At 37.8% G+C, this 72,089-nt stretch overlaps 2 protein-coding genes across 4 annotated transcripts in view; one reads left to right on the forward strand and one right to left on the reverse strand.

Moving 5' to 3' along the window:
• Positions 1 to 1,664: 1,664 nt before the first annotated feature.
• On the forward strand, positions 1,665 to 55,451 carry NAAT1 (Nutrient Amino Acid Transporter 1). 3 transcript variants are annotated; one of them, XM_065237463.1, is made up of 10 exons: positions 1,665 to 1,896; positions 18,018 to 18,204; positions 18,274 to 18,363; positions 18,433 to 18,664; positions 32,474 to 32,744; positions 32,834 to 32,937; positions 36,204 to 36,393; positions 36,458 to 36,525; positions 36,582 to 36,690; positions 54,813 to 55,451. In XM_065237463.1, the coding sequence occupies exons 1-10, from the start codon at positions 1,804 to 1,806 to the stop codon at positions 55,392 to 55,394; spliced, it is 1,926 nt and encodes a 641-aa protein (XP_065093535.1). In that variant the 5' UTR covers positions 1,665 to 1,803; the 3' UTR covers positions 55,395 to 55,451. The 3 variants fall into 3 exon arrangements, with proteins under 3 accessions (XP_065093535.1, XP_065093534.1, XP_065093536.1); XM_065237462.1 differs by lacking the exon at positions 32,834 to 32,937 and adding an exon at positions 33,027 to 33,130; XM_065237464.1 differs by lacking the exons at positions 32,474 to 32,744; positions 32,834 to 32,937.
• Positions 55,452 to 63,409: 7,958 nt separating this feature from the next.
• The window catches only part of LOC135714161 (uncharacterized), an 11,886-nt gene continuing 3,206 nt past the window's right edge, over positions 63,410 to 72,089 (reverse strand). Inside the window, exon 2 of the mRNA XM_065237454.1 lies at positions 63,410 to 63,535. Within this exon, the coding sequence (XP_065093526.1) occupies positions 63,410 to 63,535 (126 nt within the window). The remainder of the gene's footprint in view (positions 63,536 to 72,089) is intronic.

Below are 72,089 nucleotides of genomic sequence, written 5' to 3' on the forward strand. Positions count from 1 at the left end.
ATTTTACCATTAACTTCAACACATCACCAAATTTTTATTTTGAATGGCGAAAACTATAGCACCGACCGTGCTTCAAGCAATAACCGCCAACGATTACATATACGATTGTGTGATCCACACTGAAAGGTGCATCTACTGCTGCCACTTTAAGTAAACATGAATAGTGGTGCATAATGAAGAAAAGTGTGGTACGTATGTTTCATCACACGAAAAATATTGTAATTTTTTTTTTACTCTGTCATAAAAATCAATCCGCTTGAAGTAACAACATTAAGGATCCTGTAAATAAATTGAATTATGTGTTGTGATCTAAAAATTCAGGAAATTTGACGTATTCATTTTGGATGCCGAAAACAGTCAACCTTTTAACGGAATCCCTTTATGAAGAGCTTTGAGTGTGTTGGTTTATTTCCTTTAATTTCGTTATAATTGCTTGTCTTTTGACAGTACTGGTATTTTAGAGTACTTGACACTTCATCAAGTCTGCAAGTAGTAGACGAAATACACGTATCTGTGAAAAGATAAGCAATTATAACGGAATCAAAAGGATATTAACCAACACACTCAAACTCTTCAGTCAATACCTACCGAAGCCGCCATTAAACCTAATCATTATTTTTAATATGTTTCCTACATAGGTAAACAAAGTCCATCAGCACTCTTTTGAACAAACGATAATGCTGGCGTTGGTGGTGTAGTGGTAAGCGTGACTGTTTTCTCACCCCAATGGGTCTGTGTTCAATCCCAGCCGAGGTCTGTGGGATTTTTCGGAGGAATAAAAATCTCTGGTCACGTCTTCCTTCGGAAGGGAAGTAAAGCCGTTGGTGTGATATCCTACGCAGGTGTGGAAGCTGCCTTCCTGCACATTCCATTGCCGTCAATGGATGGCCGTCGGTGATTGGCACTACTAGATTGCAGAACAGAGACCTACGTGAAATAAAAGGAAGAAAAAGAAGAAGAAGAAGAAACGATGCTCTGAAACATGCTTATTGTTTTGCAAAAAATATAAATTAATATCACATCAAAGTGTATGCACCACAACCGCGTTAAAAATAGCATTCAGGCAGCAAATTTGCGCTGTTGAAATAATTTTTTGCTGTGTAAGTAAGGGTATTGCCGTAGGCGTCAAAGTAAAAACATTAACCACACAGATAATATCAAGAAACTCTTTTGTTCTGCAAAAAATATGCATTTCACATTTTTCTCGCTGCCATTAATGAAAAACATTGAGTCTGTTTTCGTTTATGGCATCGTATACCTTCAGATAGGATTTTTTAAACACAAACTTTCACAAGGTTCCAAGGCTGAAAATAGTAATAGAATAATTGAGTGGCATTAAAATGAGTTGAAACTAAACCTACTTAACTACATCCGGTATAAGGTATCGTTATCGATCTGATCTCAGAATGTGACGCAGTTCGTGCCTTCACTTATCTTTGCACCAAGTGCTCTTGAAACCACTGGAGTCCGTCTGCTAAAAGACGCATCCACGAACAATCTAGCCTACAGTATGTCAAAACAGGTAAATAGCGTTATTTTACAACTTAAACTGCCTAATGACTACAATTCGCTAGCTAAACATATAAAATTTATCATTTGTACATTGATAAGATCACCCAGCAAGGCAAGAGCATCGAAACGTATTTCTCATTACTCACAATCAATCCGCCTTCGGTGACAAAAGTGTGTTAACAGTAACCAGCTTGATAGTTAAATGTGGAACTTCTACGGAAACATTCTGTATAACATTTTTCACTGACATTTTTTTATTAAGTATCCTGTGCAAAGCTTTTTAATAGAACCATGACCGAGATTACAACAATATCTTATCCATCATCTAACAAAAGATATGCAGTAAACGTTGCTAATGGTAACACTACAGAGAGGGAAACCGAGGTAAGATTATTGTGCGTTTAGCTATTTTACAGTACAGTAATTACAGTACTTAGCTCATTTTGATTGACCGGCAGTTTTTAACGTAGCGCTTTTATGATTTCATTTATTTTTCGATACATGATTCTCGTATCACATTGAATGTTCTGACTCAAATTCCGATTATTCTTGGAAATAGATTTGGTTTCAACCGTAAACTAGGCTCTTCTTATTCATCCGCACCCTACACGTGAACGAAGATAAAGAGAACAGGCTTAACCTCACAATTGGATCCCTTCCTGCTCGCACTCGTTTTAAAGAATTATTTAAATGGCCAAATTAAATGTTAATAAGTGCATGTATATTAGGGTGGCTCAAAATATCGATTTTGCTCCACTATGCTCAATCGATTCCAAGGTTCCAGGTTCTTTCAAAATTTTAGTTCATTTAGTTGCAAACTCTTACTGCATTGCACCTTTCAAGTTTATTTAAGAGTACCGTTCCGATTCAAATTTCGGACGATTCAAATTTCGGACACTTTCATTTTTAATTAAATATTACATCCAGTTAGAAACAAAGTAATAATGTTAGATGATCGTGGAGGGCACTAGTCAAAAAAATTTAAAATTTACAAGACATGTGGATCATATTCGACCGAGATAATCAACTTTTAAAAGTGTCCGAAATTCGAGTTTAAGTGTCCGAAATTTGAATCGGCACGGTAGTTTAAGTTTAAGTTTACTATCTGCTCTCACGGGAAATTGTATACATCTTTTCTGAAGAACGCTTTTTGATTTTACTTCAAGGTAATTAGTTATTAATTGATTTCAAACCCTAAACTTTCTGATATGACTAATCGATTGATTTCAAGAGGCAACCCTAAGTATGGGAATTATTCCTTTTAAAAAAAAAACACCCTAATTGATCCATAAAACTCCGGTAAAAATCCAAGAAAAGTGTGAATGATCCATAAAAAATGTCATTTTATTCCATATTTTATGTAAAATTTAGCGACACCGCTAAAAATGTACCGCTCAATTTCTAAAAAAATTAACATTGAAATTGTATGAATTACCAATAAACATATTGCAAATGATGCACAAGACGATTAACAATGAACCAGAAACTAACGAAATTGATCCATAGAAAATCAAGTTTGCGCACTAAAAATATAAGAATCATCCACAAATTTGACATTTTGATCCGTAACCCTTGGAAAATTGCTCCATTACTGCGTAGCTACTCATATTTACTGTCCTGCCCGTGTTATTTTGACGTAGGACTACGTCTGTGATTTCTATATGAGGCTACACTTTGTGAAAACCGAAAAAAGATCATGTATCAAAATTATGAAAGATATTGAACGTAAATAACTCAGCTGCCCTTGACCAATTTCAATAATTTTATCACCAATCGATCAGATATATTTCTACGCATGTGTTAAATTTAAAACTTTATCATTTTTCAAAATGTCACTATTGAAAATTGCACGAATGTGCATCTGTTGCTTTGAAAGTTAAAATTATCACCGATTGCCTGTGAAAAGCGATTTCCCTAACACAGATTTCAAAGTTGAATTTCATCTGGTCTCACCAAACGGCCACCAGTACACAACGAAAGGCTCCCCGCAAGCAGCTAGCTACCAAGGCTGGCCTCAACCGCTGATCGGGTTCAGTTCCAATCACCGTGTGTGGTGGTGTCCGGTCGTCGTCGGCATCAACTGCAGCAGCAGCTGTGCTTTCGGCGCGTGGCGTTGAACTTTGTTCTCCAGTACACAACGAAAGGCTTCCTACAAGCAGTGAGCTGCAGCCCACATGAGCATCCATAGAAGGAGGAAGAAGCCGCACCGCTATTGATCGGGATCAGTAGCTTTTCGTGAGTCACTGTGGGCCATCTATGTCAAGTGCGTCATATTAAAGAGTATAAACAGAGAGAACCCCGCCCAAATTCCTATTCCTACACAAAACACACAAAAAAATAAAATTTAGCCAAGAAGCTTGCATAAGGGCGTATACGCGATGATCAATTCTCTTCATCGATGTTCTCTTTGCATTGCTACAGCTAAACGAAACAATTTTCTAGAATTTATTCGATGCAGAGTTGTAACAAGTTGTATTGGCTATCATAAACAATAGCAAACGCACCGAGTAACGTTAATTCTAGCGAGTTATTAACAAAAGAGAAAATTGACGAAGAGAATCGATCATTGCATTTACGCCCTTATGTATGCTCACTGTCGATTGATTATTTAAGACCACGTAGTCCTACGTCACCATTGCGTACAACCCCATAAGACTGTCCCTTGTAGTTTTTTATTCAGAGGACGGGTAAGAGTCTAGAATAAGCTTCTAAAATAAACTTTTAAAATAAGCTTTCAATGATTCTAAAAAAAAGCGTCCAGAAGAAGCTTCTTAAGAAGATTATTATAGAACTTTCTATAAGCAAAAGTATGTTTTCTGGAATCCTTCTTGAAATTTCTTTATAACTTTTTAGACAATTAGATTCCTTTGAAATTATGTTCGAAATTTTCTATGAAATCCTCAAAATTCTCTTCTATTTTTTTTTTCCACTTCTTCTCCTCAATTTTGTTTTTATTATAACCAGAATAGATTGCTTTGATATTTTTATCGGAATTCCCTTTGAAGTTATTTTTTAATCTTCCTCAGTGTTCCTTTGAAATTCTCCGCAGAAACCACCCTTTAAATTCTGCTTATAGGGGAATTTAAGTTTTATTGTTTTATTGTTGTTTTACATCAATGAAGCCCCAATGATGTTAACCTTATCAACTATCAGGGGGAACGACACTTCAGGATTATCCCATTTTTACCCAAACCTCTCATATAATTTTCAACGTGCACAAAATTTCAATCCATCCTATCTATTCTTTCTATTCCCAACTTATCCCTTCTGCATGCACACAAATTGTCAAGCAAGCCGTGCAGTTTCTCGAAGTTTTCAGGTCGACCGCGAAGCACTCTGCCATACTCACTGTCAGTTTACAACACTCTCCACAACAAACACCACGTATGTCAGCTGACCATGCCGGTAAAAAATCGGTGCGAAAACTAAAAAAAGATGACAGACCATTCGTCTATAATCGGTCTCGGGAGCAAAAAAACTTCATCACGGAGGAGACGGAAACGCACATCCATTTCCTGGACTCAAACCGATCGAATTCGACGGATAAGAGCCCGGGTCTCTGTGTGTTGTAGCATGGAAGTTACCGAACAGGCGCGAAGCAACTGTTGATTTCGTTCCAACTGCTGATTCTAGCCCCGGGAAAAGCCTTACCAATGAAACCCCCTACGACAAGCAGGTGGAAAAGGAATTCAGGTCGTTTTTTCCACTCGGCCCAAGTTTTACTCGTCTCTGCTGCTGGTCAAGGGTTCGGATAAGAAAGAGCTAATGGTGAAGTAAGACACCCACCGGGTGATGTATTTCTGTGCGAGAATATTGCGGATCAAATTCCCGTCCAAATACAGCTGGGAATATTAACTGGAACCTTGTAATCCATCGCCATCACCCGTTCATCTTACTGTGCAGTTTCGACCTTTTCGGCGAGGGGGACAACTCTATCTACGATGCAGAAAAGATTGTGTTTTGCTGTGGCTAGCTGCGCGCACGCTGAGTAGATAGAAAGAAGATTGATGACGATTCTGAAGATTTCCTGCAAAAAGATGATGCGCGATGCAAGTAGATGCGACAAATGAAAGAAGATTTTTCGAAGATTGATTCGCTATTGTGAGATTTGTTGAGCATCTAAACTTGAGATTTAGATGTGTCGCCCCCCTCGCTTTTCGGTGCGGAACCGTTTTCTGCACTTGAGCTGTGAGCTTTGATTATTATAGTTGGGCGGTGTCCCGAGCGGTGTCCATTAATTCCGTTTCGCTAAAAATCAATATGTTTGACCCCCCCCCTCTTTGGAACAAAACGGTACACTGAAAATGACCCCCCTCTATTTATTACGCAACGCTTCATAAACCCCCCTCCCCCGCCTTTTCATTAAATATATTGATGTATGCTTTCGTTTTGTATTTATTTTATTTTTAGGTAATTAATTATATTATTAATATTATCGTTTCAGTAGAAAACCGGAAAATCCCACACGCGCCAATTGAATTTACTCTCGTTCTGTACGTTAAACATAACGTCGGACATAGTGCGCTGTATTCACACATTCACGCTATTCAGCGCACTATGTCCGACGTTATGTTTAACGTACAGAACGAGGGTAAAATCGAATGTCGCGTGTGGGATTTTCCGATGTCCAACTTGAACGACAATATTCAAAACAAAAACAAAAGATCAGCGTACCATCGTGTACCTCCTTTTCAAAAGTTCAAGATAGCAAAAATCTCAATTTATAAAATTAAAACAGATCCATTTTGTAAAGCAAGATTTAGTGATGATAGCCTTCGTTGTCGTTGCCAAAAGCGTCAAAAAAGACCTGTATTTTCAAACTTTACATCAAGAAACGAAAAAAAAACAAAATGTTCTCTTTTTTACGCTACGCAAAGCTTTGCTACTCCTCCCCTATGTATAATTCGTAACGATATAGGTGACCCCCTCTCCCCCTATAAGCGTTACGTAATTCATGGACGCTTCATTGCAGCAAATTTTTCTTCTTTTTACACCTATCCTCTTCGCGTTCAGACTCGTATCCCTCTGAAATTTTTTAACATCCCTCACATCACATCAATTGCCTGATCTATTCCCATCTATTTTTTCTATCCCTGCTCTATTTTCGTCAACACGACACACTCAAAAAAATCCCATCAATTATGTTTTTCCCCGAAAATCCCAAGTAATTACTAGACTGAAAAAATACATCCAAATGAGTGTCGTTCCCCCTGTCAACTATAGTAAAAAAAAAATACATTCAAGTATGGTCATAACATAAAAAAATCATAAAAAATATATATCTTATAGTCAGTTACTCCTTCCGGCGAAAAACAGAAGAAAACTTTCGACGAAGCGCATCACGGGAGAGATGAAAGTCGAAAACAGATGCAACTTTGTTGAATATTCTCTGCAGCCGGAAATCCCACCGTATGCTCCATAATTTGTGTGACGTAGAGGCAGTCTTAGCATAAGGTTGTTACGAAGCGGTCGGGGTTGAACATTCAGGTCAATTTGCCTCAGGATAGCCTCGCAATCTGTCCTTCCTAGCAGGATATCGGCCACGGTTAGGGTTCTGTTTGTGTCTCTTCTAGTCCGGAGAAGTTCTAGGTCGATAAGTTAACAACGACTTTCGTAACTGGGATCGAAACGGATCATTCCAATGCAATCTACGCAACGCAAAACGAAAAAAGCGACGTTGAACAGATTCAACTCTCTCGGCACCGTTGTTGTAGTTTGGGTTCCAAACCGCTGAACAATACTCAAGCGTCGATCAAACAAGCGAACAATAGAGAGATTTTAGGCAGTAGATATCGGTGTTTTTAGCTATCCTAAAAATGAACCCTAAAGTTCTTGACGCCTTATCGACAACATATGCAATGTGTTGCTTGAATGATAGCTGTGCATCCAAGATCACACTCAAGTCTTTCACCTGATTCACGCGTTCGATTGCCGAGCCAAGCAGGCCAAAGCTAAATATTTTCGGTTGTTGTTTTCGTGAGAATGTAATAGCGAAGCATTTGGCTGGGTTCACTACCATTCTGTTTAAACTTCACCAACTAGCGAATACATTCAGCTGCCGTTTAAGAAAGTGACAGTCAGCAATGGAGCGGATTCGTAGGAAGATTTTGAGGTCATCTGCAAATGATAATCGAGGAGCTTCGATGACCAGATGCACGTCGTTGAAATACAGTATAAAAATCAACGGTACAATTAGTACGATCAATCAACGTCCCATGTGGCTTCCCTGAGGTATACCTGTTGTGGCGAAGAACCTAGCCGATCTGCAATCTCCTATGTCAACCTTTAGTTGGCGACCGGTAAGATATGATCGAAACCAACTCAGAAGATTACCGCATACATCGAGCCTGCCGAGTTTAGCAATCGCAATAGCATGGTTCAACTTGTCGAATGCTGCGGATAGGTCTGAATAAATAACGTCCGTTTGAACCCGATCCGACATGCTTTCGATTATATACGATGTGAGACACAGCAGATTGGTCCTTCTATTAGCATTTTCTCAGCGTCACGCATACATATTACGTGTTTGTTTGTTTACATTTTTCTGCTGCTTGCTTTTCTATCCATTCAAATCGACAGAATTGTCAAAAACTTATTGAAAACGTTTCTACAACGTTCCAAACTTCTCAAGTGAAGGCAACCTCTTATTCTTCGGTAACCTTTTCATTTGAACTTGTTAACCAGCTGTTCTATTATCGGCTACTAGAAATCATCCGCATTTTGTAGAGCGTATATTTCATGATAAGAAAATTCTGACATAACTAGAATCGGTAGCATACATTCAGTGAAGTGTTTTGATAGAAAAATTCAGTGAAATTAACGTTTAAATTTTAGTTGCCGTCATTTACTGAAATTCATTTTGAATTCTCATTAGGATTCTCTTTAAGTCCTCCTTAAAATTATTCTGCTATTTATTCTGCTCACGATTCTTATAAAATCTTTTTTGAATCTCCTAGGAATTCAATTCACAACTTCTGTTGGATGGCTGAAAGTCTCCTTAATAAAGATATAAAAAAAAAAACTTCTGTTGAACTGATTTCTTGTAACGTCCCGTGAGAACTCGTAGCGTATTGGAAACAGCTTTAGCTGCAACTAGTTTTTAAATATAAGTTATACAGGGTGGCCACTGAACCGGGAAAACCAGGAATGAACCGGGAATCGTACACAATCGAGAAAAACCTGGAATTTGATTTGAACCTAAAATACATATTTGAAATTTAGATATGTACATGAACACGTAAAAAATGTATTTTAAAACCCAATTTAAATTTTGAATTCTTTAAGAATATTCTAAGCCTGTTATCTCGAATATTTCAATTATAATCTAGAATATTTCGCCAAGTTAGAATTTTTAACTTTCTCTTAGTTCGAGATACCAAAACCTAAGAGTTAGATCCAAAAAATGGCAATCCCCTTAAGCTGGGTTTAGACAGGGCAAGTCAATTGATCAATTCACTTGAATTCAACTGACTTGAACGCGAATTGAACGTGTAAACCATGCCATTCAACTGACTTGATCAACTCACTTGAATTGAAAAAAGTTGAACCAGGCTCAACTTTTCAAGCCAATTGAATTCAATTGAATTGATCATTTGACTTGCTTAGTCTAAACCCAGCTTTAGAGTTTTGGTAAGTTTTCATACCGAAGGTGGTGATATTTTTTAATGATAAAAGCTAGAACCATAGAGGTAACTCTAAGACCAGAACGTCCCAAAGAAACGAGCTCAACTTTTTGGCTCAGCTCTGGTACTATCTTAGGTCCCAAGCTAATCGATTCAGCCCTCGAAACATAGGAAAATCCACTAACCCCTCATTTTATCTGTCAAACTTTCATAGCGAATCAAAACAAACATAGTGTAGTACTGGAATTTATACTAGAATGGGGTACGTTAGTCGCTTTGCTTGGGACCAATAGGCTAGTCAAGTAGTGAGCCAATTTGAAATCGTTAGTTTGTTATTGATTGTTGCTAGAACCTCGTAATTCTTTGTCAGTTTTTGCAATCTCTAAATCTTTTCTATATCAGAAGCTTCTGGAACGCTACTCAGATTTTTTGTAAATAATAATCTAAATTCACTGTGAAATCTACTCTTTGGAACCCTTTAGGAAATGTCTATTAATTCTTTCAAAACCCTTATGAATTCTCGTAGAAATTTCATTCAAACTGTTCAGCAATAGATTCTCATGGAATAATTCAATATACACTGGTAATTCTCCTTCGAATTCTGTTTTTATTAATTGAATGGCCCTAAGTGATCCAGGAGTAGTGTCAGAATTTCTATATCATAATTAAGTTTGGAGTAGAGTTAATTCACTTTGAATCCTCCTCCCGAATTACTTTAGAAAGCTACGTGAAAATTCGTAAGAGTTTCTTAAGAATTCTCTGGACTTCTGCTCATAAGTCTATTGGGATTCACCCATAGTTTTCCCTACAGTTTTCCTGAAATGCTTCTCAAAATTACTGCAACTTATTTTCAAATTTATTTGGGATTGTTCTCTGAATTCCTTTAGAATTATTCCTAGAGACTCTCTAATGGAGAGAAATAATTGCAGATGACTATGACTGAATTGTAGATGACTGATTAAAAGCCTCTAGACATTTATTCAAAAGTTAAGTGTTAAAATCCTTAAGTTTAATTTTAGTCCAAGAGTAATGTTTTTCTTTTTTTAATTTTAAGTCATATTTATATTATTTTTGAACTTTTAATGTCCTAAATTTTGGAAAGCTTGATCATGTGAACTAGCCTCAACATCTTCAAAATTGTATCTTGTGATATTCAAATAAAATCTTTGCCCGGTATCTCAAAAGTCCCATAGGAATTCAGTAGAATTCTATTTTTTTCTAATTATAAAAAATTCTGAGTTTATTCTATCACTGTATAACATTTGGCCATTAACCCGCTCACCCTGTAGTGTTCATAACTCAAAATTGTGAGACAGTAAAAACATTCAAAATTTTGGACTTCGAATATAATTTGACAATCTAATGCGATCTTGGAGAATAAACCATTTTCCATAATCCGTTTAATTTTAATTGACGTGTTTTCCGTTTTTTTTCCTTTTAAAAAAAGACGTAAAATTTTCCCCAGCGACATCTATTGCTGAAATCAACCATGCTTTATCAAATTTTGATATTTATCTAAGACCGGAAAATTCAAATTCTATGTGAATAGCTTCCTTTTGCCAGGCTTTAGCATTCGTTAGTCGTATTGATTTGTTGTAATGAAAGGAGCATGGTGGTTTAGCAGCGATCGATTTTGCTTATTGAGCCTAATATTGTGGATTCAATCCCATTGTTTCGATCATTCCTATATTTTTTAGTGCGCAAACTTGATTTTCTATGGTTCAATTTCATTAGTTTATGGTTTATTGTTGGATCATTTTCAATATGTGTATGGATAGTTCGTACAATTTCAATGCTCATTATTAAGAAACTTAACGGTACATTTTACAATTGTGTTTCTAACTTTTACATAAAATATGTATCATAATGACATTTTGTAAAGATTCACACTTTTTTAGGGTTTTTCACCGGAGTTTTATGGATCATTTGGGTGTCCTTTAAGGAGCGTTTGTCAGATTTGTATGTATCATTTATTATTTTATATGTATATGCAAAAGTTTGTTTGCTCTTTCAGGGCAACACTGCATTTTGCGCTCATATAAATTACTATCGTGAAAGGTTAGTAAAGTAGTAAAAAGTTCACTATTCCCACAATTATTCCCTAATACACTTAAAAGTGCTAGTGAGTTTGGATCAAAATGAGCTCAAATGTTGGGAGAATTATCAAGACCTGATTTTAAATCAATTGATTTTTTTTTCCTTAATTTGTTTTCCGTCGATCTTGTTTTCCGTGCTAAGCACCAATGATACCGACGCCAGAGAGGCAGCTCCCACACCTAGACCCTACCTATCGACCGGGAACCAACGGCTTTACTTCCCTTTCGAAGAAAGGTGTGATCAAAAATGTTATGCCTCAGAACATCCCGGCAGTGCCGACTGGGATTGAACCCAAGCCTGCTGAGGTGAGAGGTAATCACGCATATCACTACACCACCGGCGCCGCTAGGTCGATATTTTGAAGCACCGTAGGTAGATCACCTTTTCGTGGTACGTTACGGGATGTAAGATCTACCACCGATTCCTAGTCCTGACTACTTCAAACTAGGGGAACAGGATTTTTCAGTAATCAAAGGAACACATCTTAGTCCTGTTACTTTTTATGCCTTGTTGATGGTGACAAGACTCGGCTTTGTCCACCGAGGATGATCTTGAAACAAGGAAAAAATGAGTTAGTTAGTCTTCATCTATGTGATTCCTAATCTTCTATTAGTTGTTCCCTAGTTTGAAGTGGTTAAGACTAGGGTTCTGATGCATGGTCTTATCGGTGTCATTCCTTAATTTTGTTGCCAAGGAATTCAATTTTGACTGACAAAGGGGCGCGCCTTTGGAGGGTGTTTCAACACTCCGAAGGGTATAAATAGCGGAACCTTTCAATTAGAGTCGGATCCTTGCGATAAATGCAAGAATGACAACTGTAAAAAAAATCGAATGCTTCATCATTTCTCAATAGTGATGGAGTAATACCATAGAGGTAACTCTAAGACCACTGGGTCCCGAAGAAAATCATTATTATTTTTGGCTCACTCAGTACCAGAACAACGGTCCCAAGCAGTCCCAAGCTATTTCACTCACCCCTGCATGTTCTGCATGAATCCACACACCCCTGATGTTATCTGTCAAACTTTCATAGCGAATCAAAACAAACATAGTGTAGTAATAGAATTTCAACTAGAATAGGGTACGTTAATCGTTTGCTTGGGACCAATAGGCTACTAAAGTGGTGAGCCAATTTAAAATCGTTAGTTTCGTATTGATTGTTGGTAATACGACATATCACTAAACTAAAGACACGGGGTATACTACAATAGATCAAATTACTGGTCGCAGTGGTGTTAGGTCCCGAACAGAGGAAAAAAAAAATGTTTATAATATAATTATAAATCGATTATATCATTTCATTCTAAAATATATATACATCATTACAAAATACACCATACATTTGAAAGTAAATGAATTCAAGAACAAATTTTAATTAGGTTTTATGCATATATTATGTCACGCTCAAAAGGAGGAGGGAGGGTCTAAGATTTTGTGACAAGCAATGCATTAGGTATAGGAAAAATGTCACGATAGGGGGGAGGGGGTAATTTTTTGCTCGATTTAGCGTGACATAATTAATGCATGGGCCCTTATATCGAAAGTAACATTCGCACCGATCCGAGAAAAACATAGTTTTGTTTTGATGACCGAAAAGTTATTCCTATTTCCAATTAAACACATATAAGCTCATAGTGATAGCATTGTTTAACATATTAAGCAGGATTTTAATCATACAAAGCAGATCGCTAGCTTTCATGTTAAAAAATGCGGATTTTTGAGTCAAAAGTTATTATCTGTCGTTTGGTGGCCCAATTATGTTACTGAAGTCAAAATGTATTTACCAGGATATTCGGGAGAATTATCAATCACGTCTCCTTACGTACAGCCCATTCATCATTATAGGATCACCGAAATCATCTTAGCAACAAACAAATCGATTTATTCACTTTCAAAGCTAAACGACGAATGTACACTTTTCACGGGTTTCTCTGCTCTGTTACTTACGACAAACGACATCTCCTTAGAAATCGGGTGACTTAAGTAACATCGAAAAATATTTTGATCGGAAGGTGATTACGTAAAAAAGCAATTTTACTGGTAAATAAATTTAAAAATGAGATGTGATCCTATATTCTGACAGTATAAAGTGTAATAGCAGGAGCATCGAAAGACACTGATAGCTCGGTTTTGTTTACCTTTGTTACTTTCGACGTAATGAAAATTTGCGACGTAATGAAACTATATGTAAAATTTATACAGAGAGTGATTACGACAGTCTCGATATTTGGCAACGTGTTGTTGATGGATTACCAAGGGAAACCCGTAAAAAAATCCAATAAATATACAATGATTTTCATTGTCATTGTAACCTCGATATTTATTGTGGACATTTAAAAAAAATCCAATAAATATACAATGATTTTCATTGTCATTGTAACCTCGATATTTATTGTGGACATTTTTGTTCATCACCAAAAAATCACAACGCAATTTATGGTTCACAACAATGAACATCATGGTATTTGAGAAATTTACAGTAAAAAAAGGGGGGTTGTTAAGCATCTTAACAATATAAAAGTTATTTTTCTCGAACAATTTGATATCATACTAATTTTTATTCTTTGAACATTACATAGTTTAAAATCTAAATTTATTTTTTACAATAAATACTTAATACACACAATACGTATAATAATTTAACAATAAATTTTAATGTACGAAATTCAACGGTAAAAATCATTGTGATTTCGTTGTTTTATCATAATTATTTTTTTTATGCAATCGGTAACGTTGTGTAAATTACACCACTGCAAATAGTGACGCCACTATTTGCATGTACGTTGCGTTTTTTTTTTTTTTTTTTTTTTTACTAATCCAACATTCTGCTCCACCTCTCGCTATACCACATTGAAGACGGAGGACTTTTGACGGGGTGAAAGCAACCGGTGGAAACTAACAATTTCAAATTGGCTCACTACTTGACTAGCCTATTGGTTCCAAGAAAATCGATTAACGTAGCCCATTCTAGTCAAAATTCTAGTACTACACTATGTTTTTTTTGATTCGCTATGAAAATTTGACACATAAAATGAGGGGTTCGTGGATTTTTCTATGCTTCGAGGGGTGCATCGATTAGCTTGAGACCGAAAAGAGTACCAGAGCTGAGCCAAAAAGTTTAGCACTTTTCTTCGGGACCTTTCGGTCTTAGAGTTACCTCTATGGTAAAAGCGTCTCCATTTTATTGCGTAATGTGTGATTAAAATCAGTGAGCGCTCAACTTCCGAGCTGAACATACGCGCTTTTGTTAACGTTCTGTGGAAGTCAAACATAAGCTAGTTACTACCAGTGCCAACTGTGTTTTTTTATTTTTTTTTTCTCTCTCTGCTCATCGCTGAGCCGTTCCGTGTCGCTCCGCGTCCAAACGACTTCGCGATGGGCCGAAGAAACCGGATAACGCCAAAGTGCACAAGTTCTGTGCGACCATATTAGGTATGAAGCAAGGTGAAGTGCTACGGATCCACAACAGTAGAGCCCTGGGTGTTTCATTCGTAAAAGTTGTCGACCTAGATTACAGTCGACGGGAAAAAGTATCCGTTGAGAATCACACTGGAGGAGGGAGCAGTGGAGGTGAGGCTGTACGATTTGTCCGAGGACGTGTCGGACCTAAAAATCGCCAATTTCCTAGGAAGATACGGTGACGTCATCGCAGTACGAGAGCAGTGAAATGGAACCGAAGTTGATTTTCCTGGCATCTCAACCGGTGTTCGTATGGCGAAAATGGTCGTTGAAAGGAACATTGAGTCATGGATTACGATAGACGGGGAGATGACACAAGTGTCGTATTTCGGGCAACGTCAAACTTGCCGACACTGCCGCGAATACATCCACGTAAGAGCTACCTGTGTGCAGAATAAAAAACTGCTCGTGCAGAAGACGTATGCCGATGCCGCAAAGCAGATGAGTCCATCACCTAAGTCTTCACAAACAACGAAGCAAACCGCATCCACTGCGAACCCAACGTACACAATATTAAACTTCGTCACTCCTGGTGCCAACCAAAACAAAACAAACTTGGCAAGTATGCAGCCGCCGAAACAAATTCCCCAACGAAAACAACAGAGGTTGTTACCACCACCGGTCGTCACTAGAAATACTCAGAGGGAGAGATAGGCGGAGAGAATGTTTTGAGCCAAATGAACTGTCAAAATCTGAGCCAATCGAACATTCCAATTAGATTTTTCCGATGATTTATTATTCTTACAGAATAAATTTGAGAGTATTGCAATCGAACAGAAATTCAATCACCTTTATGTTTTGTGTGCTTCTCAAATTCAACTAGTTTTTGGAACCAAAAACAATATTCTAACTCTATTGATTAATTGATCTTCGTTGGTTAATGAACTGCTGCCGAATTGTATTTTGTTTTCTCCGCCTATCTCTTCCTCTGAGTATTTCTATTCGTCACTGATGAAAACTTTCCTACGTTAGCCTCTACCTCAGCTTCGCTTCACCCATCGGATAGCAGGCAGTTGATCCCCTCTACAGGTCAACAGCCCCATGCTAGTGGTGGAGTGGATCGCAAAACTGCTGGTGGTAGGTCCGATGGAAACGAGACAGATTTATCTGTCGGCTCATCCAACTCCAAAAGGCATCTCCGCACTCGTCCACCAGGCAAGAAGCCTCGAGTGGAGAACGACGACGATATGTGAGATGGGAGTAACCGACCGTCCTAATGGCTGAGTTCTTCAGTTATAACCTCGCATCTATCAACATCAACAACATCACGACCGCAACGAAAATCGACGCACTTCGGTCTTTCGTACGAACGCTGTAGCTGGACATCGTTTTCCTTCAGGAGGTGGAGAATGAGCAGCTCTCTCCCTGGCTTCAACGTCGTCTGTAATGTGAATCGAGCGAGGCGGGGAACGGCAATCGCGCTAAAAGGCCACATACAATTCTCGCATGTCGAGAAAAGCCTGGATGGCCGCCTTATTGCTTTGAGGGTGCAAAATACGACTCTCACGTCTACGCACCATCTTTCATCGCACCAGCTTTTCGTGCGGAAAGAGAGAGGTTTTTCAACGGCACGATCGCACGGCACGAGAGGTGACGATGGGACAGCGAGAGCATACCGTCCGATTAGCCTGCTCAACGTCGATCATAAAATTCTTAGCCGTGTGATGAACGATTTTAAATTGGCTCACTACTTGACTAGTCTATTGGTCCCAAGCAAATCGACTAACGTACTCCATTATAGTATAAATTCCAGTACTTCACTATGTTTGTTTTGATTCGCTATGAAAGTTTGACAGATAAAATGAGGGGTTAGTGGATTTTCCTATGTTTCGAGGGGTGAATCGATTAGCTTGGGACTGAAGATAGTATCAGAGCTGAGCCAAAACGTTAAGCTCGTTTCTTCGGGACCTTCTGGTCTTAGAGTTACCTCTATGGTATTATCAAGCCTACGATCCATTCCCAATCCGGTCGAAGTAAACTTTCGGGTTGGAAAGTTTCTCAAATTCACTGGACATAGAGTTTCATTGTGCTTGCCATACAATATAAAAATGCAGGCAATGATCGGCATAGAAAGCTCTCCATTAGTAACTGTGGAAGTGCTTCAAGAGCATTAATTTGAGATCCAGAAAAACGAATGTATGTATGTACACGGCGAATAAGAACGACCCAAATTTGAGTTTAGCTTACTCATAAATCACATGAAGAAGCTCATCGATGAATAAATTTGCCTCATGTTTTTCCAGGTCATTCCAAGTTTTTCCAGCAAAAAAAACCCGGATATGAGTAAGTAACGATTGGATTCACCCAGTCTATCTAGTAGTACACTCCTAGACAGAGTAAAAGTTTCTCAATTTTCCTCATTTTCCGGCCGATTTTTGAGCTTTTCTACCGGAAAGCATGAGGCAAATTTACTCATCGCTGAGTTCCTGTACTTTTGGCGTTTATGAATAAAATGATCTCAAAATTTGGGTCGTTCTCATTCGCCGTGTAGGCCCGAAAAGGGGTATCAAAGCCTTTCTCAATTCATCTCACTTATTTGATTTCTTTTTGGATTACAACTTTATGCGATCAGTAAACTTTTTCATTTAAATTGTGATTTATCGGTGAAAATGATTTACAACAGAATTGAGGTACTATGCCCAATTTAAATCCTCTAATCCTACAGTTCGTCATTCCACAAAATATGTACGTTCCCGAAGTTAGGTGTTGTTTCTTGCCCGAAGCTGAGGTTAAACATCTCAGAAATTCGTTATGATTCGGTTGAAGTTAATCTTTTCAGAACATTACCTTCGTATCGATGATTTCAATACTGAAAGTATGCATTATTCAATATTAATACCAAATAAGGACATCCAAAAATGAAGGATCAGCTTTCCAGCATATGCTTATTAAATAAAAAAAAAAACACACAATGATACATTATGCAATACGGCAATGATGAAAAGCTCCTCCTATAGATATGGAGTATATTTCTTCGATCACATAGTTCAGCTGCAATTTTTGGCAATAATTTACTCCTAATAATGCATGGCCTCTGACCGATAATTCATAACAGCAAAAAATATAAATCAGGAATATATAATTGGATCTTGTTGGACTTTTAATTAATGGAAAAGTGCATCAATCAACAGTGTCGTGAAAAAAACGTGTGGTACATGAATTTTTATGAATAATCTTTGAACTTCCTAATTTTTTTTATTATTAACGATCATGCTGCTACATAGGGAAACAAAACAGTACTATTTACATCTACTTGCTTAGAAAACAGTAAAACAAAACAAGCACGGTACATTGTTAATAATAGTTAATTTATCGAATATTTTCCAGTCCAATGAGTCGCCAACCAAAAACGATACCCGAAATCGACCCGAGTGGTCCAACAAGCTCGAATTTCTTATGTCATGTATTTCGATGTCCGTTGGCCTAGGAAACGTGTGGCGGTTCCCGTTTACCGCGTACGAAAATGGGGGTGGAGCGTTTTTAATTCCCTACCTCATCGTGTTATTTGTCATTGGTACGAAAATTATGCGAAAATAATACAAATACTCAATTAATGCATTTCTTCTCACTCCACACCACGCAGGTCGCCCTTTGTACTACATGGAAATGACTCTGGGACAATTTACAAGCAGAAGTTCGGTGAAAATTTGGGAGATTTCACCGCTCTTCAAAGGTTTCAACAACAAATTCTCGTTCGAGGATTGTTGATCGTCTTAATGATTTTTCTAATATTTATTTTCAGGAATTGGCATTGGACAGCTTGTTGGCACTGCTTCTGTGGTTAGCTACTATGTGTCATTAATTGCAATTACCTTGTATTATATTTTTACATCATTTGCATCGGAGTTACCATGGGCCAAATGTGAAGAATCCTGGGGAAACACCTGTGTAGACTCGGCCACAATCGCCAACGGAATGAAGGATAAGAACATTTCAATAGGACAGAGTGTGAGCAGTTCACAGATATATTTCTTGTAAGTAAGGGTCTGATGGAGGGCATCCTGGAGCCATGGAAAGAATGCATTCATTATTCATCATTTCCATGAATTGAACATTGTATCGGCTCCCTTGGACACACATTAAAGTACGATTCCAAAATATTTGAGCATGTTTCCAAAATTGATAATTGAAAATTATTCAATTAACATTGACCAAACCCCGAAATAAAGCAAAATAATTCCATTGAAGCAAAAAATGCAAGCATTTTTGCAGTCACAAGAAGCAAAAGTATGCTGTATGTTTACGAAATCAGAAAATTAAAAAAAAAAAAACAATATGATTTAGGCTTCCTTTATACTTTCAAGGGCCTCCCTTAGCTCATTCGATAAAGCCGCAGCTGTAAAGAAAAACCATGCTGGAGGCAGCTGGGTTCGATTCCCGGTCCGGTCGAGGAATTTTTCGGGATGGAAAATTTCTCGACTTCCCTGGGCATAAGGTATGATTGTACTTGCCACACGATAATATACGAATGCAAAAATGGTACAGGCTTTTTTTTTCTCTCTACGGGAAAAAACCCACCACAACCAGTAATTTTTCTACAGATTGTGATCCAAACAAAATTATGTAATGCTTAAATCATTGATTGCCAAACTCATAACTTTTTAATGAAAATTCAAAGCAAGTCGTTGTAAAATAAACATCAAAAAACAACAATAGCATTATATTCATGTTTCATTTTTCCCACGTAAACAAGTGAGTATTTTTTATTTTTTTGCCGTGGGACCCACAACATACATATCATATATGTATACTCTTGACAATATTTGAATAGTGGCACGAAGCTAGATCCAGCCAGAAGATCGTAAGACCCTCGTGTTGCTTCAACATAGGAGGCAGACGCTTCTGTAGACACTCCTTGAGGTTGATCTCCCCGTTAACAGTCCCGGCAGTCACGAACGGCGCACTTCGTTTGCCACATGAGCAGATCGCTTGCCAAATCATGTATTTCTTGGCCAAATTTGAAAGTTTCTGCTTCCTTACTTCCTCCGGAACATCATGCTGGGCGGTGAAGAACAGTAGCCCCGGAAGCTGCCGGAGGTCCGCCTTGACGTAAGTCTCATCATCCATGATGAGAAAATGAGGCTTCGTTAGCATATGGTTGTACAGTTTCCGGGCCCGTGACTTTCCCACCGTATTTTGCCGTTCTTCACGATTTGGAGCCTTCTGCACTTTGTACGTATGCAGTTCCTCCCAGGCTCTCTAAATGAAACTCTTGGACAGATTCAACTTTTTGGCCACATCCCTGACCGAAGCATTGGGATTCCGCTTAAACGCTTTCACGACGCGCTTGTGATCCTGATTACTAATAGAACATCCATTCTGATCGCATTTCTCCTTCCGTTCGATGCTCTGAGTTTCGTAGTAACGTTTAATCACACAATTCACCGTTGACTGCATGATTCCGAGTTGTTTTCCGATGTCCCGATGAGGGAGTTGAGGATTTTCCAGGTGCTTGCGCAAAATTAATTCGGGATTTTTAATTAATTGCTTTTCGGGTGACGCCATTTTTTTAAACTTTCGAAAAACTGACAGAGATAAAAATATAGTGTAAACAATACACTCTGAACTACTTCTACCCAAATTTTCAAGAAAAAATACCCAATGGTTAATTTTCAACAGAGTTTTTTTTTTTCCCGTGATGCAATTTGATGTGGGACACCCTTTAAGATGTCCACCGATTCCTAGTCTTGACTACTTCAAACTAGGGGAACACATCTTAGTCCATGTTACTTGTTATGCCTTATGTGTCATTGAATAATTTTGTTGCTAAGGAATCATATTTTGACTGACAAAGGGGCGCGCAGGGTATAAATAGCGGAACCCTTCAATCATAATCGATTCCTTGCAATGAAGGCAAGAATTCCAACTGCATCAAAACCGAATACTGTCTCAATAGTGATGGAGTAATATGACATGCACTAAACTAAGGACACGGAGTAAACAACAATCTAGAATAAACAATACGGATACAACGTAACATGAAAAAATCGCAGGCTTTTTTCGTTGTCCGTTTTATAAACTGAACAGTCGTAAAAACAATAAATTAAATAATAATTCCTGAAATAAAAATAAATAAATTGTAAATATTGAGGACGGTGTCTTCTTGACGCTAAAACAAGGATTTTAAACCACCTCCGACCTTTGAAAGCGTGATATAATTCATGGTTGCCCCTTGGAGAGCATATTCCATCAGTCGCGCAAAACACACACCATCGAAATGGATGATTTTCATCAATAATTTCCTTGGATATTTTTAACCTTTCACCTTGAAATATTTTTAACCATTAACCTTGAATACAATTAAAACATCAATTAGAGTGCAGTTTTTCTTTGATTTTACGCGACTCTTCTTGAATTAAATGACGTAGTATATTTTTGTTCAATGTTAGAACCCCACCTTCCCCCTCGTAGCGTATTTTCCAATACATGGTCTGTCACAAATTATGCAGAACCCCCTCTTAAAATTCTACGTCATTCAGGTATGGCCCATTGTCAATCCAGTCAACGAAAAATTTGTGAATCACCCTTGCTACCATGGAAAGGAGAGTGTTAACTAGTCACTCCGTAACGGAGAAGAATTAAGCACGTAATAAACGGTTTCACAGATATAATTTGACTTGACTCAACAATGCACAGTGCGCTAGATATGAAATCAAGCTTGCAAATGCTAATTACTGTTAAAATGCTTCTTTTTTACATTTCAAGCTTACTGCTTATTGCATATTAGCTTATTGCGTTTCTCACAACTTCTAGAGTGTTCTAGATACACTTCCACAGCTATTAATTCAGAGCTTTCGATGCCTGCCCTATTTTTGCATTAGTATAATTGAGTGGCAAGTACAATGATACTCTTATACCTACGGAAGTCGAGAAATTTTCTAACCCGAAAAATTCCTAGATCGGACCGGGAATCGAATCCAGCCGAGCATGATCTTGCTTTGTAGCTACGCATGAAACATAGAACCTGTCATTTTTGCTTTCAGAGGGTCACAATTTGCTCATTTAGCTGTAATGAGCAATCGCGATCGCGTTATAACTAATCGCTAATGCGCTAATTTGTCTCCTCTTCCTGCATCGGGATGACGTTGTAGCAATTTGATACCTATAGCGGATTGTGGTACATTACCCGAGCAAAGTTAGAGATCAAATTGAAATCAGAATTTGCTGTTATGATGTAACTTACTTTGAATACTCCATTTGATCTCATTTTGGTTGACTTAACGGTTAACACATCAAAAATGAGAGCAAAATTTTACACTGTTGAATCAAACGGAAAACTAATCCTGCTTTCAATGAAATCAATTTGATTACTGATTTTGCATTCATAATGTTTGACTGAATACGGGCCTGGTGCAAATGGTTAGCATCCAAGCTTCTCACGCTGAAAGACTTGAGCTCAAATGTCACTTCGGGTTGGTTGCGAATGACCTAAAATGTGTTAAACAAAACAATTAAACAATAATCGTTAGTTCAACGACAGATAAGCTTAACTTAAATCTTAAACAAGACGTTAACAGCAGAACTTCAAGTTAAGTTGCTTTCATTTAAAATGTCTTGACTGCATAATGAAAGCACAATATGATATCAGACTAATGTCGTGACAATTGAAATCAAAATGAGTATTCATTATGATAGGAACTGCAATCTTTAATATCGATTTGCTTTCATTTTGTTAACCGACTTTGCTCGGGTAGGCACCCCCGGGGTAGAACGCACTTTTTCATTTTATTTTGAGCTTTTCATGACATCAAAATAGTTACGAAAAAACCATGAAAAACACAAGTGAAAGTCAGTTGGTGCGTTTTGCCCAGGGGGTGCGTTATGTACTATTGTCCCCTACAAGTCCTACTTTGAGAATGAAATCAGTTCAGTAAATTCATGTTACAGCAGTTCTGTATTATATCTTTTGAACTAAGCACGTTAGAGACTTGATTCCTTGGACAATGTTATCTCTGAGATAGCATTGAACAAAGTTGCTTGAGGTTGTTCATAAACCACGTGGAGGGATTGTCCATACAAATTTCAAAAAAATATATAGATAATCTAAGCTGGGGGAGGGGATCTAAAACCTCTGAAAATCTGTCTACGTAGTTATGAATAGCCTCTAGACGAGTGATTTTGTAAAACCACAGCAAACCCCAGCAAAGTCTGAGATCAAATTAAAATTTAAATTTGATGTTGTGATTTCGCTGATAATGATTACACAGGTTGCTGTCGTTTTGGTCGTTTTAATGGTTAAAATATCAAAATTGAAAGTAAAAAAAATCTCCGTGTGACATCACATTGAAAACTATTTCTGGTAGCAGTGAGAGCAAACTGAAAACTCAATTTGATATCAATTTTTCCTGTTGATAACAAAACAAGTATTCAATTTGATGTTATGCTAAGGCAATGAAAACAAACCCGCAACAACATATTTTTGAAGAGCAAATCTACAGCAAAATGAAAACAAAACTTGGTATGAAATTTGTCAATTGCGTAAACTAAAATCAAATTATGATTTCAGTTTGATGTTGATATCAACACTTTATTTCAATTTTCTGTCATTTTAATGCTGGACTTTGCTCGGGAAACATGTAGTTTAAATCGCAAAATAGCTACACCGTTTGTGTAATGGTGAGCGTGATAACTTTTCACCCCAAAAAGCCTGGGTTCAATCCCAGTCGGCGCCGCCGGGATTTTCTGAGGTATAAAATCTCTGATCACGCAAGAGAAGTAAAGCCGTTGGTCCCCGGTCTATGATTTGATGGGTCGATAGGTATAGGGTCCAGGTGTAGAAGCTGCCTCCCTGGTATTGATTGCATTGGTACTCAGTACGGAAAACAAGATCGATTCCTAATGTCGGTCTAAGTCTCTCTAATATTGGGCCCATAAATAAATTTCGAAGGAAACATTTTTTGATAATTTTGGGATTTTCTTTTTACTATCGGTTAGGTTTGGGTCAAAGTTTTTCAGAATTTTATGGAATTTTGCCAATAGATAAACTCTATCTATTGTGTGAACGGAAAAAAAAACAATTCATAAAAATCGGGGTGGTTACGTAATTACGTCTTGCTGTATGTAATTTTTGAACAGACCCTTATATACTTTTGTCTGGTACTGCATGAATATTGTAAAGAAAAAATACAAAAAATATGACTACAGTATTCCTTCCATTTAGATGGTGTTGGATACCGTCTACCCATCACTATTTCGCGGCTGTTCACATACCGCCGAGAAACAGCTCTTGGTGGACGGTACCACACAACGCATAAATGGAGGTATTACTGTTTTCTTTCTCCAGAAAATCATGAAAAACTTAATAACGATAAACAATAGGCGTATACTCTCCTCGGTAAAGTTGCTTGTCATAAAATCCTATCTTTTAACAGTTTTAACCTGATTTCAAGACTTACGTTGATACCAACTTTTTATGTACCTAAAAAATCGTGAGTTTCAATCTCAAGGAATGTGTAAGCAATATAAAGGAGATGGATTGCATGAAACATATTTTTTCTGCAATGACTATGGATACCCACTGTTTTCAAAAATCTCTTCGGTGCTACCTTTAAATAACATTTTTCAGAGTTACCTTTTTCGAAACACCCTTAGATATCAAGACCAACAGTTGAAATGGCCTTAACTCCATTTTGTAAACAAACCTTGTAAGGCCATTTTCTTGCAAACCGAAGTCCGCAAAGGCAAACCAACATAATGAACAGGTAGAGGGAAATTCTCCTCTACCCGATTGTGGTTTAGGTTTGCGAATGAAGGTTTCGGTTCGCGAGAAAATATCTTTACAAAATGGAGTTAAGGCCATTTCAATTGTTGGTATTGATATCATTTGAAGCCCCCAGGTGTACAGATAAAGTGTTATTATGGGCCACCATAACTCCACATTGTCATTGGATTTTAGAAACCAGCAAGTCATGAAGCGAATCTACAACGAAAATGTTCATTCTTCTAAAAACCATTGGAGACCAGGAATGAAATCTAGCTGGACATAATTAATAACTAAAACGAAGCATTTCCGAGACTTGGTGTTTTTAGCAATTTTTTCTTTATAATGGGGACTATCTATTGACAGAAGCCGATAATTCGGAAATCAACCGCCACGTTGAAAATTTAATTTTGAAAAAAAAACGAAAAATAGGGTTTTCATTCATTATACATATTTTTATTAATAACCATGTAAGGTAATATGTTTCCCTGATGAATCGCACAATTTTGCACCAAAGTAGATTTCTGTGCTGAACATTTTTTTCCTTGATTTGATTTCCGTCGATCTTGTTTTCCGTGCTGAGCACAATGCTACCGACGCCAGGAAGCCAGCTCCCACACCTGGACCCTACCCCTATCGATCCATCAACTCATGAACCGGAGACCAACAGCGTTACTTACCTTCCGAAGGAAGACGTGATCCGAGATGTTATGCCTCAAAACATCCCGGCGGCGGCGCCTGGGATTGAACCCAGGCCTGCTGGGGTGAGAGGTAATCACGCTTATCCCTACACCACCGGCGTCGCTGTCTGTAAAGTTGCACAGGGTATAATAATTTTATGAAATTGAATCATATTCTGAGAATAGCCCAGCAAACAATTTGAGCTGATTAAAAGCTGAATAAGCTATTTTTTAGCTGAGGAAGCATAATTTTGCCTGAATAAGCTCTTATTCAACTTTAAATGTTTGTTGGGAGTTCTAAGACGCAAACCAAAAATCTATTAGAATGAATTTTAGTTCATTTAGCATATCATCCTCTGTTCATGAACATCGCAACGAATGTTAGAAATTGACCATGCAAGTGATGTAATGATTTTTTGTCTTTTTTATTTCGTGTTCTATCTACGCTTTCGACCAGTACCAGTAAGCTTGTAGAACGACGCACATTGTAGAACATTGTAGAACGACGCACACACTTTCCTCGAATCTCTCCAGCAGAAAAAGCATACGAAGTCGAGTATGCGAGAAAATGAGCGCTTCATATTTGCTTTTAGGCTATCCATATTCAGAAGCATGGAGAGAGCAGTGGAGAAAGCACAGGTCTGATAATCGCAACGTTCGTGGTTCGAGTCAAGTCGGTGGTCTATTCCTATTTTTTCGACATAATTAATTTACCTCACTAATACACTCTACATTTTTCGTTATCCAATTTTCTTGCATTGAACCGCAGCTAGGTATATCGCTGTGTATTCTTGGTTCATGCGGTCTCCACTAACATCCTCTGATGATGAATCCCACATAATTGTAAGCGAATCGTACATCTCCCGGTTCGGTGAAGATAATTCTTAAACGTGAATTTAAAACTTTTAAATTCCAAAAAAAATCGGGGGAATAATACAAAAGAATATTGAATAGAATTATGATCATGCAGTGAATGTTGGTGAGAATTATTAAATATTTATTAGTATTGTTTGGTGAATTCTGAACATTGTCTGTTGCTATGCAACAGTGTGGAAATTTTAGAATATTTTTTTGGATTTCATTAAGAATATAATATAATTCTAAGCCTTCTCGCAAAATATTCGATAGGAATTATCAAAGTAATGGGGTGACATAGACATGGTTTTTCAAAGCAGGTCTTACCTTATTTCAAATATGGCTAATTAATTAGAGTTATATTGTAGAAATAATTTAGCATCCTGTATCAACTAAGCATTAAATTAATTTCCATTCATGATTAATCAAATTTTAACTCAGCATTCAGCCGATCACTTGGCCTCAAATAACCTATCACAACAAATGGAAAATCTCTATTTCGAAGCTTGATTTTGATGAAAACACTTCGCAAAATACATGTAGCTGAAAAGGCATATAAACCATTGCAAAACTGGTAGTTGAATGTGGCCGAATTGTTCGTCAGTTTGGATGATAAATCAGTAAAGATCCGATATCAGCAGAAGATTGTGACGTGTCCCTAATTATTATGAGTTTCCTGTTAAACTGTGGTGTTTCATAAAACTGTTTCACATGAACGAAAAAGGGTCGTCATAAGTCGTTAGGTAAGTGTTAACAGTCCATACAAGTTTTTAAACATGTGTATTAGACTGATGCACAATTTGAAATCTTTACTCCACAGTGCTCAAACGGTTCCAAATTGGGTTCTGATTAGCTTCCCAAAATTTGAACTCATTTGGTAAGAAACTGACTTCGCACAAACCATTTGAAGTTTATATGGAAATTATTATGGGAAAATCAAACTTTTTGATCATTGCATTCTAAATAGGCTTTTTCCATATTGCACTGTTGAACATAGCTATTATGGGATTTTTTCACCTTCAACTTTGCGGAAAATCGTTTTTCAGTCTTGACGCCTGACGCCTAAATAGAAATTAATTGTTTGAGAGATTGATATAGTCATTGACAAAATCAAGCAGCTGTTTTGCGGGCATCACTGTACTATATTCTGCAGTGTTACATAGTAGCCATGATTGGTGTGCTCTATAGTCCATTCTAGGTGCGCGAGTATTGATGGTCGGAAAGTGAGGATAACAACAACAAATCAACACCCCTGGCTGGAACGAACCATAACAACAGGATAACAAACCTCGCACTTGAAAATGGGAACACCATTGTTGCCTGCTGAACAGTTAATTGAGTGTAATCATATGTCGTTTTCGTTTCGAACACCGAAAAAATGCAGGGTGTAGCTATCGGTTGCACCTTTGTTTACAAACAAATGATGATGAGCTGTCAATAACTCGCGCTTATTGCTGCTTACACTACACCGGTGTAGTGTAGCAAAAACGAAAACGACAATAGACACCAGCGACTTAAAGCATTAATGAGCCGGCACCGGTGATGTAATGGTAAGCGTGACTGCTTTCTCACCCCAATGGGTCTGGATTCAGTCCCAGCCGAGGTCGGTGTGATATTAATCTACCTGTGAATTCAATTTACTAAGTGATATAAGATCATCGATCAAACTGATTGAAATATAGGTTTGTTTTTATTTTGAAGAAATGAAAACTTATTGATAACATTTTTTGATTTTGAATCTTGATATCAACCAATATTATTTCAAAACATTCAGATTACTAAATTTTATATCATGATATCAAAATAATAACTATTTTTTTTGTTTTCCTACCGTAGTTATAATAACATATTGATTACTTATTTTGTTTACAATTAAAGAAATTACTAATATCAAAACCCATACATGGATTTTTTATCAAGAAAACATGATTTGTTATCTTTTTGATATCCTTCATCCATATCTCATTTTTGTTATGATTACTGTTAACTCGACCACACGGTAGGCAAATTTGTTATCACGAACGGTTATATCAAAATTTCAAACTTAGTTTTCATTTTTTTTTTTTATTCTCTGCTCGGGATAAGCATTAATTTTATTGAAAAGTGGTCTTCAAAAAAATTTTAGTGAGAGAATTTTGCGCATGCAAAACTATCATTTTTTAAAGCCGTGCGATATGGTGAATTTTTAGATAGATATGAACAACAAAATTGGTAAAAACGATAATAATTTCCATTATAAGGTTATTTGACGACTGGATTTGGATTTTAGTGCAACGTTTTTTTTTCAGGTTCTGGTAGTCTTAATAACAGCAAAAACGGTTTTGCTTCTACGTCCGACGGTTTTAACCAATCTTATAGATTAGAGGCACGTTTTCTTGTTACTGTGCAGTAGTGCCCTACATTTTGTTGGCCACTGCATAGTAACAATAAACCGTGCCTCTAATCCTTTAGAATTTTTAAATATATAGCCGAATCCGTCGGATGATAGAAAAACCATTTTTGCTGTTATTTAGACTGCCAGAACCGAAAAAACGTTGCAAGCAATTTCTATATAAACTTCAAATGGTTTGTGCCAAATCAGTTTCTTCCTAAACGAGTTTCCTAAATTTTGGGGGCTAATCACGACCCAATTTTGAACCGTTTGAGCACTGTGGAGCGAAAATTTCACATTTTGCATCAGTTTAAGGTGTATGGATGATTGTCAAGTTAGACGGTTCTAAAATCCCTTACCCTCCTTGTAGAAGCTGTTTATGGACAGCACATTTTACCAACTAAATCTCAAATAAAACAATTAATAATTTGATTTATGTCTTCCCAGAAAAATTTACATCATTTAACGCGTTTCACCATGGGGAATGAGATATGCTTCGTCACAGGGGAAGAGGGGGAGTGTAAAAATTGTTTTTTTTTAGTTGCGTAATTTGTGAACTGATTCTACATCGTGTTTTTATCTCTCAGAAAAAGTTCAATGAGTTGTAACTTTTGAGAATGTGCATCAAAATTCTTCAAATAGTGGCTGCTGGTAGATCAACTAACTGCTTTTGTTGTGAATAAATTTTAGTCATATTAATAGCTTTTCAAAGATTGACTTCAGTTCATTATACTTCAAGAAACAGGGCAGTCAAATGAGAAGACTTTTACTAGAATGGCTCAAACTTCATATAGACTCATCAAATGAAGCCCAATTCTACTTGTAATTTACTCTGGATTTTTTCTTTAGTTTTTATTGCCTATAATTTAAAATTATCATCAGAATTCTATTGAAATTCTTCTCAGAATGTCTATGAGTTCATTCTCAGAACTTTTTAAATACTACTCAAAATACCCCTAAACCTTATCATACCTTTGTGGAATTCTCTAGGAATGCTCTAACAATTTATTAAATTGCTATTCAGAACCCCTTAAAAATTTCCATAATATCCAATTCTCTTTGATTCAGTGTTGTATTAACCACCCTGCCGTTAATGGTGGGCTAAAGTCAGGGCTTATAATTTGGAGGGGGCCCCGACTCAGAGATATCAATCATAATGTATGTGAAAATATTGGATTGCGACTCTTTAGGGTTGGAGTGAATTAGGCGAGTGAATTAAAATAAGATATTGCCAATCCGTTTATTACAGCTCTTGAAACACCCACTTTGGTGAAGTTTAAATGAATTTTAATTAATTCTGCATTTAAGTTAATTCTGTAATGTTAACGTCTGGTTAAGTTTCGTACTAAGTTTATCCAATGCACCAACACTAGAAAATCATCTCGTGCTGATAGTTAGCCTGAATTGTAATCCAGAAATTGTAATGCTGATTTATTAGATATTTTTCTGTTAATGGTGTCGCAACTTGTTAAAAACTGAGTTTAACTTTTCATCTTAGGTTAAAAATAGCTCTCCTTTTCATTTAAAAAATAGACTCAAAAGATACACACTATGAACTGTCATAAAATTGCTCAAATTAATCATGAAGGTTATGAACATGATTTGTGAATGTCAAAAGCATAAATATGTTGTTGAAAAGGATGACAACATTTGCTGTACAAAATAATTAATAACGTAGGGGAAACAGTCCTATTATTGCGGTACGTTAGAAGCGTTAGGAGCCTATTGTTGTGTATGGAGACCTCCATACACAACCATAGGTTTCTAACGCTTCTAACGTACCGCAATAATAGGACTGTTTCCCTTACATAGGTATGTACTGAAATCGGTTTTCTCAAATGTGAGAATTATCCTCAGGATATTTAATGCAATGATGACCACCAATTGCTCAGGATAGCAGTCATTTTCAAAATTAATTTAAAGTGAAACATTATTTCAGGGATGCTATGAACCAGACTTAATTTATTGTTTGATTAAAAATTGGTTTCAACACTTTTCTTAAAAAAAATTCTCAAGCACGAGAAATCGTTTACGAATATAATTTAGTGAAATTTAATCTACACTCCCGAAGGTAAGTTTTGGGTCACCCAAAAAAATGCATTTTCATGTTCATATCTCTGTCATTTACGTACCATTTTCGTTCTCCTTAGGTCATTTGAAAGGTATTTAATGAAACTTACTTCGTATATAAATGGTTCAAAATATTTTACAGCTTTTGTATACTAAAATTACAACATTTAATGTTACAACATATTTCAAAATTTATACTGAATAATCATGAATGATTCTCTTAGAATTGGGACGGCCAAATTTTGAAATAAAAGGGGTGGTAGACCCTTATTCAACACCCAACGGGCTCCAGTTGACAACATTTGGTGTAAAATTTTGAAAATTTTTAAATCATGGAAATATGTATTCAAGTTTGGGATCAGCCTGCAAACAAAACCTGAAAAAATTTTTTGGTCATTATCATATTTTAAAATTTCATAAATTAAAATTTCATGGCTAATCATATTTTTTAAAATTAAAATTTTCCCTTAACTTACAATAGCGAAACACCATACTGTGGGATGACCCCAAATATTTGGTCGGTTACTTGAATAAATATTCTTATGAATTAAATTTTTCCTCCAAATTTTCAACAAAGTTGCCATGTGTATAGAATAAGGTTTCGACTGTTACTTTCGCTTCATAATTTTACAAAACTAATTCAGAAGACATCAGTTGTGCATCTTCAGAGTAAATTTTGAAAAATGTTATAACTTTGGTCCAGTAGTTAGTATTCAAAATTTGAAAATTATTGCATTTTGTACAGAATGCCACAGAAATTCTTATTTTTGGAATTATCTTTCGAAATGTCGTTCTATTCTTTTCAAAAATCCCTTAATAATTCTTCTGTTTCTTAGACACCTGAAATACTTCTGTAAGTCCCATCGAATGGATTTTTTTTTTAAGTTTTAGTCGTAGTATTCGAATCCTGAATATTACAACAAATTGCAGAAACTTTAATATATTTCATCCCACGGCAAAAAGTCTCTCTACTAAAGGAATAAAAAAGAAGTTTCTTTTTATTTTCTTTTTTCATTTAAAAATTTCGCATTTGCATTTTTGATTAACCTGAATCTATTATTTGTTTTTTTAATTCAAGGATACATACTAAAAAATAATTTTAGAAATAATTTTTACTATCCAATATTCGGTCTAATGAACCATGCAGCCCAATAACGTTCAATCTAGTAACCTTCGAAGAAAATTAATGACTCAACGACTCAAAGGAATGTCCAGTCTCTATGCTACTGGTGGACGCACAATTGTTCCATGGGGTATAGAAAATTTAGACTTGAAGCTTAAGGTGATTCCTTGTAGAGTCCACAAATGGCCGCCACATAGGCTATAAATGCACTTCCACCTCGAATTTTCAATTACACAAATCTCGGAAATTAAAGTTCCGTTTCACTTGAAATTGCTACTGCATGTATGCTACAGCGCAGCAAACGTGGAGTAACAGTTTCGGTGTAGTACATGTCGTGGAAGCTGATATTTGTGCACTTACAGTTTCGAAGTAGTAGCGAGAATAAGGATCTCACAGCGAACCACTTTAATGATATTTACAGATTATTGATCATGCAAATTTTTTAAAAAGGTTTGGAAAATTTGTGATACTGAGTAAGGAGGGAACAGTACCCGCCCTGTCCCCATCTGGCTACGGCTATGGTAAGCTCTACCAAAATTTATCCTACACAGCTAAAAAAAAGTAGTGTAAATTTCCGTTACTATGATGCACATAAATGGAGCGTCATAATCATACAAATTTACATTATAGATCGTGTAAATTTATGAGACATGTCATGCAATATTCCATATATTGTATGCAACTTTCCACCTTTGTTTGCAACATTTCTTGCAAGCTGCTAGTTTACGTGAAAAGGAAGTTTACATGCATGGATGACATCACCAGTAAAATTCAGATTTTTTTTAGTGTGTAGGATTGATTCCCGATCAGATCATTCCGATTTTTCGAAAACATTTACCAAAGCTCGCATGCAGCGACGGAAAATTTAATACAGGTTGGACCACCATAAATGTGATGTAGTCTGTAATTGCCTTAGTTTTTATACTAACATCTACTGCAAGTAAAGTACTAAATCAAATGCTGTCATGAAATGTTCCCTTGTAGAGATATCGTACTAAGAGAGAAAGAAAGCATCGACGACGGCATCGGCGCGCCAGACTGGAAGCTCACACTCTGGCTATTGCTGGCATGGATTATTATCTTCTTGGTGCTCGTGCGTGGTGTGAAAAGCTCCGGGAAGGCTGCCTACTTTTTGGCGATATTTCCCTATGTCGTGATGATAATCATCCTGATTCGTGCACTTACGCTTGAAGGAGCCATCGATGGAGTGATATTCTTCATCAAACCGCAATGGGGCGAATTACTCAATCCAAAGGTAAGTTAACGCATTTAGCCAACTAGAATTAGAATATCAAAATCTAAAGCACGAAAGTTGAGCTAATGCTTCTCGCATCATCGAACCAGGTGTGGAAGGAAGCAGTGGTTCAGTGCTTTTTCTCACTAGCAGTTGGAATGGGACCGGTCATTATGTACTCCTCGTATAATAATTTCAAACACGACTCCTATAGGTAGGTGTACTGGTCCTGTCTAATGACTAAAATGTTTTGTGACTAACATATTCTTTCAGTAATTCTTTGTCATATATTTCATCTACTAGGTATGGTACTCTGCTACTACCCAGTTGTTCTTTTCGCTCTCTGTAGGCATGGGATGTGTTATAATGTTCTCATCTTACAATAATTTTCATCACAATATATATAGGTAAGAAATATCATTTCTTTAACAATACTAATCATTTGTAACAAGTAAATAATTTTAATTTTCACATCAGTTATCATTTGTATTGTTTTTGTTCATATTTTGAATACTGAAATCTGGAACATTAAGCTATTGTCCAGAGATTTTATCCTGATTTATTAAAAACACATAGGAGAAACGCTCATATAGTTGCGGTACGTTAGAAGCGTTAGGTTCCTAAAGTTTGCATGGAGACACAATACACAGCTATAGGAACCTAACGCTTCTAACGTACCGCATCTATAGGAGCGTTTACCCTATCAATCGGATTGGATTTTTTTCAAAAAAGCACACAGCCTAAATCTGTAATATTCAACAACTTTGTTTGCTATGCATGTGTTTTGGACGTCTATACTGCCGTTATACGCATAACTGTCCCATGTTCTATGCAATCCTTATGCACCGTGGGACTCTTATGCGTAGAACGGCAGTATAGACCACATAACAAAAAAAAGTTGATGTATATTACATCAAAACTACTGCACATACGTACGTCATTCCATCGCTTGTGTAGTATTACGTTGTACGATGTACACAGATTTTGTAATATTGTATCTACTTTTTTAAATCACATTAATATTTGATAGGGTAAACGCTCCTATAGTTTCGGTACGTTAGAAGCGTTAGGTTCCTATAGTTTTGTATTGAGTCTCCATGCACAACTATAGGAACCTAACGCTTCTAACGTACCACAACTATAGGAGCGTTTCCCCTATTAATATAAGAAAATATAATAATTTCCCTAAGTATGATTTAGCGATTAGCAATCTTAGTGCCAACCTCTGCAAAGTGCTTTAAGTTTATGAATGTTTAAGAAATTAAATTATTAATTATTTTTCAGAATGTAGGTTACAGAATATGAACCTTGATATAAAAAGACATTACTATAAACACCGTTGTGCAGGGTTTCTTTGAGTAATCATTGGTTAACTCTTCTTAGAGAAAGATGAACGTACCTAGGTAAAAAAAGTTGATTAATCCGATGGGAATTGCCTTTGTCATATATATTCAAATAGTTTACCATTACTGACTACTCACGGGGTATTGAAACAAGAATATTATCGAACTTTCATGAGCCTCGCATTTTTTTTTTCGTTAAAAGTTATGCAATAGGATTAGAAACAAGATGCGGTAGGTCACTTAATTAAATTAAATTATTCTTAATTTAACTTCAGATAAACAAATCATGTGTGCACAAATTCGGACAATTTTGCCGTCAAATTAAAGATACATTCTTCTAAACGAATCAGTTTACCTAATTATTTCATTTTGTCCTACAGTTCCGAAAAATGGCCGGAACATTTCAAACTAAACCACAAGACGTTTGTCTTGCTAAATTTTGATCTTGGGCCCCTGTACAATAGATTTATGTCCTTAACAGAGAGGAAAAAATAGTTTTGTGATGTCCTTGTATTGCTCTCGTTTTGGTGTTTTAATGGTTAATTGTGAGCAAAACATTCCTCATTGCTCTCAATGATAACTAAAGAAGACTCTTTTATGCATGAGTGAGAAAAAATTTGCGAAATTTTTAATTAAAAAATTACAGCAAAATCAAATTAATTCTTTATTTAAAAATCAAAAACTGGAATCAAATTATGTCTTTAAATTATGTGTGATGTTGAAAGCAAACCAAAGTCTTGTTTTCATTTTGCGTTCATTTTTATGCTCGACTTTTTTTTATCTAGTTCGTTTATTTTTAAGGCTCAATCGCGTTAGCTTTACAGAGGCGATAATTCATTATTCTTTGTTTGTAACAAAATTTACTTTATTCTATGTCTAGTCGAAGTTGGGCCGAATGCTCGCGGCTTACTCGAGGTTAGAGGGGTACATTATCGAAGGATAGGAAAAGGGGGAGGAGCTTGGGGGTAGGGTTTCGTTGTCCATCAGAGCGATGTCGCCAGTATGAACGGTAGTGTGGTTCTAGATTCGTCTGGAGTTCGACCGGCTATGGTGACCAGTGGGCGACTATGAGACTCATCGAGACGGGGGACAAGGTAAACAAAAGCTAATAAAGAGATACAAAAGACAAACGAATTAAATTCTTATACTAGACATTTGCAGAAACACATAAATCGACTGCATATAGAAGAGATCTTATACTCGGCTTTGCTTAGGGACTGCTTTAGATTTTCTCTGAATGCCCAAATATTAGTGCATAAATGGGGATAAATTATGTTTTTAATTTTTAACTTTTATTGGGGAGATTTTTAGTCGTAGGCTAGTTCATCTCGATAAATTTTAAGTATAAGTGCAAGAAAACCGTGTACATATACGCGCACCTATACTTATAATTTACCCAAATGAGCAAACGTCAAAAAAATCTGTAGTTGAGATGTCACCCAAGCGAACTCCCAACTTAACAGCACCCCAACAGTAAAACATGATATTTCAATTAATTCTAAGATGCCTTAAGCATCATTTAATATCTGGCTCTATTTTGTAATTGTTTAACCCTAAAAAATATCAATACACATTTCAATTGTATGAACTATGATTGTTCAAATCATACATAAATTAATCACACATACAAAAATCAGTGGATAAGTTTGAGAGGTGTTTGCTTATTTTTGCCCGTTGCAAGCCTAGCTACGATTTGCAAAAATTGGTGGGTCGAACAAAATATCTGCATCAAGATATTGCAATGCTTCACGCAGAGATATGCTTTTTAAATTCATGCCTAATAGCAATTGCATTGATACAAAAATATTCTATTTATCATTATTTCATGTGGAATGTATCGTGAATGTACAAAATGGTTGTAAGATCAATTAAGTGTTCGTTGATTCTACAAACTGTTTTTTTAATGTGACATTTTTTCTACGCGTGGTATTCATAAACGTCAGTTGAGGAAAGATTGAAATTACAAAATATAAAAGCGTTTTTAAATAAACAGATTGCAAAGCTTGTCAAATTCCAATATTTTACTCCAAATGATTGTGTTCAATATAGCACACCAAATCCAAAGAAACCCGGCATGACGGCATTTGAAAGAGGTTGAAAGGTTTTCAACAAACATTTTATAATCAATCCTTTTCAGAGATGCAATGATCGTGACAACACTGGATACTTTTACTAGTTTATTAGGAGGCATAACGATTTTCAGTATCCTGGGAAATCTCGCACACAATCTGGGAATCGAGGATATTTCCAAAGTAGTCAAAAGCGGCACTGGCCTAGCGTTTATCTCGTATCCAGACGCAATCGCAAAATTTGATGTTGTTCCACAGGTAATTTATAAGACATACCACAGAGCCAATAATTATTGAACTTTTTTTTATATATATAATGCAGCTCTTCTCAGTACTGTTCTTCTTCATGTTATTCGTCCTAGGTGTAGGATCGGCAGTCGCTCTACAAAGGTACATTAATTTGAAATTGATACAGTTCTTAATACTCATTCTATAATTTTTATCAGCTCGATAATCACTGCATTTTGGGATTCCTTCCCAAAACAGAAGTATTGGCATATTGCGCTAATTTTATCTTGCGTTGGTTTTTGCACGGGCTTGGTGTACATTACTCCGGTAAGTATTGTTTGTTTCGCCATACATTTTTTTAAGCTTTATTAGTGAGACTATTAGCTTTTTGGCTAGTTCATCTCGTATTTTCATCATACAAAATTCCAATGAAAAAACACGAACCAATCTCCGACTGAATGGTAAAGTTAGAATTTGATATTTTTCGTTGTTATTTCGATCTTTAGGATTTTTGTTCAGGTAGAGGAACTGGGTGTAATACGCGCCAGTGAGGTAATATAACCATCGACCATTTTTCAAGCACTTTTGAAGCAGCAACTTATATGAAAATTTCACTAAATTGTAGATCAGCTGCCCACCAATAAGTTGTAAATGCTGTAGATTATATTATCCCGCGGAGGTGAATCAGCCAAAGGCTGAAAGCCTCATTAATAAAGAAAGCTAGACTAAACTATATTACCCCGCTGGTGCGTTTTACACCTTTTTCCCCTATACTGACTACTCAGAAATATTTGTAGATGCAAGTAAACAAATATAAGTAAGCTCTTTAATGTATCACAACTAATGATACAAGTGTAGCAGCTGTCAGAATCTAGAACGGATTTTGATTTGGATTTGTTCTGTTCTTCAACAGATAAGTGCACCAGTTTTGGCCATAGTTGTTGGCCATACCACAGAAAAACTATTGAATCACAATCTTCGTGCGTTTTGTGTGCGTTATGTAAATGTAACGCGTTGAATAAGATTTGAATCAATAATCTCAACTCAACTTAAGATCTCGCAAGATCAAGTAGATGTTTTTTCTGCTTTATTATTGTGATTATTAGCCGTTGGCTAGTTCATCGAAAACCGTGACAAGCATCAATTTTATAATACGTGCAATCAATTTACGTAGAATAGGGATTAATAATGAAGGTAAGATGGAGAATACTTTCATAGAGCATTGAATAAATTTCGATCGTAAATAATATTAGGTAGGTAGGGTGATTTGGAAGATATAGGGTGATTCGGACCATCAGAAATCACAAGTGTGCATAAAACTTTGTTAAAATCGGCTAATAATCTGTAAATTCAAAGGGTGTCGATAATACCCCCAGTGTAGGTTTTACCTGGATTTCCCCTATTAGAAACTTTTTAGTATTATTTTTAAAAAATGCCTAGTATATATTTTTTCTTGACTTGTTTTCCGTACTGAATACCAATGCTACCGATGTAAGGGGAGCATCTCCCACACCTGGACCCTACCTATCAACCCATCAACTCATGGACCGGGGACCAACGGCTTTACTTCCCTTCCGAAAGAAGGCGTGATCAGAGATTTTATGCCTCAGAACATCCCGGCGGCGCCGACTGGGATTGAACCCAGGACCATTGAAGTGAGAAGCAATCATGCTTACCACAACACCACAGGCGCCGCTGTCTAGTATAATGTCAAAATGATTATTTTGTTATGGCATGGTAATCAATTCTTATGACAAAGGGAACACTTAAAAATACTGAATATTTCTAAGTCATACTTGGAACGTTGCTCAATTTGTAGAAAATTAAGATGCCCTGGGTGACGATCTTGCCAGCATAATCAATCACGATTATAAAATATGTGTCTAATAGTTCGTTCAAACTATAGCTGATATCACGTGTGTCTTGCAATGAGCACTCATTTAGCAAATTTTCATCAGAAATCATATGTATGACTTTTGATATCAAGATAGCCTATATTACATGATATCAACTATAACAGAAAATTCAGTCTGAATGTACTACAATTGTTACACGGACGAGGAATTCGAGTCATAATTGATTCGACTCAATTTTACAAAAAAAAAAGTGGATTTACTCACTAAGTGAGTAGCATTTTCTTCGATTTTCTAGGTAAAACTTCTCAAATATGAGTTAAATCGAAAGAGGTTTCACTCAGTCTGTTAGTGTCAAGCATGGGAAAATCGTTTCATTTTACATTTACTATCCACTCATACGCATACAACATCAGAAACGAGCAGTAGTTCATACGAGCAGCACTGGTTTCGTTCGCATTCTCATTGCTTCTATTTTCTTCGATGAACGCAGAATTGAGCAGAACAGATAGCTGAGAATAACATAATGATTTTGAGTGTAGTAGTGTGAATCATTCCTCACTTATTTTTTAACTCTTTATTTGTTCCAAATTCAAAATAAATTACATTTCATTTTAACCTAGGTGCTCCAGTTACTACAGCCTTAATTGTTATGATATATATCTACACACTTAATCTAGCTCGGTAAAATCTCTAACAGCCGATTACTTCGGCATTCACTTATGCTGATATCTCTGCAAAATATCTGTTTGTTAGCTGATATTTCAGCAAAATGATATTTGTTAGCTGAGTCTCGGCAATTGTTTGACTGAATCTCAGCAAAATCAATTGCAGAATTACTCGGCTGTTGGAATCTCGGCGAAAAAATTTAAGTGTGTAAGTGTTTTACATTGTTCCTACCTTGGCAATTCAGTATTTTAAACAGGTTGCATGTCAGTATAACAATTGAAATCTTAAACCTAAAAACTAAAACTAAATATTATCTAAGTATAAAGGGAATTCAATTTTTGCTTGAAATTATTAATTATTTTGTTGGACATTTGTTCTAAAGTCTCAACAGAAATACCAGGGAGGCAACTTTAAAATCATCTTCAGAACTTTGTTCTGAATCCTTTGAAGTGCTTTTTTCCTGGTAGTGCAACAACTAGGCCATATTGGCACAGCGTAAAGCATGGCCGATCTAAAAACTTGTTTAAATATTAGAAGTTTATTCGTCAGGCAAAGTTTGGATTTCCTGTTTATAGGAGGATACAAACATTTTATATATTTGTTACATTTGGCTTGAATGCCCTCAATGTGATCTTTAAAAGTTAATGTTTGGTCAAGTACTAATCCAAGATATTTCACTTGGTTTGACCAGGAAATTGGAACTCCGTTGATAGTGACTATGTGACTACTACTAGGTTTCAAAAAGGAAGCTCTAGGCTTATGTGGAAATATTATAAGTTGAGTTTTGGAAGCGTTGGGCGAAATCTTCCATTTTTGTAAATAAGAAGAGAAAATATCTAAACTTTTCTGCAGTCTGCTGCAAATAACACGAAGTCTTCTTCCTTTAGCGGAAATGCCTGTGTCATCAGCGAATAAAGATTTGTGGCAACCCTGATTCAAATCAGGGAGGACCGAAGTGAAAATGTTATACAATATAGGCCCAAGAACGCTACCTTGAGGAACTCCTGCTCTAACAGGTAGTCGTTCAGATTTGGAATTTTGTTAATTTACCTTCAGAGTTCTATCAGTTAAATAATTTTGAACTAATTTCATAATAAAGAGTGGAAAATTAAACTTTTTCAATTTTGCAATCAAACCTTCATGCCAAACACTGTCGAATGCTTTTTCTATGTCTAGATGAGCAACTCCAGTTGAGTAGCCTTCAGATTTGTTTGAACGAACTAAATTGGTAACTCTTAAGAGTTGATGAGTAGTTGAATGCCCATGGTGAAATCCAAACTGCTCATCTGCAAAAATTGAGTTCGTATTGATGTGAAGCATCATTCTATTTAAAATTATCTTTTCAAAAAGTTTACTTGTTGAAGAAAGTAAACTTATTGGACGGTAGCTAGAAACTTCAGCTGGATTTTTATCCGGCTTCAAAATTGGAACAACTTTTGCATTTTTCCATTTATCAGGAAAGTATGCCAAATGGAAACATCTGTTAAATAATTTTACCAAGAAAGACAAGGTACTCTCTGGGAGTTTTTTGATGAGGATATAGAAAATTCCATCATCAGCTTTCATATTATGAAACTTTTTAGTTATAGACCTAACTTCGTCCAAATCAGTCCCCCAGGATTCACAAAAATATTTTCCCGAGAGAAAATAACCAGATAATCCCGAGCAACCTGATTCTCAATAGGACTAATAAGACCCAAACTGAAATTATGGGAACTCTCGAATTGCTTAGCAAGTTTATGAGCTTTTTCCAAATTTGTGATCAAAATTTTACCACCTTCTTCTAGCTTACCGGTCGGAAAATAAAAAAAAGTTTCGGTACGTTTTTATTTTTATAAATATATTTGGAAAAATTATCAAAAATCTAAGAAAATTAGTTTCTTCCTTAAAATTACATGTAAAAATATTTTTTCTATCTCATCATGGAAAAAATTGAACTCTCAGCAAAACCGAAAAGTCGATGTTTTGTGGCTTTCTGAGTCCAATTTTATGTCATAATGACTTTAAAAAAATGTTTTTGCCCTTGAATTTTCATGAAAAATTAGAAAAAATGTAATTTTTTTAGATTTGTTATACCTTTTTCCAATATTTTTATAAATATCAAAATGTAATTATTTTTTCGGAGCGGTGAGCTTCAAAATGTTTGTTAGTTTCCAAAAGGCTGGAATTCGGGTCTAATTTAGAAACATTATTTTCAAAAGTTTTGTTCCTCAGGGCAGAGAATCGTTTTTAAATTTGTGTTTTGCAAATCCCGCCAGATAACTTTCATGGTTGGGCAATGAGAAGGCGGATTCACTCGCGAAGGTGGGCGCTATGGAAGGCGACATTTATGATCGACAGATCGCCTATAGTGAATTTTTCTCTATTTATCGTCAGCAGTCACTCGTTAGCTGGCAACATCAATGGAGTGAAGGGAGCTTGGGACGATGGCTACATTCAATTATCCCTAAGGTGTCGAAGTTTGCATGGTTCAAAGGGTTGAACTTGAGTCGAGACTTCATACGCGTGATGTCTCGTCTCATGTCCAATCACTATTGTCTAAACGCTCACTTGTTCCGTGTGGGGTTGGGAGACAGCAATCTCTGTGAATGTGGACAAGGTTACCAGGACGCTGATCACATCCTTTGGTCTTGTGCGGAGTATCGTGGAGTCAGATCACATTTTTATGATTCCCTTCGGGCTCGAGGTAGACAACCTAATGTTCCAGTTCGGGATATTTTGGCTAGACGCGATCTGGAGTTTATGAAACTCATATATGTTTACTTTAAGGATATTAACCTTAGATTGTAAGTTTGATTAACCTTGTGTTTAGTTTGTGTTTTGTACGTCTGGGGTTTTTTTTTTCAATGTTTGTTTTCAAGATGAATAGAAAAAATTTCATGCTTTAAGATTAATTAAATAGTTGTATCGTAAACCACATATAAAACCTCCTTCTTCCCTTTTCCCATCCAAAAAAATGTAAATCTCCACTAACCTCGAGACGACCGCGAGTACTCGGTCCAGTTCCTTTAACTTTAAATATAAGACAGTAATAATGTATAACGCAAAGGATAACTCGGCTCTGTAAAGTGTATTCAATTGAGCCTGTACAAATAAAGTAATTACAAAAAAAAACTTTCATGGCAGGATCGCGTGTTCTTTGATATTGTCTCCTACGGACATTTTTAAGACGGATCGTCGTCTATTATAATTGAATCGAATTTAACCTCGCATTTTGGTACTGAGGCAGCTCTTGCTTCAACTATAGCATAATTAATTTCATCTTTGGTTTGCAAAGGAATGTTTGGATCGAAGTTATATTCCATAAATGTTCGATATTGCTCCCAATCAGCTCTATGGTAACTGAAAGTAGAGCTGTTGGGATTAGAAATTATTTCTTGGGATATTTCAAAATTTACTGGAAGGTGATCAGAACCGAAGTCAGCATGGGTAACCAATGAGCTACAAAGTTGACATGAATCAGTTAAGACCAAATCAATAGTTGATGGATTTATTGCTGAAGAAAAGCATGTTGGGCTGTTTGGATATTGAATAGTGTAATAACCTGCAGAACAAGCATCAAACAGAATATTGCCATTGGAATTACTTTGAGCATTATTCTTTGAGCGGTGTTTTGCATTAAAATCACCAATAATGAAGAATTTAGACCTATGACGGGTAAGTTTCTGAAGGTCACCCTTGAGAAAATTCTTTTGCTGGCCTACGCATTGGAATAGAAAATAGGCAGCTATAAACGTAAGTTGTCCAAATTTTGTTTCAACAGAAACTCCCAAAGTTTCAAAAACTTTGGTTTCAAATGAAGAAATAATTTTATGTTTGATTCGTCTATGAACAATGATGGCAACGCCACCACATGTCCATCAAGACGATCATTTATATAAATGAAATAATGTGCGTCCTTCTTAACCTTATGGTCAGGTTTAAGGAACGTTTCAGTTATAACGGCAATATGCACGTTATGAACTATCAAAAAGTTAAATGAGCTATTATCTTTAAGCGATCGAGCATTCCAATTTAAAATCCATAACTGAATTTCTAAGTCATGACAATATTGTTTGCAAATTTTACTCCAGTTTGAAAAGCATCAAACATGGAGTTAGATTAAAGCATATCAGTAATCATGTCAATTAATGATTTCTGTAAAAATTCCATTTTAGGAGCAGTAATGCTTCCCAAGTCAAAATTTTCAAAATTTCCGTTAGAATTACGTTGGTTAGTATTTTGATCTCTACCCGCTGCAATAGCAGCATAGGTAGCTCCATTAACTCGTTGAACATTGTTAGCAGCGGGGGAGTAGGTATAGATGAAGAATTTGAAGCAGGGGTGATATTTGTACCTACGGGTACGAATGTAGAATTTGTTCCCCACTGACCATTGTTAACAGCAGAGGAATTTGTATCTGGTCGGGAACGTGGAGCGTCTCCTACCTGTCGTTTAGAACGAGATTGTAGTATCGCTTTGCAAATCTTACATTCCCAAAAATTGGATTTGTGATTTTCACCACAATTTGAACATTTAAATTTTTTAAGATCTTCCTTCACAGGACAGTCGTCCTTTGCGTGAGAGGAATCATCACCATTCATGCATTTAGCTGGCATGTAGCAATTTTTAGTTCCGTGACCCCATCCGTGGCACTTACGGCACTGGGTGAGGTTTTAGAAATTTCCTCCAGTCTTCCTGAAGTGCTCCCACTTCACTCGGACATGGAACATAAGACTAGCTTTTTCCATGGTTGTTTAGTTCACTAGACTTGAAGTGAACTAAATAAAAATCATTAAAAACCCCGTTGCGCGAATCGCCAGGACGGGATTTCATTTTCATTTTGATTACTTGGAGTGGAACAACTCCAAGTAATTTTGCCAGGGATTCACCACTAGGCAGACCATTCATGACAACCTTGAACACACGTTCAGTTTTGGTGTCGTACGTAAAAAATTGGTGCTGCTTCTCAGTAAGATACTTGAGAAGACATTTAAATCCATCCAAGGTTTCAGCCAATACACGGCATTCACCCCGACGTCCAATTTGTAGTGAAAACTTAACTTTTACGAAGTTCAAACATGCGAACAGCATGGAAATTGGAAGTGGTTATCACAATAGGGGGAATCTTTTCCTTCTTGGCATTAAGCCGGGAAAGTTTGCTAGAATTTTTCTTGGATGATGGATCATTCTCAGCCGTGAGCAAATCAAATTGATTGCTCAAATTAATTTCATCAGAAGGAAGATCAAGAGTTTGCCCTTTTCTTTTGCGCTTAGGCGCCATGGCGGCAGTAAATTTTTATCCAAATCGACTTCCAAGCAGATTACTATAAGAATCTGAAGGATTGAAGAGGAATTTTCCAAATCGATATCCAAGAAGGATTACCTCGGGTAGGGTCCAAACAAGGATCAAAGAGGAATTAAAGTTGAACAAGGTAGAAATTTTACAAGTTGATAGCTATTTTGTTTCTGTGGTGCTCGCGAGTAGATGAATTTTCCCATGATTGATTAGTATACTCTAAGACTGACTATCATTTCCGTCGATTATCCTCATATTCGAGCTGATTTTTGATGAAAATCTCAGAAATCTACCCCAGTTTGAGAGTAAATTCATCGTCCGTATGGATACCAATTTTAAAAGTCAACAAATCACAGCAATCACTTGAAAAAAAGTTCTACTACCGGGTTGACACGAAGATCGCCACACCACAAAACTTTGTCCTAAACTCGAAAGCTGCTGCTGAAGTGATGTTTATAACAAAACAGTGAGAAGGTAATAAGAACCCTGCTTTCGAAAAAGTTCAAAACTTATAGCGCGTTTCCGGGCATAAAAATAAACTCAAGACTCCAATGACGGCAATGGGATATCGCACCCATTCAAACACTCATGGGTCGAAACCAACGGCTTTACTTCCCTTTCGAAGGAAGACATGACTAGAGACGTTTATGCCTCAGACAAATCCCACCGACCCCGGCTGGGCTTTTATTTATTTATTTATTTATTTATTTGTCAATCAATCAAATCGTACACTACATAATAACATTAGGATTAATGTTCGATGATTTCGCAGGGTTTTAATATATATTTTTAGTTCTGTTGACGGCATATTTAGGTCAATCATTTCACAATGATGATTATAAACAGTCATCATCTGATTTACCGGTCCAAATTTAGCGTAATTGGTACGATGGCGATCTACTGCGAATAAGTGTCCATTGCGTAATTGTCGGGAAGGTACATACAAATTTAATCTTGACAATAGATCAGCTGAGTCAATGCGTTTCGAAATGATCTTGTTAAATACAGAAATCTTTCCGTAATCCCGACGTTCTTTCAATGTAGAGGGGCATAGTGAACAGGTGGGGCATAGTGAACATCCCGTGCACCAGCTTGGACTTTCGACCGTTCGGAACAAATTGGTTGGTGGTAGTATCAACATCATAATGATATTGAACCTACTACCAGTTGATTTGTTTCATGCAGCTGGAGATCCAGAGCCAAACTGCGGGATGCTCACTATGCCCCACCTGCTCAAAATGCCCCTCCTCCCCCTATATGACGGGAGAGGAAAAGCCTATGACTTCATATAACGGGAGAGGAAAAGCCGTCCAACCTAACTTGCGTAGTACATATGAAAAAACTGCTTTTGGATTGACTCTATTGGTTCTTCATGCTTTTTCATATAAGATATAAGGTAACTAAACAACGGTACAATATTCTAATATTGACCTCACATAAGCAACGTAAAGTGATTGTTTTGTATAAGGATCTTAAAACTGGAGACCGAAACGTTTTATAAAATTAAACATACAGCATATTTTCACATTTTTGAAAATTTTCATTACCTAATGTAATACGAAGATTTTGTTTGTTCAGTTTTCTACTGTACGTTATAAGATTACATTTTTTAATATTTAGTTTCAATAAAGTTTTACTACACCATTTGTAAAAAAAAACATGTATTTCATTCTGAAACACATTCATATCGTTATCGCTTCCTATTTCTAACAATTGCTTCATGTCATCAACGTATATACCAAATAACATTGCAAGTTTTATCAAGGCTTTGAAGCATTCTACAGTCTCAATCCAGAACTCTTATAAAACTAAAATTGTTACTTGTTAAATAAGCATTAACGGCGCCGGTGGTGTAGTGGTAAGCGTGATCACCTCTCACCCCAGCAGGCCTGGGTTCAATCCCAGTCGGCGCCACCGGGATGTTCTGAGGCATAACATCTCTGATCAGGCCTTCCTTCGGATGGGAAGTAAAGTCGTTGGTCCCCGGTTCATGAGTTGATGGGTCGATAGGTAGGGTCCAGGTGTGGGAGCTGCCTTCCTGGCACGTCGGTAGCATTGGTGCTCAGCACGGAAAACAAGATCGACGGAAAAAACAAACCAAAGGAAAAAAAAAAATAAGCATTAATGTCCAAAATAAAAAGAAGGGAATCTAGGTGCGAGCCCTGGGGAACCCCTGACGTGACTTGAATTGGCATAAATGTTTTCTCGTTGAATCTTACAATTTGCTGGCAATCTACCAAGTACGATCCAGGTGAGGAGCTTCATCTCAATTCTTATTTTTTTTTTCTAATTTAAAAATCAGCATTGGGATATCAATTCTGTCAAACGCTGTGCTGAAGTCCGTATATAGTGCTTCTACTTGGTTACCTTTATCCATTGCATACAAAGTCCACACATTCCAAAAGTTTGTTGAACGGCCTTCAAAAAAGCCGTGTTGTGCACTAGTTATTCTTCGTTATATTTGGCCAAAAACGTTTTTATTTTTAATTGATTCGATGAGTTTTGGAATGCTCGAAATGATAACAAACCCCCGATAATTTCGAATATCGTATTTTTTACCAGATTTTGAAATGGGTATTGAGTAGATTTTTTTTCCAATTTTTCGGGAATATACCAGATTCAAGTGACATATTAAACAGCCAGAATAAAGAGGTTGTGAGTTCAGTTGCTAAGTAAATAGGTGTGATTCCATCTGGCCCTGAATCTTTAGTGGCGTTCAAATCTCTTAGGTCATTCCAAATATCATGAGCGCAAATGTTATTAGCACAAACAGTCGTTGAAAAGTCAGGAAAATAAGAAATATATTCACAATCTCGATCATTTTCGTGTATGTTTCTTGGAAAAAAAAACTGTCAAAGAGATTACATACATGATCCAATGTCATTTTTGATCGAATGCTGCACGATTACATTTTAGTGTTGACGTAATTGAAGAAGTTTCTTGAACATGATTTAATTTCATTCTAAGTTTTTATGTTATACTCAGACAGTGGCAAAGAAATTGCATCATTAAGTTGATCAAAAATACTCAAATACTTTTCGAGATTATTACGATTGTTATGGGGGTTAGGTTTTTGATAAGTCTTTAGTGAGAATGACACTGATGAAGACTGCACATTACAGTCGAAATACGTATCTGTCATGGATACCAAAATTAATTAACTGGAAACTGGAGGATAACATTTTTGCTGTTTTATTTAAGCATTCCGCTAACAACCAAATTTCATTACTTCATTAAAGATATAATTATTGGACCAAACCGGATATTTGGAGGAATAATTGCGTCGTCTCCTTTCTAATGGGATTAGGTTCCTATAGTTGTGTATTGAGTCTCCATGCACAACTATAGGAACCTAACGCTTCTAACGTACCGCAACTATAGGAGCGTACGTCAAACAAAATTTTATAAAAAACCTCCACTGCACATTCAACATATAGGTACCTGATCCTTCAAAATGGTTTGCCAATTTATTTTTGAATTTATTTTTAATATTATCATTCGTGAACACATTTTCATACTCACAGTCAGTCGTTGGGGTGTTGACTGTCATGCACAAATATGGAATACGCGATTGCTGTGTGAAATGCTTCATGCTTCCATAAAGGAGAAATAGATTTACTTACACAGAAATCTTCATGTATATTCGTTAACAAGAAATTTAGAAAACAATTCTGTTGGTTTTTTACATGGTTTATTCGGTTTTATTCTACAAACGCCATTTTTTTTAAATAAATTGTAATGTTTTGTTTTCACCAACGACTGGCAGAAGAAAACTCACATTATCTGAATCAGGAATAAAATCAGCATTGCGTTGATTGAAATCTCCATAGATATGAATTTTTAATTCAATTGAAATACGATTTCTTCAGCTATTTGGAAGAAGTTTTCATATGGAACTTACAAGCGTAGTCTGGGGCAAAATAGACTGAGGCGAAGGTTTCAACAGCTATATTTGTCTTTACCCACACATACTCAAATTCTTTTACTTTTGATGAGACAATGAGTTATGAAATAAATTTTGAATAAATAGCAATAAGAACTCCACCACCAGACATTCTTTGGGTTTCGAGTAAGTCACGATTATCTCTGAAAACATTAAAATCATTTCCAAAAGTTTCCTCAAATAACTGAAAAAGAGGAACTCAGTATATTTTTATAAATTTCATTCATTTTTTATGCGTTTTTCATTCGATTAAAATTCTGACAATATTCCACAATTTCCCTAGAATGTGTTTCAGATGACATTTTTGTCTAGCGGCGCCGGTGGTGTAGTGGTAAGCGTGATTGCCTCTCACCCCAGCAGGCCTGGGTTCAATCCGAGTCGGTGCCACCAGGATGTGACCATAGTTTATTTATTTATTTATTTATTTATTTTATTTCGTCAACCAACGTAGACTAGTACAATTAATTAATACAGTTTTGTTTTCTTAAATATATATTTATATAAAAAAGTAGTGTCAGCTTTCTTGTCTTTTCTTTTATGAGTTGTTATTTCTTATGGAATAAAAATATTGCTTTAGTTTATGCCGAGACATTGTAAAGTCAATGGTTTCGCAGTGTTTATTGTAAGAGGCCATCATGCGGTTTAATGGCCCATATTTTGCATAATTTGTGCGATGATGTTTTATGGCAAATAAATTTCGATTTCGGAGTTGCCGAGTGGGTGCATGGAAATTTAATTTTGATAAAAGTTCTGTTGAGTCAATTCTCTGCGAAACGATATCATTTACAAATGAAACCATTGCATATTCACGACGCTCTTTTAATGTTTGTATGTTTATAAGCATGCAGCGTGCTTCATATGATGGAAGAAGAAATGAAGTCCAACCTAATTTACGAAGAGCGTATAATAGAAATTGTTTTTGTACTGATTCTAATCTTTCTTCGTGCGTGATTGAAAATGGAGACCATACAATGCTGCAATATTCCAGTATTGACCTCACATAGGCAATATATAGTGTTTTAATTGTGTAAGGGTCCTGAAAGTTATAGCAAAAGCGCTTGATAAAGCCTAGCATGTTATTTGCCCTGTGAATAATTGTATTGTAATGGTCTATGAAAGTTAGCTTAGAGTCTAAGATAATTCCTAAATCCCTAACTCTTTCACATTTGTCTACAGTTTGATTTCCTAATGCAATTGAAATATTTGAAGTTGTTCTTTTTCTACTAAATGATATTAAGTTACATTTTTTTACATTCAATTCTAGTAGACTTTTTTTGCACCATATGTAGAATATGTGTATTTCATTCCGGAATATATTGATGTCTTCTTCATTTCTTATTTCCAAAAAGAGCTTCATGTCGTCGGCATAAATAAGCAATTTAAGTTTTTTGAGAATTTAAGATATGTCGTTTACGTATAGAATAAAAAGGAGAGGTCCCAAATGAGAGCCTTGGGGGACGCCTGAAGTGACTTGAATTGGGCTCGATTTCTTTCCGTTGAATTTAATTATTTGTTGGCGGTTAGTTAAATATGATTCAAGCCATTTCAGGAGCCCTGACTTAATTCCAATTTTTTGCAGTTTAAAGAGTAACATTGGTATGTCAATGCGGTCAAATGCCTTGCTAAAGTCTGTATAGAGAGCTTCTACGTGGTTTCCATTATCCATTGCATTCAATGAATAGTCTATAAATTCAAGTAAGTTGGTCGAGGTCGAACGACCCTTGAAAAAGCCGTGTTGCATGTCAGTAATTCTATTTTTGATTTGGAGAAATAATTTTTCGTTGATAATTGTCTCGAAAAGCTTAGGAATGCAAGAGATAATGGCTATTCCACGATAATTACGTACGTCAGATTTTCGACCAGATTTAAAGATAGGTACTAGAAATGAGGTTTTCCAAATTTTAGGGAAGGTTCCGGATTCCAGGGACATATTAAAAAGCCAAAACAATGGAGCAGTGAGTTCCATTGCTAGACATTTAATAAATACTGGAGGAATTCCGTCAGGTCCAGGACCTTTTGAGGCATCTAAATTTTTTAAAGCCTGCAAAATGTCCTACACTTGAAGTTGATTGAGGCCAATGTCCCTTGAAAATTCTGGATAAAATGCAAAATAATCGCGGTCACGATCTTCTTCAGAAAATGTCGTATAAATTTCTTGAAAAAATTTTGCGAATAGATTACAGTTTTTTTCCGAACTATCACCGACATTTTCGTCCAGATGCATTATTGAAGGAAAATTGTCAGATTTTAATTTCGTTTTTACGTAATTAAAGAAGTTCTTCGGACAGGACTTTATTTCACGTTCAGTTTTTGCATTATATTCTTCAAATGCAGTACTGATAGCTAAATTCAGTTGATCGCATAGATCCAAATAAATTAATAAATTATTACTACTATTGTGTTTTTTATAAATTTTATGTGCTTTTTGCTTCCGATTTTTCAAGTTTTTTATTTGTCTGTTAAACCAGACTGGATTTTGTGTGTTTCTGTTACGTCTTTTTTTCTTCAAAGGTATTTCTTCCGAAATTATTTCTGTTAAAATTTTGTAGAACACGTCTATACCAATTTCGACATTTCCTACATTCCTTAAAATTAATTGCCAATTGACACTGTTTAATTTAAATTTTATTTTTTCGTAGTCTGCTAATTTGTATTCAAAGACTTCTTCGTATTCGCAGTCGTTGGGTCTTTGGTTTTCATGCATAAATAAAGAATATTCGATTGCTGTGTGAAACGCTTCATTTTTCCACAGTGGATTTAATGATTCGGTCACACAGAAATCTTCATAAATATTCGTTAGTAAAAAGTCCAAATAGCAATTTTGTTGGTTTTTGATGTGGTTAATTTGGTTCAGTCCTAAATTAGCAGTTTTGTCAAATATGAACTGCAATGTTTCATTATCCCCAACGACTGGGAGTAAGATACATTCATTTTCAGAGTCCAGAATGAAGTCAGCATGGCGTTGATTAAAGTCTCCATAGATGTGAACTTTAACCTCAGGAGGAAGGTCAGATAGAATTTGTTCAGCACTTAGGAAGAAGGCTTTATAAGTGCTTTTATGAGCATGGTCTGGTGGAAAATACACTGAGGCGAACACGTGCGTTTCACCGGCTATGTGTGATTTCACCCAAATATGCTCAAATTCTGTAAATTTTGGTGTAATGATGAGTTCTGAGTTAAAATTGGTCGCAAGAGCTATAAGGACTCCACCGCCTGACTTCTTCTGAGTTGCATGAAAATTTCTGTCGTCTCTGAATACATTAAAGGCATTTCCAAAGATTTCTTCACTTTTTACGCTTTCGTCCCAGCTTGTTTCAGTTGCCAGAATGACCGAAAAGGATGAGCATAATAAATGTTGATAAATTTCCTTCATTTTAGCTGGGCTTTTCATGCGATTGAAATTTTGACAATAAATCAAAATTTCAGTCGCATTCTGTCTGTGTGAAGAAATTGTTGGAAATACGTCGGTTGATAAAGTATGGTCATTGTTATTATTAGTTACCTCAGTCTCATGCCGAGCATCGTTATATAGAAATAATGAGTCTTCCTCAAGGTGCGTCAGCGGCGTTGAAAATTTACAGGATTGTAAAATTTGAGGGCGGCCTCCCTAGTAGATTGTAGCCGTTGCGTGCGTTCACTGGACAGGAATGTACGGTAGGATTGCAGGTCTGCCAAGGCGTCGTTTCGAGTAATTCCAAGTTCTTCATGGACGTCCAGGAAAATTTCGTGCAGGAGATTTCTGTCTTTTGGTAGTCCTTCAGCTGCTAGCATTAGAATAGCACTGGTTTTGGTGATTCCGCGAATACATGTTGATGATGGCTGGTCATGCAGGAAGGAGAGGTAGGTCCGAACAATGTCCATAATTTTCGGGTCCCTTAGACGGGCCTTCAGGAAGCGTTGGTCGCCAGTTACGGACTGTTCAGTAAGTCTCACTATTGGCGGACGCATGGGGTCCAGAAGAGGAGGGTGTTCTCGCTCAGTTGGTTTTTCAGTTCGATAAGGGTTAATAGTTTCCCCTTTTTCGAAATTAATGAAATTTAGTCCGCTTTCTTTGGGTGGCCGAGAAAATTGTATTCGTGCAGCAGCCAAAAGTTCTTTATCCAAAGGTCATGTCAGTGCTGTTGTAGAGATGGCTGCTTCGGGTCCTGTTGTTGTTGATGTTGTTGTTATTGCTGTTGTTGTTGTTATTGTTGTAGTTGTAGTTGTTGTTGTTGCTGTTGTTGTTGTTGTCGTTGGTGTTGTTGCTGAGGCATAACATCTCTGATCACGCCTTTCTTCGGAAGGGAAGTAAAGCCGTTGGTCCCCGGTTCATGAGTTGATAGGTCGATATGTCCAGGTGTGGGAAGCACGGAAAACAATAAAAAAATAAAAAAGAAGAAATTTTTGTTTGTTTGTGAGAGTTTAGAATATTATTAAAAATATCGGATTTATATATCGGATATACCAGTCACATCCGGTTTGTCATAGTCTGCCTCAGGAAAGTGCGTCAGGTCCATCTCCTGCGAAACGTCGTGATACTCGTCAATTTAGTTCTCAGCCGGATCCGGTACGTCTAGCCTACCTCTGAAGAGAGCATCAGGTTAAGCAGAAACACATTTTCTTCCTGCAAAGGGTGCGTAAATTCCGTTGAAAACACTGGTGGTATTTAGTTTAACTAAACTAAAAAAAAATTGAAAAGAAACATAACTAGAAAAAAAAAATACAAATTTATATGGGTGCCCGGAGTGGATAAGAAGAGACTTTAATTAATTTTACAAAATATTTAATTTTTAATATATTTAACCACATTTTACAACAGTTTTGCCTGTTTATTTACAGGTTTTGAAATGTAGCTAAAAAAAAATTAAAGTAATTTTGATCAAGATTTTCTAATTTGAGTGGATTAAAATTTTTTGGTGAGTAGTTTTTGAATAGTGTAGTTGAGTAGTGTAATTGAGTAGTGCAAAAGGTTGTAACGTACGCAACATATTCACTCACCAGATCAGCTACTCAAATTATAAACTCATGATAAATTATTATAGGGGAAATGGTAGCTTCTGCAATACCTTTACCTATTATAGTCAGAGGGTAAATGAGATCTTAGAGTGTTAATTTTTCATCACAACGATGCTCTGAAAGATGATGCACCTTCATGAAAAAATCAGCCTCCTAGGACTTCGTTTACCCCCTGACGATAATAAGTATAAAGAAGTGCCGAAACCATACTTTCCTCTACACACTTAGATTTTTTGCCGAGATGGGCACCACCGAGCAGCTCGGCAATCTATTTTGTTGGATTTCAGTGAAAAATTTGCCGACATTTAGTTAACAAACGGGAAATTTGCCGAGATCAAACATAATTTAGCTGAGATCTCAGTAAAATAAATGCCGAGCCTGCTCGGTGATGCCAATCTCGGCAAAAAATCTAAGTGTATAGGAGATTTTTCATACTTTCCAAAAATGCGATAGTATTCGTGGGTTAATTTCATTTTCATTAGTTACAGAACAAAAATAAGCAAAAAACGTCGATAATTGCTGGTAGAATGTGTCATATAAGCCCTTAGGCGCTAGAGCAGACATTAAATAACTAAGACAGACAATATTTTAATATATTAATTTCGATATAACATATAAAAAATGATGATAGGGCAATCTTGCCGCGTCCTAGCCTGCTGAGGGTAACATTGGCCACACAAGCTATGGGTTCCACCGGGAAAGTGGCCAGAATGAGAATCTGAAGTAAACTAAAGTCACAATCAATCACAACAAAATCAAATATGTGACCATTTGCACCGGTCATGTTCCGAGTGCTCCCCTGCCAAAATATGCCAAGGAGTCAAAACGTATCACAAAAAAATCAAACACAGACCCACATTTCATTAAGAAATTATCTTACAAAACTTCACTAAATGCGGACTTGATCAATTATGTCGGAAAATAAAATTAGATGGATCAAATCTCACCATATAGGTGGATAAATTCTGGTTTTTTTTATGATGGATTTCTATTTTTAATGGATCTGTTTTTATTGGAAATTTTAATTCATACTTTGGACAGTTCAGACATGTGCTGAAGAAAACGGACATATAATTTATGGTAATACATTACTTAGTTCCGTTTCTTCGATTCATTACTTAAGTATCCTTAAGTTAAGCTATCTGCTATTCAAACTTCGGACTTATGTCTTTGAGGAGATTCAAATTTTGGGCACCCAATTTTGAATATGGGTGTTTAAGCTACGTAGGATAGCAATCACTGTATAATTTCATTTTATTCGTTTTACGTGGATTTACCACGTTATTTTTGAAGTTTCGTGGGGCAATTAATTGACAACCTTTATAACACTTTATAACTGCCCAGTCTGGACAATGCTTAAAACAGTCGTGTCCGAAATATGAATCACATTTTTCCTCAGCGGAAAAAAGTGATTAATATTTCGGACACTTTATTTTTTAATAATGTTGGAAGCGCGTTAATATTTTCGCCAGCAACGTTATCATTCAGGGATGATACTTATATCATTCCTCCTACATACTTTATGTAGCTTTTAAGAGGCGAAGAGAGTTGGTGGGATTGATAAAAATGCCTTCTAGCGAACATTTAGTGTATATATGGAATAAAAAAAAACTTGTTTATAGTAATTCTAAAGTTGATTCACCTTCTGTAACAAACAATTGCACAACCTTAAACAACTCTAAAAACTCAAATATTTGTTTTTCCTTTCTAGGGAGGTCAGTGGATACTGGACCTGGTCGATCATTACGGAGGAACGTTCCTAATCTATGTCTTGGCTATAGTAGAAATGATAGTCATCTTCTGGATATATGGGCTGCAAGACTGGTGCAGTGATTTGGAGTTTATGGTGCAGCGTCGAGTTGGGATTTACTGGCGACTGTGTTGGGGACTAATAACGCCACTTTTCATGATTGCCGTTTTTATCTACTCACTGGTTGAATACAAATGGCCTACATACAGTGGCAAACAATATCCTAATGATGCTTTGATTTGCGGCATTATCGTGTTTGCATTCGGTTTTTCACAAGTGCTAATTTGGGCAACCTGGACTGTGACTGAGGATTCTACACAAACGTCACTGTGGACGAAAATCACGAGCGCAGCTAAACCGAGCTCACAGTGGGGTCCGTCTGCAGAGCACACGCGGAAAGCCTGGTTGAAATACAAAGAAGAAAGTAAAAACAGACGTGAAGATATAATTTATGCCAAAAATCATTCATCGATTGTTAGGAAATTGTATGTGCTATTTGGATTGTACGACGATTTTATTCAACTGGATAATACAAGACTTTGAATTGATTGGGTGAACTGCATAATGATTCACAGATAGGTATCCATGTATAGACTATCAATATAAAATGCAAATATTTATTATATTCAAACAAACGTTGTAAATAAACAAATGTTTTTTTGTAAATTCTCTTTTTATTGAACTACATTATTTAATATTTGTCTATTGTTGGCCAATAATGTATATGGGTCATTTCACCTCAAGTGACCAAGCAATTGCATCGAGCCTCACCGATTTGAACCAAAATTGGTGGATCTACTTATATCGAATTTTGCACTACCATTAAAGATCGGCAGTCTCTAAGAATGTTTTTCGCTCAAGTCAGTTGTTCCGTTTATTGTAAGATGAAGTTTAGAATCTTACATTAGTAAAAGAATAGTACAAAATGTAATGAAAATTGTACTCAGTGTAGTAACACGGATATTATAGCAAAAAGTCCAAACCCCTTCCTGGCTTGAAAACGTAAGCACACAAGAAATTGTCTTGCTCATCTCTCGTGTTTGACACCGTGGTGCGAGCTCGTTTTCCGTTCGAGACTGCATGAAAGGAGGAGAACGCACGCATACGAACAACAACACCGTGGCTGCCGGTTCGGAGAAGAAAAGCGGCAGTGAAAAAAAATCATTATTGGTGGACCGCCATAGTGGCATCTGGCACACCAGGTAGAAAAATTCCGGTACGAGTGCAGAGTGCCGACAAAGTAGACGGGTGGACAGTACAGCCGGCCAAACCACTTCCAACGCTAACCGCCCGTAGAAGACGTGCACACGCACTGGTCACAAAACGGACTCTTGGACAGGAATTCAGCGTAGTCGCAGGTAATTTGCTGCATAAAAGATGGCGACGATGATGCTAACATGTTCGTTTTAATTAGGCATTTTTCAAATCGGCTTGAGCCAGGAACAGTGATCAACCGGTCGCTACACGGACCGCACGGAAAACGACTGAATTGGAACGAGAAAGAAGCGTCCCGATCCGAGGGTGAGTTTCACGGCACAAGTATTGTCTCTGCCGATATTAATAGAAAGCCTTTTCAGGGCGCTTTATTTTTCCACGGTCTCAAGATTCGGGAAGTGCGGGAAGGCCGGCTGACGTCGACGGAATTGGACCACTCGATGGTCAAAGACGGTAGTGCGACGAGGACCGACTACGGAGCTCCGTGTGACGGCAAGCGATTGGACCGCTCGACGGTCAAAGACGGAGGTGAGACGAGGACCAACTACGGAGGCCCGTGTGACGGCGAGCGTTGGTACCGTGCGGCGAGTGACCAACAGGACGTCGGTCTCAGACGGAAGCGTACGACGATCGTTCGTCGAGTTGCCGACTAGACGACGGCGGGAAGCTAGTCAATCGCGAGCCCCGAGGACATGCAGTGAGCTCCTCAGTGGCAACAACGACGGCGAGCAGGAGAACATGTGAGTACGTTCCAATGTACGTAGGGGGCGGAAGGTTTGCGACGCCGAAGAAAGAAAGGAAAAAAGAAGAGTTATGTTGTTTAGCAAGCATTAGACAGGTCCAGGAAGAGTAACAAGAGTAGGAGAAAGAGAGAGAGAGGAGCAGGAGCTAGGAGGGGAAAATATGTGGGCAATGAGAATACACGTTTGTTAACAAGTTATGTTCTCATGATTTTGTTTGATTTGTTGGTGCACATTGCCTTAAGTGTTTGTGATAAGTCCGCCCTATGGTAGCTCTGCTCTACCGCAACCGGGGAACCGTAACACTGGCGCCCAACATAAAAATTTACCATTCTCAATGTACTATCGCGTTTCATTTTACAGTAGGATATCATATCAACATCTAAGCGGTGATAGAACTATAGAAATTAATAATATTTATTTAATATTTTGGCCTGAACGAAAAAAAAAAATGGGTTATTTTCAGCTCAGGAGTGCATAATACGCAATATTTTAGGCAAACAATAAAAAAAAGATCCAACATTATGTGACAAACGGCCAACCCCGGCTCTAGGGACTGACAATTTTTACTAAACACCTATTTTCATATTTAAATATTTCTACAACGAATAAAGATTCAAACATGCTTGGCATGCACAGTTGTACACAGTAGTTTAAAGTAATTGATAGATAAAGGATCATAGCTTACTATAGATATGCAAATCAATTGAATCAACCGCAATGAATTTTTATACATAAAGTCCGAGATGTGCAGCGAGCATTTCTCACTTTGGTTTTTACAACGCAAAAACAAATACAGTTTATTACTAGAATTATTTATTTATTACGTACCTATTACAAGCTCTAACTTTATTATATCTACTGCTTCAAACAGAACTATTTTTTGTCAATTATGTGTAAAGTTATTAGCACATGAGCAGTTCGTGACCAAAACTGTGTATGCCAAGCATGCACAGCTAAAAAAAGTAGTGTAAATTTCCGTAATACTATGATGCACATAAATGGAGCGTCATAAATAATACAAATTTACATTATAAATCGTGTAAATTTATGATACATGTTATGCAATATTCCATATATTGTATGCAACTTTCCACCTTTGTTTGCAACATTCTTGCAAGCTGCTAGTTTACGTTAAAAGGAAGTTTACATGCATGAATGTTTACATCACTAGTAAAATTCAGATTTTTTTAGTGTGTGGATACAAATGACATTGGGTACCCTTATTGAAGCATTTCGAACGTACAATCCAATTCTACTAATATACTAATATAGATGTAAATGTAAATATACTGCATCTGCTATATCTTATGAGCATGTTCATACCCAAACTACACACATGTTCTATAGCAGTTTACAAAACCTTTATATTACTAATTTTGGTTGTAAAGAAGTTTACATAAATCTATGAATTTGTGTACTTGGGTACAGAAAGTTTCTGTCTTCGGCAAAGTTGTTTATGTGACCAAGGTCGTTTGGGGTTGGTGAACATATTAGTTCAGAATTAACTCGCCACGCGGTGCTAGTATACATATTGACTTCCTGATTATACCACGAGATCATTTCTAGCAGGCGTCTCACTTTTGGAATGCCCATTGAATATGGATTAAGTTTGAATAAAATGGATTTAATTTCCTTTGCATCAACCGTTCAGTGGGATGTAAACGTCAAAACAAACCATGCGCATTTACGTAGACACCTATACATACATACATATCGAGGCGAAGATAAACAAGCAAAACAGGAAAATGAAAATCATCGTTTCCGCCCGATTTCTGTGGATTAGAGTAGAGTAAAGAGTTTGGAGACTGCCAACGGAAGTTCCAGGAAGTTTCGACGTTCTCGGCGTTCTCTCCAGTAAATTGCTGCGGACTTTTCTCGTGTTCCCGGTAAAGGAGGTTCCGTACGATTTCGGTAGGAATTTATATGCTGACAACAGATGTTCCAGAAAGTCTCGACAGAGAATTCTCGCATTATCGGCGGAGAAGGTGCCGCACGATTTCGGTGCTGATTACCGATGCTGCTGCAGGAAGTTACCCTCTCAGCGGAGGAGGTTCTGCATGATTTCGAAGACGATTCTAGATGCTGCCCACTAAGGTTCCATAATGTATTTCCTTGTCCTGTCCTGATAAAGATTTCATCCACCAGGACTACGTTTGACTAAATAAATTACAATAACATACAGTCGGGGAATGTTGGCAAGATAGAATGTCGTGTGTTCCTGAGGTGTTTTTTGAGGGTATTTTATTTATTGCTTCGTTTTCGATTCAATCGTACATACTACTCTACCTTTTTTTCTTCTGTTCGGGACCTAACACCACGGCGACCAGTAATTTGATCTATTGTAGTATATCCCCTGTCCTTAGTTTAGTGCATGTCGTATTACTCCATCACTATTGAGAAATGATGAAGTATTCGATTTTTTTTTTACAGTTGTCATTCTTGCATTTATTGCATTTATAAAAAGTAACAAGGACTAAGATGTGTTCCTTGGATTACTGAAACTGATCTCCTTAGTTTCGAGTTTAGACGTGGAACATAGAGAGTAATTTCCTGGAGCAATTGAGGGTATGTACTTGATGTTTCCTCCAAGAAGGTCGGAAATAAAAAGTTGCTGATTCCTTTGTTGCCTTCCATGTAATGTATCGTACACGTATAGAAACCCCCTTCACCTTTTGGCAAATTTCCTTATTAGAGATTTGTAACGATTTTTCTCCTTTAGTTTACTTAAATCTTTGGTTTTTTAGTTAGGTAGGTTCCGATTCTACACATTGTAGTTTCAGTTTTATACCTGTGATCTTGACATTTTTACCTAGGGGATGAGTACTTAAGGGGGTTAGGTTTTGAAAAGTTCTTTAGTGGCAATGACACTGATGAAGACTGCGCATTGTAGTCGAAATACGTATCTGTCATGGATACCAAAATTAATTAAGTGGAATTAAATGGAAGATAACCTTTTTCGCTGTAGGGGGGATTGCGTAGTTTGAATCTAATGAATAGCCTCTGTAACCATTAAACTTTTATGATAAGTAAGGTATGAAACGGAACCCAGATGGGAGCAGCGTATCCTATGAGGCTATGGACTAGAGTGCAGTACAGTGTCCTCTGTACGTAGATATCCGTTAACTGTGTAACGACGAATAACTTCGTCTTCTCGGACAACGAACGGTTGAATATACACGAAATCGGGAATGCTCATGTGCGCAGTATTTCAGAAAGTACGGAGAAATACCGTCGACTCCAGGGCTTTTAGATACGTTAAGATTGGTCACAGCTGTATGAACGTCACCTGACGTGAAGTGCAAAAAGGGGAATTCAAATCGTATTCTTGACTATCGTTGACACTAGACGAAAGAAGGTGCCTCTTCGGGTAAAGTTGCGGTTACTCCATCTAGAATAACTGTGTTGGGAACGTGAGTGTACTTCCTTTGCGACTTCATGAATTTCCAGAACGACGGGTTTTGTCTCAGATTTGACTGTGTTCGCTGAACATATTCTTCGTAGCTCACGGCCAGTAGTATGTTTTACTGAGTGAGTATCGATTGAACAGACAATATTTCGGCTATCCTCGGATTTAGCATTGACAAATCGCTTGCGGATCTTTCGGAGTTTGTTGCATAGGTTACGTAGTCCTGCATTCCACCATGATTTCCACACGGAGGAACAAACTTGTAGAAGATTTCGTAAAGTTTTTCGTAGAACTAGATCGTAATAACGTCCACTGAATCACCGTTCAGGACCAGAGAACATTTTACTGTTTTAAGTATGTGATCTAAAGCGGCGAGGTTACAGACAAATCCAATACTGCTGGAGCATAATGACGATCGGTCACATTAAAGTCAACGTCGAGGCTTAGAACGAATGGCTTACGATGTACATCAACATTAAGAAGTGAAATCTCTGGTTTGAAGATATAAAAAACGACTGGAGCCGTAGTGAATCCCAAATCAAGCAGCCTTCCATTTGTGTTTACATATGAATTGACCTAAATTAGCCACATGAGTGTTATAATGGTATCAAAAATGCGAAAATGTGAAATTTCGATGGCGTTTTCTTGCGTTCTTGCGCACGAGGTTTCGCACGGTTTCAGTGGTTTTTTTTTCAAGAAATTTCAAGGAAATTTTCTCGCGTTCACGATGAGGAAGCTTCTACATGATTTCAGTGGAGATTTTCGAACGGTTCCAGGAAATTTCAACGGATTTTGCCGCGTTCTCGGTCGAGGAGCTTCTGGAATAATTTTCTCGAATCAGGAGTGTGGATTTGAGATAACCCGAGGAGAATAATAAAATAGGACAAAACCTTTCATGCATGCATGCATGTATTGGAAAGAGCTTTCACTGTCACAAGCAACAAAAAATGTACTGAGAAAATGCAAATGCATTTATTTTTTTATAAGAAATGCACCACAAGTTGTCTACCCCTAGCCTTCCGTCTTCGGCAATGTTGTTCATGTGACCAAGGTCATTTGGTTGGTGAACATTCAGTGTTGGCGTGTCAACGCCAGCGTGCCGCTACTGTGATCAGACAGCAGCTCAGTTTCGACTATTGCGCATGACATCGCGATGCGCAATAGGCGTGACAGATATTCACAGCGATGACAGGTTTGGTACTCAGGTATTGGTGAGTAGAATAGAGGAATGATTTGGCAAAAGAGATGATTCAGAGCAAACATGGGAGAGTGGGAGAGGAATTGGACTGATAACAGGATTGATAGGAGAATGAGTAAACAAATAATCTAGACAAAAAAAGTAGAAGGCAAGTGAAAGAACACTGGTTGCAGAAAGTAATTACTAAATATACTACTGAATTATTATCCTAAATATCTAAATTCCTTAGTGCTTATTTCTAAAATTTTCAGGACCATTCTCTGCTTAATCGTCAAGCAGTTCAGTTCGGTGTTAGCTCGGTCTCTCGAGTTGTTTGAAGAGTTCGTGGCGATAGTGTTCGCGCTCTCTCTTTCGCGGTTTGTCGTACGCGTGTGTGTGCCCCGAAATGGGGAAGCATCGGTCGCGAAGCCCGGCGAAGGTCCAGAACCCCGGTGAAGGAAGCTCCGGTGTGCCTACCTCAAACAAGTTTGCTGTTCTCCCCATGGATGGGAATATCCAGCCAGCTGTGTTGGAAAAACGCAGCAAGAAGAGGGAGAAGAATCGAGGCCAGCCCGACTGCGACGAACGCCAGCGACATCGGTGATTTCGGCGACGCCATCGGCAACGAAAATTTTGCCGGCCCGAGTGCGGCAAAAGTGAAGCTACCTCCATTGGTAGTGAAAAATGCCCATCTTAATGAGCTCATCGCAGATCTAGCGACGCTGGGCGTTAAAGCCGAATACAAGTTGGGCAGAGTCGGCACCAAGGTGGTGCTCCGTACCAAAGCGGAGTATGACTTGGTCGTCACCCACCTGAGGACTTCCAAGGTGGAATTCTTCACCCACGACATTCCCGGTGAGAAGCCATTCAAGGTCGTCATTAGGGGCCTACCAAACTTCGACCCGAAGTTTATCGAAGCTGAAATCAGAGACCGGTACAAGCTGGCCCCAAGTGCCGTCTATCGGATGACAAGGAAGGACGAAAATGTGAAGGCGTATCCGGATAGCCTTTTCCTGGTACACTTCCAGAAGAGAACGGTGACGCTCAACGCGCTGAAAGCCATCCGCTCCATCAATTCCATCATCGCTGGGAGCCATACCGTGGTGGCCATCGTGATGTGACTCAGTGCCAACGGTGTCTGAACTTCGGTCACGGCACCCGCAACTGCAACATTAAGCCACGCTGTGGCAATTGCGCTCAAGACCACGCCACTTCCGACTGCCCTGCGGATGGAGCCGTGGCGTTAAAATGCGTCAACTGTGGTGGTGCTCACCAAGGTTCCGACAGACAGTGCTCCAAACGCGAGCACTTCAAACGCATCCGAAAACAGGCGGCAACTAACAACCAACCAGGACGCAAGAAGGACAAAGTCCCGGCATTTCGGACGGAGGATTTCCCGCCTCTTCGTGCTCCTCAGCAAAGGCAAGCGAATTCGCGGGTGCATTCCGGTCAAGCAACTTCTGGTGATTCTGCTGGCCAAAGCTCTCCATCCCCCCCTGGAGTCTGGAGACAACCACCAGCGCAAAACAACAACCCCGATCTGTTTTCAGCGGATGAACTGATGGAAATTTTCGTCAACATGACCGGTGCTCTACGTAAGTGCCGCAATAAGCCCGAACAGATCCAAGTGCTCGGTAAGTTCATCATCCAGTATGGTGTCTAAACCGCTAACCATCGCTACCTGGAACGCTTGCTCTGTAAGAGCAAAACAGATTGAGCTTGCCGACTTCCTCCGCAAGCATAGCATCGACGTGGTTCTTCTAACCGAGACCCACCTAAAGTCCGGTGACAGCTTCTGGTTGCCTGACCACAACATTATCCGGCTTGATCGCACCAGCTCCAGGGGGAGGGGGGGGGTGGTGTAGCGGTCATCGTCAGAAAGGGAATCAAGTTTTGCACTCTGCCCCACATCCGCACTTCTATCATCGAGGCCATTAGTGTGGAGGTGGAATCACCAACTGGAAACGACCGGTTCATCGCTGTTTACTGCCCACGCCAGTGTACCGCAAGCAACGGATTAGGAATCCAATTCAAGAAGGACCTGACCGCCATCACCCGTACTAGCTCCCGATTCATCGTTGGGGGTGACCTGAATGCCCACCATGAAGCTTGGCGGAACTACCAGAGGAACCGGAACGGATGTCTATTGTTCGACCACGCATAACATGGACTGTACACTGTGCAATTTCCGGACGAACTAACTTTCATCTCTCCGGCGGGAAATCCCTCCACGCTGGACTTTTTCCTGTCAAACATCGGACTATCCAAGCCGGAGGCGCACAACGATCTCAGCTCCGACCACCAACCAGTGGTGACTGAAGTCGGTGTCAACGTGGTTCCTGCTAGAAGCTGCCTGCGTAAACACTACCACCATGTCAACTGGGTGCAGTACGGACGAATGGTGGACAGCAACATCGATGAAAATCCACCGCTCGATACCGTAGATGAAATCGACCGGGCGTTGGAAGGACTCCAACAGGCCATATCCGAGGCTGACGAGACATGCGTTCGACAAGTTCCTGTGAGGGGTAAGTTTGTTGCTATTAATTCCCACACTCAATTATTGATTTGATTGATAAATGTGCGCAGACGCCAGTTTCAGAGGACTGGAGACCTGGGCAAAAAACTTGATATGGCCGATCTGAACAGGCAGATTGCTTCCAGAATGGACTCACTCCGAAATGAAAGTTTCGGGCGTGTTGTCCAGAATCTGGACGACCGCTCCAGACCATTCTGGAAGCTAGCCAAGGTCCTGAAAACTCATCCCAAACCCGTTGCACCTCTCAGAGTCGAAAATGATGACGATCGGCTTTTAATCACCCCACAGGAGAAAGCAAATGCGATCGGCAAGCATGTCGCTTCATCGCATTTGCTTGGCTCGACTATCCAAAGTACGCTCGATGATCAGGTTGCACAATGCGTTCAAAACCTAGATGCCTCCCCTTGTGTCGTGCCTCTGGCGGATATGATTACAGCACAACAAATTTGCTCAGCGCTGAAATGCATCAAGAACATGAAGGCTCCCGGGTTCGACGGTATATTCAACTTGATTTTGAAGAGACTCAGCATGAAAGTGCAGTATCTTCTAACCGCTATCTTCAACATATGTTTGGAACTACACTACTTTCCAAGCACCTGGAAAGTAGCAAAAATCATACCAATCCGCAAACTCGATAAGGATCCAACATTGTCTTCAAGCTACAGACCAATCAGCCTCCTTTCAGCGCTGAGCAAATTGTTCGAGAAACTCATTCTCAATCGTTTGCTCAAGTTTGTGGAGTAAAGCAACATTCTCCTTCCGGAACAGTTTGGATTCTGAAAGGGGCACTCTACCAATCATCAGCTAGTACGGGTGATGGATAACATCCGAAGTAACAAAGCTGTATCCAAGTCCACAGCCATGGCCTTGTTAGACGTTGAAAAGGCGTTTGACAATTTTTGGCATGACGGACTTGTGTACAAGCTTTGTAACTTCAACTTCCCATTACATCTGGTTAAAATCACCCGTAACTAACTCCAGCAAAGGTCGTTTAAGGTATTGTTGAATGGTTGTCTTTCAGACACGTTTTCCATCCCAGCAGGAGTCCCGCAAGGCAGTCTGCTGGGCCCCTTGCTTTACAGCATTTACACTTCCGACATTCCTCCCCTCGGTGACGGTTGCGTGTTTTTCCTGTTCGCAGCTGATACCGCAATAGCCGTCAAAGGAAGGATGCCTCGCGAAATAACGAACAAACTTCAACGATGCCTTAACGCCTTTGCTGATTATGCCACCACGTGGAAAATCAAAATCAATGCCTCCAAAACACAAGCGATCATGTTCCTCCATCGGCAATCGCCCAAACTAAAACCGGCTCCCTCTTGTACTGTAATCATGGATGGCACAAGGGTTGAGTGGTCCGCCGAAGTAACCTATCTCGGGATGTTGTTTGACGAAAAGCTCCTCTTCCGTGCGCATGTAAAGAAAACTGTAGTCAAGTGTTCTGCCTTGGTTAGGTGTCTGTATCCGCTGATTTGCCGCAGATCCCGCCTATTATAGTACGGTGAATTAGTACGGCAAAGAAGAGGTATAGACATACCATCAGGCAAACAAAACACATAGTACGGGACTAAACGTAAGTTTATGCATGAAAATATGTTAAAAAATAAACAGCATAACACACAGAAGCAAATGATTTAGTTCTTGGTTTAACTGCTAGATAACTGTTAAAATAAAGCATATTCTTTTTAGGATAATAATAATCTTCCGGACAGTAAATCAACCCCAGTACCGGTCGTTTTATTCGCGGGATTATTATTGCGGAATTTCCAGAAAAGTTGGCAATTTTCCAACATTCAGAATTAGCTCAACACGTGGCGCTAGTATACATATTGATTTCCTGAATCTGCTGTTTATGGCACGAGATCTTGCCTAGCAACGAAGTTCCTTTTTTTCTCTGTTCGAGACCTAACACCACTGCGACTAGTAACACCGACAAACCGACATGATACTTGATTCTGACTTATGTCCGAAAATCGTAAACGGCCGATTTAAATGTGCAGTGATCCGAACTGTCAAAACCATAGGATTTATTGATCTGGATAAAAATAATTTGTCCAGAATAGATCAGACACGAATCAATTCGTAACTTTTGCATGCGGGTTCATGGCTTAGCTAAATATTTCCCGTGAACACGGAGCCAGATGTCAGTAGTGTGCTTTGGTCATAAATGTTGTTGTTTTTGCTATGGTCATTCATGTCGGTTTGTCGGTGCTAGTAATTTGATCTATTGTAGTATATCCCGTGTGCTTAGTTTAGTGTATGTCGTATTACTCCATCACTATTCATCGCAAGGATCCAACTCTAATTAAAAGGTAACGCTATTAATACCCTTCGGAGTGTTGAAACACCCTCCAAAGGCGCGCCTCTTTTTCAGTCAAAATTGGATTCCTTAGCAACAAAATTAAGGAATGACACCGATAATGACCATGCATCAGAACTCTAGTCTTAACCACTTCAACCTAGGGAACAACGAATATAAGATTAGGAATCACATAGATCAAGACTAACTAACTCATTTTTTCCGTGTTTCAAGATCATCCTCGGTCCAAGCAACCCGAGGACTTATCACTATTAACAATGCATAAAAAGTAACAAGGACTAAGATGTGTTCCTTTGATTACTGATAAATCATTTTCCCCTAGTTTGAAGTAGTCAGGACTAGGAATCGGTGGTAGATCTTACATCCCGTAACGTACCACGAAACGGTGATCAACCCACGTTAGGGGGCAACGGGTTCCTATATTCGGTAAAGTTGTTCAGAAGAGCAAACCCTTCCCTTTCGGAAGTTTAACAGATTAGTCCAGAATTCACTCATAACGCGGCGCTAGTATACATATTGACTTCCTGAATCTGCTTTATTATGTCCTAGCGATAAACTTTCCGTCTTCGGCAAAGTTGTTCATGTGACCAAGGTTATTTTTGTTGGTGAAAAGATTTGTTAAGAATTCACTCACCACGTTCCTGAATCTGCTGTATCTGAATGTAAATCTGGACGTTCTCATCACAGGCCCAGCTTCAAAGTTCAAACGAACCAATCCGAGAAGATTGGAGGGTTTCCAGCAAAAAGGTCAGATTCAGGACTGACTTTCTCAGTGGTACTGAAACCAGCCCACTTTTTGCATGATGTTCTCAAAAACCTTTTTTTTTGTACTCATTCAGAAGTTCAGAAGTTCTAGTAGAAGCTATGAAATTCGATCGGCAATGGTCAAATTAATGGACCCCTTTGTAACTAAGAGCTCTAATAGTTTTCAACAGTGCTAAATTTTTGCGTATTCTTATGAACATCGCATTTTATTATAAACATCCATTATGGCGGCCAAATCCAATATGGCTGCTAAACATTTCGGTTACGCCAAACGAAAGCCCTAGCTTTTCCCTTTTCAGTGGTCAGTGGAATAACGAACTTTTCACTCTCGGAGCACTTAATATTACATGACATGTTTGTTTACGCCTCATCCTTTATGTGAAAGATGGACGTGGATGGACTCCGTCACGTGTAAAATTAGTTATTTCTAAGTGTGTAATTATGATGATATTGTTCAAGAAAATCCAAGTTTTCCGGATGTTGTAATAGATCTTTTACAACATCCGGAAAACTCGGATTTTCTCGTCGATTTTTTTCGTCGTGCTAGTAATTTGAAAATTAGTAATCAAATCAAGCGTGATCTTGTGCTTTGGTGAGATTTGATTTTTGATATTTTTCCAACACTGGTTTGCTATATAAAAGACTTTTTGCAGCTTGCGTTTCAATAAATAGCAGCCAAGTTCAAGGAATGTGAATCAATTCTATTTTTGTATTTGAATATTGCGGGGTTTTCATCAAACTACATACGTAGCATTACGTTGCTATTTATTTCAAAGAATCAATTCAATTCGACCTTCGTATCAACGAAGTTATTGATGGTAACTGGGTCTTGGGTGTTACGTACGTACGGGGTACGTGGCATGAAGATGGGTAATTATGGTGTTTTGTATCATTCTCCCAGTTCTAGTGACCAGCGTTTTGTTGAAGGATTAGAGAACTGGCTCGAGACATTCCTTGACTTCAGTAAATTTAATATATTAGCTGGTGATTTTAATATTTATTGGCGTGACAACTATAATTGGAATCATTTGAAGCGCTTAGCTGATTTTTTCAATTTAAAGCAAACGGTATTTTCAGGCAAGGTAGAAGTTTAATTGACCACGTATATTCCAATTTTGATTCAATTTGTTCAGTTACGGATACTGATGACGCATTTCGCGTCAAATCGTATTCGGAGCTGGCAGCACCCTCTCAGATTTCAATGAAACTTTCTGACCTTGACTAAATATGCCACTTTGCATACTTAGTTTTTCCAAAATTTATCTAGACTAACATTTGAGAAGGGCCAAACTTTTTATGACGATTTTTTTCAAAAAAATATTATGGAAAAATGACAACTCCTACAAAAATGTGTTGTATGGATGACTCTTAGTAAATTAACCAAATTATCGAAAAAAAAATATTAAAATATCATTTGAGACCTACACTGAAAAAAAAATCTTTTTTTAAATTTTAAAGTCGATTTAAAAAAAATGGCAATGTTTGATTTGGATGAAACTTTGCCTCAAGATAGTTAATTATGTTTACTACTAACCGTCCATACATCGCGAGATGGGCACTTTTAAGGAAAAAAAGTTTGTCTTACAAATACTTTTTCATGTCTGAACTGATCTTTCTTTTTTGCCATTTTCACACAAAACTAAACCAGTGAAGCTCAAAATCATCTCAGAATCCAATGAAGCTCAATTTGCGATTCAATTTTGTCTAATCAGCACTTAAGTTCACTTTGATTAATTGAGAATTTCATATGAATAGGGATCATGATGCATTTCTCTCAAATACGGAATTGGCAGCACCCTCTCAGAGTTCAATAAAACTATTTGGACATGTAGACCTTGTCAAAAAAAATATCATTCCCTTATTCTGTTGTCTACTACTGATGCAAAATTTGATAATATGTGAGAGAAAAAACACATAATTCTTAAACCACAGACAAACAGACATAACACATTGAATATTTCTCACTGTAAAACATCGTTGTTGATCAATAATTTTACATTTTCATGAATTGTACAAATACATACATTATGTATACCAGTATAATCAAGCAAAATGCAATGTTTTGGTCGCAATTGTGTAAAACAGTGGGATGGAGGCGAACCAGCCCAAGGCTGAAAGCCTCCCTAATAAAGATAAAAAAATAATAATAATGTAAAGACAGTGAAACCAATATTAATATCTTTATATTTATCAACAAAAATCATGTACGCTTCTTTGAGGGACATCATTAACAGGCGTTTTTGAACGTGTTCTTTTCGTCCATTTCTAAACTCGGAAACAAAATCATTTGTTCCGGGCATAGGTCTACTAATATCATTGTCATCAAAAAATTCCCTAACTAGTTTTTTTTGTATCATCGTTGATCCCATGCCCACTTCTTTTGTTGGGTGTGCTTAGAATACCCTGCTCATTAACAAGACTCTTCACCTGCCTCACCATGTACGTTGGTGCGTTGAATTCTGATACAACTTTATTCACGGACCAAGACTTTTTTTTTTTAAATGCGTTTATTTTTCCAGGCTCATTTGCCGTAGCTTTGCGGAGCCGATATTCATCGTTTGGGTACAAAACTACTTACAACTAACGTTAGTAAAGCGGGGGCCGATTACTCGCGGCTTTCTCGAGGTTAGGGGTAACAAATTGTAACAAACGGGTGGCAGGATAGGGATTGAGAACACAAGGTTTTTTAGAGCAATGTGCTCTTGATCTAGAACTAAGCGACATACTGGAGAAAAAGACAAACATGGGGGTACACCGATGGAAACCTAGCAACTTGAGGGAACACAAGATGACACTAACTACTAAATCCTCAGATCGATCCGTTTTAAAAACACATAAATTAAATTTAAAATATTCGAGATCTCGGCTCACCAAGATGTCTCTAACGGGCCGCATAGGTTGTTTTCCTCGGGCCCTGAGGGATGCGGATAACTCGGATCTAGCAACACAATGTAGGGTGCATGACCAAAGCACGTGGTCGATATCGTGATAGCCACTACCACAAGCGCACAAATTGCTGCCTGTGAGCCCGATTCGGAAGAAATGCGAGTCTAACGAGTAGTGCTTGGACATGAGCCTTGATATGACACGTATAAAGTCACGGCTCATGTCCAATCCTTTGAACCATGGCTTGTTCGATACCTGTGGGAGAATAGAATGTAACCATCTTCCCAGATCACTCTCATTCCATTTTTGTTGCCAGTTGGCGAGGACGTGCTGACGGGTAATTGAAAAAAATTCCGCAAAGGCGATTTGTCGATCAAAAATATCGCCTTCCATAGCGCCCACCTTAGCTAGCGAGTCCGCTTTCTCATTACCCGGAATTGAGCAATGAGATGGGACCCAAACTAAGGTGATAGTATAGGAGCAGCTAGATAAAGTACTCAATTTAGCTCGGATTTCGGTCAGGAAATACGAGGAGTGCTTCATCGGCCTCATTGATCGAATAGCCTCCAACGAGCTAAGGCTATCAGTAAAAATAAAATAGTGATCAGATGGTAGTGAGGCAATTTGCTCTACTGCGTAAAATATGGCTGCTAGTTCCGCAACGTATACGGAACAGGGTTTTTGCAGTTGATATGAGGCGCTATGAAATTCGTTGAATACTCCAAATCCAGTGAAAGCGTTTATAGTTGACCCATCTGTGAAAAAACTCTTATTGTTACTTACATGGTGGTACTTGTTTGCAAAAATTAAGGAAACAACCATCGACCGATGGTGATCTGGTATTCCACGGATTTCTTGCAACATGGTCAGATCAAAATTTACAGAGGAACTATAAAAGTCTTGGAGGCAAACACGAGAGGAATTGAATGAAGAAGGGCCAATCTCCAGCGTCATGTACTCGTAATAGAGACTCATGAATCTTGTTTGAGGATTTCTGTCGAGTAGCTTCTCAAAATTTTCTATTACCAATGGGGTCATTACTTCACAACGGATAAGAAACCGAAAGGACAGTTCCGCGAAACGATCTGTCAGGGGGAGAACACTCGCGAGTACTTCGAGGCTCATCGTATGCGTCGAGTGCATACAGCCAAGCGCGATTCGGAGGCAACGGTATTGAACTCGTTGCAGCTTCAAGATGTGTGTTTTCGCCACGGATTGAAAGCAGAAGCTACCGTACTCTAGAACCGACAAGATGGTTGTTCGATACAACCTGATCAGATCTTCCGGGTGTGCTCCCCACCAAGTTCCGGTAATTGTACGAAGAAAATTGATTCTTTGTTGGCATTTTTGTTTCACATACGCAATATGTTTTCCCCACGTGCTTTTGGAATCGAACCAGACACCTAAATACTTGAAAGATACACTTTGAGTGATTGTTCTACCCTTTAGTTGAAGCTGTAACTGTGCAGGATGATGCTTCCTAGAAAAAACAACCAACTCAGTTTTCTCCGGAGAGAATTCGATACCCAGCTTCATAGCCCAAGTAGACAAATTGTCTAAGGTATCTTGAAATGGTCCTTGCAGGTCCGGTGCACTTGGCCCTATAACGGACACAACCCCGTCATCTGTAAGCTGCCTTAGCGAGCAATTTTCATCAAGACAACCATCAATGTCTTTTACATTAAAATTATAAAGAAGGGGGCTTAAACATGAACCCTGGGGGAGACCCATGTAACTAATTCGTGAAGTTGTCGAGTTTCCATGAGAAAAGCTCATATATTTCTCAGACAACAAGTTGCTCAAATAGTTGTTCATAATTGTTGAAAGCCCATTATCGTGGAGTTTTTCCGAAAGGACATCGATACAAACAGAATCAAAAGCCCCCTTAATGTCCAAGAAAACTGAACCCATTTGCTGTTTTTGCGCATAGGCCAGTTGAATTTCAATTGAAAGCAACGCAAGACAGTCGCTCGTTCCTTTGCCTCTCCGAAATCCAAATTGCGTATCTGAAAGTAAACCATTCGACTCGATCCATTTGTCTAGACGAAAAAGAATCATTTTCTCCAACAATTTCCGTATACAGGACAGCATCGCGATGGGACGGTACGAGTTATAATCCGACGCGGGTTTACCGGGTTTTCGAATGGCGATAACTCTTACGTGCCTCCAATCATCCGGAACAATGTT

This window comes from Ochlerotatus camptorhynchus, unplaced genomic scaffold (assembly GCF_037179485.1).
Source record: "Ochlerotatus camptorhynchus isolate MF236.1 unplaced genomic scaffold, CSIRO-AGI_Acam_v1.1 ptg000624l, whole genome shotgun sequence".
Taxonomy (NCBI): Eukaryota; Metazoa; Arthropoda; class Insecta; order Diptera; family Culicidae; genus Ochlerotatus; species Ochlerotatus camptorhynchus.

Bases quoted from the DNA above. Each gene is read 5' to 3' on its own strand.
- NAAT1 (XM_065237463.1), top strand. From the start codon at position 1,804: ATGACCGAGATTACAACAATATCTTATCCATCATCTAACAAAAGATAT. The intron at 32,745-32,833 runs GTAAGTTAACGC...TCATCGAACCAG, and splicing joins GCGAATTACTCAATCCAAAG to GTGTGGAAGGAAGCAGTGGT. The intron at 36,691-54,812 runs GTAAGTATTGTT...TTTCCTTTCTAG, and splicing joins GCTTGGTGTACATTACTCCG to GGAGGTCAGTGGATACTGGA.